Source organism: Capricornis sumatraensis, chromosome 10, assembly GCF_032405125.1.
Source record: "Capricornis sumatraensis isolate serow.1 chromosome 10, serow.2, whole genome shotgun sequence".
Lineage (NCBI taxonomy): Eukaryota > Metazoa > Chordata > Mammalia > Artiodactyla > Bovidae > Capricornis > Capricornis sumatraensis.
The window spans coordinates 19,741,375-19,813,046 of record NC_091078.1 but is presented as its reverse complement, the minus strand read 5'-3'; the positions used below and the strand labels follow the sequence as shown (position 1 = coordinate 19,813,046).

The following is a 71,672-nucleotide window of genomic DNA, read 5'->3' as shown; positions in this document are numbered from 1 at the left end:
ATCCCGCGTGTGGTAACTAAGACCCAGTGCAACCAAATAAATAAAAATATTTAAAATGAAAGAAAACCTTGCTTTATTGCTTTTGAGAGGCCTAAGAGAGTTCCCCTGGTTAGAGAATGGTATGCAAGTGAAAGATCCAGATTTTATAAATGTAGCAATAATGTAACAAGTTTAGTAAACCTGATTTTACCTTAATTCTTCCTGTAATATAACAGGTGGGGTTTGGGGCATGAGCAGGTGGGCATATAGCTTTGTTAGTAGTCTGAAAATTGCCAGAAACTTGACAGTAGAAGAAACCTTTGCATGTTGGTAAAAACAGCATTAAGCTATACAGCTTTGAACCATTAAGGACAAGGTTAAATTTTGGTTCGTGCAGTTAATGAGACAGAAGTGTATGAATTTTAAACAAATTATTACAATTTAAAGTTTGCCTGGAAAATTCACTTAAGGCTTATCTTACTTTTAGGGATCTGAGGTAAAAGGGTATATAAATGAGATAACATGAGGGAAAGTTCCTGGTGGAAAGCTGTGGATGGAATCATTTCTGTAGCTTTTGTTAAGAGTATAGCTGTGGGACTTCCCTGGTGGTTTGATGGCTAAGACTCAATGCAGTGGGGCCCAGATTCTATCCCAGGTCAGGGAACTACATCCCATGTGCTACCATTAAGACCTGATGTGGCCAAATAAATATATTTTTTTAAACGTTTAAAAAAAAAAATTGCAGCTGATAATCGACCTCCCATCTCCCTCCTGGGTACCTCCTTTTTTGTGTTTATTCTCTTCCTCCCTCTCATGATTCATCTCTCTCTTTTTTTCTCTTTGTTTTTCCCATTCTCTTTCTTTTTTTCTTTCTAATGCTTCAGTTGAGTTCAGTTCAGTTGCTCAGTCGTGTCCGACTCTTTGCGACCCCATGAATCGCAGCACGCCAGGCCTCCCTGTCCATCACCAACTCCCGGGGTTCACTCAAACTCACGTCCATCAAGTCGGTGATGCCATCCAGCCATCTCATCCTGGGTCATCCCCTTCTCCTCCTGCCCCCAATCCCTCCCAGCATCAGAGTCTTTTCCAGTGAGCCAACTCTTCGCATGAGGTGGCCAAAGTATTGGAGTTTCAGCTTTAGCATCATTCCTTCCAAAGAACACCCAGGGTTGATCTCCTTTAGGATGGACTGGTTGGATCTCCTTGAAGTCCAAGGGACTCTCAAGAGTCTTCTCCAACACCACAGTTCAAAAGCATCAATTCTTCGGCACTCAGCCTTCTTCACAGTCCAACTCTCACATCCATACATGACCACTGGAAAAACCATAGCCTTGACTAGACAGACCTTTGTTGGCAAAGTAATGTCTCTGCTTTTAATATGCTATCTAGGTTGGTCATAACTTTCCTTCTAAGGAGTAAGCGTATTTTAATTTCATGGCTGCAGTCATCATCTGCAGTGATTTTGGAGCCCCAAAAAACAAAGTCTGACACTGTTTCCATTGTTTCCCCATCTATTTCCCATGAAGTGATGGGAGCAGATGCCATGATCTTCGTTTTCTGAATGTTGAGCTTTAAGCCAACTGTTTCACTCTCTTCTTTCACTTTCATCAAGAGGCTTTTTAGTTCCTCCTCACTTTCTGCCATAAGGGTGGTGTCATCTGCATATCTGAGGTGATTGATATTTCTCCCGGCAATCTTGATTCCTGCTTGTGCTTCCTCCAGCCCAGCATTTCTCATGATGTACTCTGCATAGAAGTTAAATAAGCAGGGTGACAATATACATCCTTGATGTACTCCTTTTCCTATTTGGAACCAGTCTGTTGTTCCATGTCTAGTTCTAACTGTTGCTTCCTGACCTGCATACAGATTTCTCAAGAGGCAGGTCAGGTGGTCTGGTATTCCCATCTCTTTCAGAATTTTCCACAGTTTATTGTGATCCACACAGTCAAAGGCTTTGGCATAGTCAATAAAGCAGAAATAGATGTTTTTCTGGAACTCTCTTGCTTTTTCGGTGATCCAGTGGATGTTGGCAATTTGATCTCTGGTTCCTCTGCCTTTTCTAAAACCAGCTTGAACATCCAGAAGTTCACAGTTCATGTACTGTTGAAGCCTGGCTTGGAGAATTTTGAGCATTACTTTACTAGTGTTTGAGATGAGTGCAGTTGTGCAGTAGTTTGAGCATTCTTTGGCTTTGCCTTTCTTTGGGACTGAAATGAAAACTGACATTTTCCAGTCCTGTGGCCACTGCTGAGTTTTCCAAATTTGCTGGCATATTGAGTGCAGCACTTCCACAGCATCATCCTTCAGGATTTGAAATAGCTCAACAGGAATTCCATCAGCTCCACTAGTTTTGTTCATAGTGATGCTTTCTAAGGCCCACCTGACTTCACATTCCAGGATGTCTGGCTCTAACTGTGGGCAATTCTTGACATTATAAATATTCACGTAAAGAGATAACTGGCCTCCAATTTAGACATTTTCTCTTCTGTTTATATATGTCAATTTTATTGCCCTGGTTAAAGTGATTGGGTTTTCCTTTTTTGTTTTGTTCAGTGGAGAGAATTGAGACCCTGGAAAGTACTTGTGTATGTTATCAGATCACCACAGATTTTAGGAATATAAGTAAAATATAAGCCAAAAATTACTCAGTGGGTGTACTTGAATAGTTTTATTGAATTATCTCACCACCTTTCCTAGTTGATAATAAATGGCAAAATATGATGCTTGTCTCTGTTTTACTCAAATTCTTGTCCCTTAACTCATGTGACAAGGGCCTAACCCAAATATAGGACTTTATCTTGAAATAAGAAAACTTAATAAGCTTATGGTTGTTTTTTCTTTTACTCAAGGCAGCTGGTCTTCATCCAACTGCTGAACAGATTGAAATGTTTGCCTACCATCTCCCTGACACAACGCTTTCTAATCTCATTGTAAGTAGAAACTCCTAAATCTCTTTTCTAAAAAAGTCAGTATGTGATTTCCCCGGTGGTCCAGTGGTTAAGACTCTGTGCTCCCAGTGCAGGGGGCATGAGTTCAGTCCTTTGTTGGGAAAAATAAAAATATTTAAAAGGTGGTATGTCAGACAATTACTGGTTAGCATTTAGTCTGTTTTTGTGAAGTTGCTATTCATGAAGTTTATCTTGAAAGTGGAAACTTTCTCTCAGAAGTTTTAGGGCTTTTATCCTGAGGAGTTTTCTGAGTATTTCAGGTTGAGAAGGCTGGTAAGGACGTCTGTTAGCTTGAGGAGGCAGTGAATTAAGCAAGCCTTTCCAGACGTCTGTTAATGTATTAAAGTGATTGTCTTTTATAGACTTGAGTAGTTTATTCATGCCCGGCTAGGTAGTCCAGTAATTTAATGTATTTTTCCCCCCCAGGATATTTTTGTAGACTTTTCACAAGTTGATGGGCAGTATTTTGTCTGCAATATGGATGATTTTAAATTTTCTGCAGAGTTGATCCAGCATATTCCATTAAGTCTCCGAGTGAGGTATGTTTTCTGCACAGCCCCTATCAACAAGAAGCAGCCTTTCGTCTGTTCTTCACTGTTGCAGGTAAGCCTTTATCATTTTGATATTTTGAGTTGTTTCGGGTTGATGCATTTTCCCCAAACAATATTTTGTTAATCAGAATAAAGAAAGAAGAGAGTGTGCCCTCTAATATGAAATACGGTATAAGAACTTAATAAAACATGACTCTTGTTCTTTCAGATAATTTTTTTGGGGAAAGAAAATTCTTGCTTTGTATTTGGTTTTACGTGGTAGCCTTTTTGCAGAAGCTAAAATAAAAATAATTAAACATAATATTTTAAGAGAAAGGAGTCTTTGCCTGATGGTAGATACACTTTTTCCTTGTTGGTGTTGGGGAATGTATTCTGGAAGGGAAGGGGCTTAGGAGTCAGTAGTGGCAATAGTATTCAGTTCTCTTAACTGTCAAGGATGGCTGTTGTGTGAATTTGGTGCCAAGGTTCCAGCCCCTTTTCTTTTAACTCTTTTGGGTAGAGAGACAACTCTCTGACTTCTGATCCCAAGAGTCACCCAAACAAGGGGCTGGGCAGAGGCAGCAGAAGCTAAACTTCCAGTCTCTCTCCTTGTTCTCTGCAGTCTCTGGGCCATTGCTCCCCCTGTTGGCTCTGCGTGCTCTCCCTGCCCCACTAAGCCCAGAGGTTGTCTCTTTAATTTTCCTGATTCATTGTTGTCATTTCACTGCCATCTTTTTTTTATAGCTGTTAACATTCTGTGTATTAGCTTTGTTTGGATCAAATCTAAGTTTATGTTTTAAATTATTTAAAAATTATATAAACAATACACAAGTACTTTTTTGCACAAAATTAAAACATTAGAGAAGGTTAAATTGGGCTGCCACCAGGGTGGCATAACTGCTATTATCAGCTTTGCTATAATAGCTGATATCAATTATTATCCTTGCAGGCCTTTTCTGTTACATTTGCCTACGTACCCATAGGAGCAGAAATTCTAGTGTTTTGTTGGGTGGGTGTGTTCTCCCATAAATGCCATAATAAATTAGTCTGCAGCTTGTCTTTTTCCTTGAATATGTCTTAGAGGTGTTCCATGTCTGGGTATTTACCTAGGAAATATGTTTCTTAGAGCTGGTGTTGTGAGAGAGCTAACTAGCATAAGATTGAAGTTTATGGAACAAAGTCTTAAACTTAAAAGACCCGAGGACTTCCTTGGTGGTCCGGTGGTTAAGACTCTGTGCTGCCAGTACAGGGGGTGTGGGTTTGATCCCTGGTTGGGGAACTGATCTCACATGCTGTGCAGTGCTGCCAAAATATTAAAAACATAACAAAGAACTGACCTGGATGGAACTGGAGCCCATGGGCCTGACCCCATTTAAACCATCCTTCAAACTGCTCTCTAATAAAATAAAGGGCATGTTTCTAAGGAGTAAGGAGTCTGGGAGCCAATAGTTGCTTATGTGTTGTGTTTACAGGTTAAAATGTGAAATCTGGAGATTTTCCTTGATCTCCATTATTACTAAATAAAAGAGCTCAATTCTGCTAATGGTCTCTGATGCCCCTTAGAAAGTAGTTTAGGAACTGTTCCCTGGAGCTCCTTTAGGGCTGGCTGTTGGATGGGTCTTTCTCCCTCTCTGTCTCTGAGCAGCTCCATACCCACATACTGGGCTTCCACTAGTTGTTTGTGGCCTAAAATGTTAAACCACTGCTTTTGTAAGAGAACTGAGTTTTGGCATGTTCTGCTTATTAGCAAGTTAACGTGGTCACGTTTCCATTCTTCATGGCCATCTTACCTGGCATGTATTAAACAGCAGAATGAAGCAGACTGAACCTAATAAACTAGTAACATTATTTAACCACAGTTATTCGAAAACTACCCTGCACTTCTAAAGTTTTGACCTTGCTTAGGTTAAATATTTAGAGATAATTTTCCCTAATTAAGAAATGAACCTTTCAAAATCACCTTATCCTTGAAGCTAAAGATTGTAAACTTATGCTTGCTAGTTTTCTCATGGTTTTATTATCTCCTGTAGATATTGTGATGCATAATAGGATCTAACGTTGTTTGGGAGGCAGCATGATTTGAGTGTCTTGGGATTCAAGAAGGTGTGGTGATATGGTACTAAAGAAGCTGAATCACAGTGGTGACTTGGCCAGAACTCTATAACTGTACAGCTAGTGGAGAGGCAGAGTCTCTTTACTAGTTTGACTGGCTCATGGCCAACCTTGCACCAAGTCACCTTAAAGAGTTTCTTTTTCTTTTTCTGGCCATGCCACATGGCATAGGGGAACTTGGTTCCCTAGCCAGGGATCAAACCCAGCCCCCTTGCAGTGGAACCATGGAGTCTGAACCACTGGACTGCCAGGGAAATCCCTCAAAGACTTTTTAATATAATAAAGGATGGTATTGATAAAATACAAGCCCCTATTTAAGGATATAGGACTATTACCTGAAGGGACAGAAGTCTCTGGGTGCTGTCTGCCTGGAACTTGGAACTTAGAACATAAAATGTTCATAAATGTTAGCAGGCAGTCCCTGGAAAGTTAGTTCATAGGCGTTTTATTGCCTTGGTTTTGGAAAAAGAAGGAAATCATTCCTTTCAAAAACAAAACCCAAACTTTAAAGAGCATGAAATGTTCTTTAAAATATAGAAAAGTGTAAAGAAGGAGAGAAACCAGCCCGCCTATTGAGGTAACAGCCACAGTTAACATTTTGTTGTGCTGTCTTCTTTGGGGGGGGGTGGGGTCACAGACCAAAGTGAATTCGGATTCTTTTGCCAAATTCCTTTCTTCTGTCTTTCTCAGTTTGCCAGACAGTATAGCAGGAATGAGCCCCTAACCTTCTCATGGTTACGCCGATATATTAAATGGCCATTACTTCCACCTAAGAATATTAAAGACCTCATGGATCTTGAAGCTGTCCACGATGTCTTGGATCTTTACCTGTGGCTAAGGTACCAAAGTTTTCCATTATGCGCTTTCATTTTTCCAAGTAATAGGGCAAATCAGAAGTTTTTATGATGGTCTTTTACACTTTCAAATTAGGCACATACTTGCAAGGTGTTTTATTGTCCATTTAGGCAGTTGAGCCTGGTTTATACCCATTCCAAAAATGACTTAAGAGTTCTTATGATTCTAGTTAAGATAAGGAGGTGAGAGACTCTACTAGGCCCTCGCTATGCAAATAGTAGTCCCTGGACCAAAAGCATTGGTATTGATTGGGAGCTTGTTAAAAATAGAGAATACTGGGCCTACTCCAGCTTTAATAAAATTCTACATTTTAATAAAATTTCAAGGTGATTCATGTGTGTATCATGATTTAAGAGGGACTGCTGTAGATCAGTGATTCCCAAAGGAGGGGCATGTCCCACTAGGGGAGCAGATCAGAATCACTTAAGATAGGAGTAGTGAGCAACTCTCATAACAACATATTCCTTAGGTGTGCTGGGGGCAGGAGTAAAGGTTGAGCAAAGGCACTGGACACAGTTTGCAAAAACAGAATATTTGGAATTAATCAGTGTTAAGATTTAGTCACTTCATTGACAGTAGTCCAGCAACTGCCCTAAGAACTCTTCCTATCATGTAATGTGTTTTTTTTTCTTTCCAGCTACCGGTTTTTAGATATGTTTCCAGATGCCAGCCTGGTTCGAGATCTCCAGAAAGAACTAGATGGCATTATCCAAGATGGTGTACACAACATCACCAAACTGATTAAAATTTCAGAGACACATAAACTGCTGAATTTGCAGAACTTGTCAGCAGAGAGCCAGTCCCGTTTGTCAGGTGCAGCAAAGAGCCAAAGCAGAAGGAATCGGGGCCCCAAAGCTGTGGGGAGTAAAGCTGCTGAGCCACTCGGCCCTGATGCAGAAGAGAAGTCCCTTGCTTCCAGGTTGGTGCAGCAGGGACTCCTCACTGCAGACATGCTGAAACAGCTGGAAAGAGAGTGGATGACACAACAAACCGAGCAGGGCAAAGGAAGACTAGAAACTGGGACTTCCTTAAAAGGGACAAGAAGAAAGAAGAAAGAACCGGATTCAGATTAGTTTAATTCTATTTTTACAAATAAAAATATTTTAAGCTCCTTTTTTCTTTATATGCATTTACTGCCTGCCTATGGTATTGTGGCTATCTTTTACTGCGTTTTTTGGCTAAGAAAAATGAACTCTTAAAGATAACTAAACTATTTGTTTCATGTCTTAGAGGTTTATTCAAAGCTTTATTTAGTGGCCATTTGTAGTATAGCACTAAGACAATGCATTCTGAGGAACTCTGCGTGGGGATAGAATCAGCATGGTGAATTGTTTTGACCAGTTTCCCTACACCTTTGCGAGGATGTCACAGGTGGAATTCTTTGGCAAACATCTGCTGTCTGTTGTACCCACATACCAGAGGCTCTTCTATGTGCTGGAAATACGTAATAAAAGAAACAGATTATATCCATGCCCTCATGGAGATTATATTTGGTATGGTGACAGATAAGAATAAGTTAACAAATAAACAATGTCAGCTCTATGAGGGCAAATATTGTCTGTATAGTTCACAGCTATATGTATGGTGCCTAGAATACAGTAGAAGCAAAAATGAATGTGAAATTAATAAATGCTAGAAAGTAATAGAATAAGGAAAGAGAATGGTAGTAGTTGGTGGGCTATATCATGTGGAATGAGGGGTCTTCTCATGTCCAAAGGCCAGTCTGATGCATAGTGGCCTTCACTTGTCCAGTAGTGTTTTAAGCTTTGGTTGGAGACACAGCTTATAAGAGCTTAAATACATAGGCTTTGGGGTTGGACAGATTGTGGTTTAGCTTCTGTCATCACTACCAGCTCAGTGACCTTGCCTTCTCTATGGCTTGGTCCTTACATTCAAAAAAGATGGATAGTAATGCCTACTTGGAGTTGTTTGGAAGGTTAAATGACATCTCATGACATTAAAGTCCTGGTATACAGGAAGTGTTTTATAAAGGAACCTGAAGGTTTGAGTTCATTCTGGGCTGTGAATTGAGCTCTTAGGTCATTGGAAGAACTTATTTCTTGAGCAGCTGCCAAGTTGAGGCTGATTACAGCCTAGGGATTAAAGTGATTTGGTTGCATTTCGGTCAAGGAATAGCTAAGTTTGCAGTTAGTCATCTCTCTGACTTTTTCTTCAGTAGTTCAGAGTTCAGATGGTATTTAATTGAGATAGCAATTTTTATTCTTCTAACCTTTGCCTTCATAGAAATAAAAGCTGAACAGGTGGCACTGACTATCTTTTTCCCTTACTTGTGTATAATCAGTAGTGAAATGCCTGGAAGGGCATGTTTCTTTTAATATTTTGTGTTTGAGCAACTTTAACTTATGGAACTTGCTTTCCACTGTGACTTACATCATAGCAGACATAGCCCGTTCTTGCCTAGGTGGTGTCAAAAAATACCCGTGAACTGAATTGGATAATGGATTTGGTTTCATATTTAAGTGAGGATATACATCACTTGGGCTTCCCAGGTGTTGCTAGTGGTAGAGAACCTGCCTGCCAGTGCAGGGGACATAAAAGACGTGGGTTCAATCCTTGGGTTGGGAAGGTCCCATGGAGGAGGGCATGGCAACCCACTACAGTATTCTTGCTTGGAGAATCCCATGCACAGAGGAGCCTGGTGGGCTACAGTCCGTGGGGTCACAAAGTCACTTAGTCCCGCATGCACACATACGTCACTTAGAGTGTTATTAATTCTCCCGCTTTCTCCAGTTTGGAAGCCGGAACTGGTAAGTCAGAGAAGACACTTTAGGCAAGACGCTTAAAAACTCAGGCAAGTTTATGTTAGTGAAGCTTCAGATAAGGGGGGTAGGGAGGGGGGCTGCTGTAAGCTGTTTGAACATGGAGCTAAAGTGTATTTATAAATACTAGTGATAGTTTACTTTTCACCTGTCCTGTCTGTGGGGGAGGAATAGCTCTGTGGTTAGGCAGAATAAGATTAAAGAAAGATGAAATCAAATGAAACAAAAAAGGAAAAATATAATTGGAGTGGTCTTAATTAATTCTCTGCAGTGTGTTTAAAATTGTCGCTGTAAAAACAAATCTTCCTTCTCTGCTACAAGTTGGACATGTCACTTTCTCTGTGGCCTTATGGGCAAGCTAAGTTCAAGGCATACTTTTCACTAAGGTCATGTTTTCAGTCTTTCCAAAACACAACTTTTTTTTGTTCTTGAAGTTTTCTAACAGGTTTTGAAACACTTGTCTGAAAACCCTCCTTGGACTATTGTGGATTCAGCTCAACATTAGCACTGAATATGCACTGAGGCTTAGATACTGACTTCAGTTCTGTCAGTATAGATCTAGGTAACTTAGTAAAATGTGGTTAATACATAACTGGTTAACAATAATAACCAATGACTTGTAAAGCATTGTCCATTGTCTACAAAATGGAATTGAGTCTTTTGAAAAATGACTTCTTGTGAATCACAAAGCTATCATCAGGAAGAACGAAAGATTCTTAACACCTCGAAAGTGGGAGTCTAATGATGTAGTCATTCTTTGTCCAATTTGAAACAAAGCTATGAGTATATAATGGAAAGTTGTGGTTTAATAAGAAGAAAATAAATAAATGAATTAGGCTATTTCTTTTCTGTATTTCAAAGGTTATAAAATACATACACTTGAACAGAGATAGCAATGTTTGTAAACATCCTTCTGAATTAGCATTATTATCTAAAAGCCTGTCACTCCACATAGTAGGACCCTTCCACATAGAGGTGATAAGTGATAGTTGTCTTTATGGGCAAAAAGATGCCAGAGATAGGGGAAAAAAGCTTTGCAAATAGGATCAGGTTTTGAAGATTGAATTTAAGAAGTTACTTCTGGCAAATTTGGGTTGAAGAGGCGATTTTGAAGTCCTTTAAGGCTACACTCTTAGAATCTGCCCAGAGTCTCAATATCAAGCGCTCCGTAGGCAGTCCAGGCCCTTGAAAAGCCTCTGCTGCTTAAAGAGGCTTGGTAAAGGCTTGTAAGCTCAGTGACTACTTTGAACTGCTATTTGACACACCTGTAAAGTGCAGCAAAACTGATAATTTCCTGCTGGGAAATCGCTTTTTTTCTCAAGTGCTTGTAATTCGGTTGAGATCATATATATTTTTGAAAGTCCCTTAAGTAATTTGTAATGTTCACAAATTGCTTTTTTCTTTCCTCTTAACAGCTACATTTTCATTTTCTTAGCATGTTCATCACACTGTTATTATTAAAAAATTGATAAATAGATGTTGATCACATGTATTTTAAAGTACTGTATATAGAAATTCAAAACAGAGCTCCCTTGAAAGTAAGAACTTTTCCCTAAGTCACACTTGTGTACATTAACTTACCTCTAGCTATACACATAAGCCAAGTAAGCTTAAGCCACTTTTTAAAAAGTAATTTTTGCTAAAGGAATACATACACAGCTTTAAAAACCACAAACAAGCACTTTCAACTCTATTACCTATTTCTTCTCATATTTACCTCTTTGCATAATACACATCCTCTGCTAACTCTTGAGTCATCATTTTAAAGCATTAGCTACTGATTTCTTGTTATATTAGGTGAGGATTTAGCTTTCTTAAATCAGTCCTTTTCTCCATTTCTCTTTTGATATAGCTATTATTCCTTTTTGTTTTGTTATTAATAAGTTAAATAAATTAGTTATTAATTTTAAGTCCATATTTAAAATTATGTTCATGACCTTTTGGCTACTTTCTAGGCAATTTCTCCAATTTTAACCCCTTGAAGATTTAATTTATTTTTTCTTCTAACCCCTTGAAGGTTTAATTTTTTCTGCGAGAGATTTCATTTCTTAGACATCCTTATTTGATAGTTCCTTTTTTTAGTTTGAAAATAAGAGGAGTAATAATAAACTGTAATGTCTGCATCTGAGAAGAGATTCAGATAGACATTTGCTAAGAATCACAATTCAGAAGAATAAAGGGGAGCATGGCAACGTGAGAGAAAAAGGGAAGACGTGGCTTGTTATGAGAATGTTGGCATTCTTAAAAAAAATTGAAGTATAGTTGATTTACAGTGATGTGTTTCAGGTGTACAGCAAAGTGATTCAGTTATCTATATATACACACACATATATTTTTCCATATTCTTCTCTCTTATAGGTTATTACAAAATACTGAGTATAGTTCCCTGGGCTATGTAGGGGGTCCTCATTGGTTATTTGTTTTGTATATAGTAGTGTGTATGTGTTAATCCCAAATTCCTAATTTATTCTTCCCCCTTCCTTCCCCCTTTGGCAACCATACGTTTTGTTTTCTATGTCTGTGAGTCTATTTCTGTTTTGTACATAAGTGCATTTGACTCATTATTTTTAGATACTACATATAAGCATTATCATATGATATTTGATATTTTGGCTGGCTTCACTTAGTATGATAATCTCTAGGTCCATCCTGTTGCTTCAAATGGCATTATTTCACTCTTTTTTATGGCTCAGTAATATTCTATTGTACCTATCTGCCATATCCTCTTTATTCATTTGTTAGTGGATGCTTAGGTTGCTTTCGTGTCTTGCCTGTTGTAAACAGTGCTGCAGTAAACATTGGGGTGCGTGGGATCTTCTCAAATGATGGTTTTCTACAGATATGTGCCCAGGAGTGGGATCCTTGGATCCTATGGTAATTTTTTTTTTTTTTTTAGCATTTTAAGGAACCTCCAACTGTTCTCCATAGTGACTATACCAATTTATATTCTTACCAACAGTGTAGAAAGGTTTCTTTGAGAATACTGGCATTCTGACAGTCCCGAGTTCTTAGACAGGAGGTGCTTTCAGCACTAGCCTTTACTTGGTGGCTGTCAGCCACGAGCAGAGTCTCTGTCTTGTGGTGATAGAAGAATAACCTCCCATGATTTAGTCTCCTAAATTCTGCACAATGATTTAATTTCATCACCACCTGGTTCATATACTGTGACTTTTTATCCAATTATATATATAAATTCATATAAATTATTTCAGCTGAATTATCAATTCTGACTCCTGCTATTTAATTTTTAGTAATATTAGAACTCATGTGTCTTTACATATTCTTTTAACCATAATTCTTGCCCTGAACTTAAAAGTTTTTAGCTTTTCTTGCTTATTTTCTGGGCTTCCCTGGTGGCTCAGTGGTAAAGAATCCACCTGCAATGCAGGAGACCCAGCTTCAATCCCTGAATCAGGAAGATCCCCTGCAGGAGGACATGGCAACCCACTCCAGTACTCTTGCCTGAAGAATCCCATGGATGGAGGAGCCTGGTGGGCTGCAGTCCATGGGGTCACAAAGAGTTGGACACAACTGAGCGACTTCACTTTCACTTTTCACTTTCATGCATTGGAGAAGGAAATGGCAACCCACTCCAGTGTTCTTGCCTGGAGAACCCCATGAGCAAAGGAGCCTGGCAGGAACAGTCTATAGTGTCCCAAAGAGTTGGACACAACTGAAGCAACTGAGCATGCTTATTTTCTAGGGTAATGCTCTTCTTCCCTTACCAACTTAATACATCATATCTTGTATTGTTAAACAATTTACAATGTATGGGTGCGTGTCTTATCCCTATTTCATTTGCAGACAGTCCTGGTACAGTATAGTATTTCTCAGAGGCCATTATCTTACTAGCAGAATTTAAACTGTGCAGAGCTAATTAAAAGCTGTAAAATGTAACCAAAGAATATGAAAGTTTAATACCATCAAAAATAACTGGAAAATTTATTAGACTATATCTTTATTCTCCAAAGTTTTATTAGGATGTTCTCTAAAACTTCATATAAACTTTTTATCAGTTATGGCTCAAGGTTAAATTTCTCATTTTGAACTTAAAATTCTTGCTAGGAAAAAAGTACAGAATTTTGGTGTGTGTGTCGTATAATTCCTCTCCCACTGCCTGCTCCACTCTTATTTTTGGTTATCATCTTGTTCTTGTTTCATGAATGCAATCAATATCTTTATTTCCCTAATAATATTATAGTTTTTGTCTTAAATTTTCTTGTTTCCTTTTTTCTTTCTTTCTCATGTGGTTTCTGCCTTTGTTGTTGGAAACTTGTCTTGAGTGTCTAGTAGTCTTTGGATATGTTCCTATTTAAAGTGAATTAAGCTGTTGGAGAAGACTCTTGAGAGTGAGATCCAACCAGTCCATCCTAAAGGAGATCAGTCCTGGGTGTTCATTGGAAGGACTGATACTAAAGCTGAAACTCCAATACTTCAGCCACATCATGCGAAGAGTTGACTCATTGGAAAAGACCCTGATGCTGGGAGGGATTGGGGGCACAAGGAGAAGGGGACAACAGAAGATGAGATGTCTAGATGGCAACACTGACTCGATGGACGTGAGTCTGAGTGAACTCTGGGAGTTGGTGATGGACAGGGAGGCCTGGCGTGCTGCGATTCATGGGGTTGCAAAGAGTCGGACACGACTGAGCAACTGAACTGAACTGAAGCTAATAGGAAGCTCTGTTTACATGGGTAATGCTTTTGGGTTTTGATGCAGGTTGTGGAGAAGGCAATGGCAACCCACTCCAGTGTTCTTGCCTGGAGAACCCCAGGGACAGGGGAGCCTGGTGAGCTGCCGTCTATGGGGTCACACAGAGTCAGACACGACTGAAGTGACTTAGCAGCAGCAGCAGCAGGTTGATTGACTCATAAGCTGGCTTTTTTAAAAACTGAGGAATAATTGACATATGATATTGTTTAATTTTAAGGTATGCAGCGTGTTGGTTTGGTACATTTATAAACTGCAATATGATTATTTTCGAGTGTAAGCTAATACGTTTATCATGTCACATATTTATCACTTTTTTTTATGTTAAGAGTAGTTAAGATTTAGTCTCCTAGTAACTTTAAACTCTATATCACAGTACTATTGGCTAGAATCACTATGTTGTACCTTAGATCTCCAGAACTTATTTATCAACTAGTTACAAGTTTGTACCTTTAACATCTCCCCAGTTGCCCCATCCCTAGCACCTGGTAACCACCATTCTACTCCGTTTTTCACAAGTTCAAGTTTTAAAGATTGCGTATATAAGTGAGATCATAAAGTATTTGTCCTCTGTCTGACTTATCTCATTTTGTATACTGTCTTTAAAGTCCATCAAGGGAATTCCCTGGTGGTTCAGTGGTTAGGACTTGGTGCTTTCTTTGCTGTGGCCCCAGGTTCAGTCTCTGGCCAGGGAACTAAGATCCTGCAAGCCGCACAGCATGGTCTAAATAAATGAATAAAAGACTATCTTCATTGTCCCAAATGGCAGGATTTCCTTCTTTCTCATGGTCGTATAATATTATTTTGTATAAATATACCACACCTTCTTTATACATTCAACTGCTGACCGACACTTAGATTGCTTTCATATCTTGGCTATTGTGAGTAAAGATACAATGAACTGGGTATGCAGATATGCTTTCGAGATACTGATTTCAATCCCCTTGGATGTATACCCAGGAATGGGATTGTTGGATCGTATGGTAGTTCATTTTTTAGTTTTCTGAGAAACTGCCATCCTGTTTTCCATTATAATGGTTGTCTCAATTTATAATCCCACCAACCATGCGCAAGGGTCTCCTTTTTCCCATATCCTCACCAGTGTTGTTATCTCTTGACTTTTTCTAAAAGCCATCCTGACAGGTGTGAGATGAAATCTCACTGTGGTTTTGGTTTGCATATCCCTGGTGATTAGTGAAATTGACCGTCTTTTCATAGATCTGTTGGACATCTGTTGGACATGTCTCCTTTGGAAAAATGCCTATTCAGGTCCTTTGCCCATTTCTTATTAGATTATTTTCTTTTTTTGCTGTTGAATTGCATGAGTTCTTTATATATTTTGGTTATTAGTGCTTTATCAGATACATGGTTTATGAATATTTTCTCCCATTCTATGGGTTGTCTTTTCAATGTATTGATTGTTTCCTTTGCTGTTCAGAAGCTGTTTAGTTTAATGGAGTCCCACTTGTTTATTTTAGTTTTTGTTTCCCGTGTTTTGGTGACTAATCTAGGAAATCACTGCCTGGACCAATGTCAAGGATCTTTTCCCCAGTGTTTTCTTCTGGGAGTTTTATGGCTTCAGGTATTGATTTTGAGTTAATTTTTGTGAATGGCACAGGGTAAGTCTCCTGGGTATTTTTGAGGGGTCATGGAACTAATCCCTCACAGATACTAAGAGATGACTGTACATGTATCATTCCAGAATGATTAAGTCATGTTCTTGGGGAAAGCAGCATTATCAACCATAGTACTCACTCATTTCCAAAGTTACCCAGGTCAGGTCTTTTCTTCCCATCCCCTTCAGGGAGGCTATTTTTATACATTTGTAATATTGTTATTTTGTCATTCCGATTACATCCATCCTCTCCTAAGTATTCTCGTAAAAGTGAAGTGAAAGTGAAGTCGCTCAGTCGTGTCTGACTCTTTGCGACCCTGTGGACTGTAGCCTCTGTCCATAGGATTCTCCAGGCAAGAATACTGGAGTGGGTTGCCATTTCCTTCTCCAGGGGATCTTCCTGACCCAGGAATCAAACCCAGGTCTCCTGCATTGCAGGCAGATGCTTTACCCTCTGAGCCACCAGGAAGCCCAAGTATTCTCTTAGAGTCACATAAATTAAATTCACTCTTCATGCTATAAAGTTGTATGGATTTTGACAAATGTATTTTTTTTTCCTCATCCTGAACTCCCCTCCCACCTCCCTCCCCATCCCATTCCTCTGGGTCATCCCAGTGCACCAGCCCTGAGCACCCTTGTGTCATGTACTTACCGTTACAGCATCATACAGAATAGTCTCGCTGCCCTAAAAACTTCTGTGCTTCACTTACTCAGTCCTCCTCTCCAGCTCCTTGCAACCACTGATCTGTTTACTATTTCTACTGTTTTGCCTTTTCCATATCTGAGGTCATTTAATTTTACCAGAAGGAAAACTGGATTCCCCAACTTTTCCCAGTGGGGGAAGAAAGGGATATATACAGATAAATATTTGGTGGTGGAAATTGGAAATAAGTGGTTTGGGGTCTCACTGTTGACTTGAGGGTTTAATTTGATGGCCATATTTTCTGTCTCGTGCCTCATTCCTGCTTCCCATGGTGCCTAATGGTCCCAGGTCCAGAGGTTGTTGGATTCAATCTCTCCAAAGAACAAACAGCTGTTCTCCTCTAGGGGGTGGGATGCGATGGTCACTCATTGCTCTAGGCAGAGGAGCATACCTGGGACCTAATTGCCTTTTCATATACAGTTTTAGCCGATCTCTTTTTTCCTCTCCTCTCGCTTTTCTGAAGTATCAAGGTCTCCACTTTCTGAGCAGTTCCAGAGTTACAGATGTCATTCCCCATTTCTTGGAGGAATCACTCTCTGCAGGCACTTAGGTATCAGTGTTTCCTCTGCTAATCTTCTCTGTCAGCTTTCTGTCTTCCAAAATCAGTTAAGTTCTCTTGTTTGTGTGGATTTATGCCATGCTTATGTATTGTGCAAATACAGCTCTTAATGTATAGTTGTGATAAAAAATAATGTACAGTTGATTTCTTTTTTTTCTTTTAAAAAAATCAAATTTAGGTATCATTGATCTGTATAATATATATGTATTTTTAAAGCTAATAAAAAAGAAATCAACTGTACATTATTTTTTATCACAACTGTACACAGAGCTATATTATGTAATTAATTATTTTTTTTAGAACTATAGTTAATATACATGCTCGTTTGTTCATGAGTGTTCCCTGGATGCTCTTGGGTCAGGAATAAACCTGTAGGAAAAAAAAAAAAAACTATCAGTAGTATTCTTGTGAAACTTGCTGAAGTTAACATTTCAGCTTCACTTGTGGTTGCTCCCATGGAAACACCATAGCAACTGCAACAGCTGGCAGAGTTTGGAAGTTTCTACATTGACTTCTTTCATGGCAGTTTGCTCTTTCACACACTCTCTTTCTTATTCTTTGGCAGCAAGTGGAATACCAGCAGGTCAGACTGACTTATATTAGGGACATCTTAACTTTGTCCATAGTGTTAACAAAAAAAAATCAAGGACAGAATTCAAGACCTGTTTACTTTAGTAACAGGAATAAAAATTATAAAATTACTAATTGTTTCTATAGTTCCAGTAAGTGAAACTGGTAACTTTTAGTGGTTTTGGTTATGGAATATTTTTTAGGTTTATTCAAGTTATTTATTAATATTTATTATTGAGGTATCATTGATGCACAATATTATATACAAGTTTCAGGTGTACAACTAGTGAGTCACAATTTTTAAAAGGTTACATTCCACTTGTAGTTATTATAAAATATTAGCTACATTCCCTGTATTATATAATATAGCCTCATAGCTCATTTCTTTCTCTCTTTTTTTATAATGATTTCAATAGACCTTTATTATCCTGTACTGTTTTCTAGGAGTCTCTGCCATAGAGCTTTCCCTTTAGACTTTTTTAAAATTTGCATTTATGTCAGACATAGTAGTTTGTACTTCTTACTCCCCCTACCCCTATCTTGTCTCCCCCTTCTCTCTCCCCTCAGACAATTCCTAGTTTATCTTCCATATCTGTGAGTCTGCTTCCTTTTTGTTTTATTCACTAATTTATATTTTGGATTCCATAAATAAGTGATATCATGGTTTGTAGTTATGTTTTACTGAATGTACTGAAAGGGCTGCATGTATTTTCTTATCCTAAGGGCTTAAATGGGATGAGATGAAATAGCAGTTTTAAGAAGGGGTATCTAGCTAGGTGAAGGCTTAAAGAGATGCTTTTGGTGTGCCCACTGTGGGATGCATGGCTTCTCTTATGTGATCTCATTTACTTTTGTTTTCCAAATGACCACTGAGGGAACTATGAACACTTTACAGATTCAAACTTGGACCCTTTGTCTTCAAACAGGGCAGAGCCAAACTGGGAACCCAGGGCCTGTGCACTTTCCACTGGGCCTGTTTCCCTAGCTTGGGTTCCGTATTTCCCCCATGCTTTGCTTCCAGGTTAGCCAGAGCCAGTGGAGGACAGTGGATAAGCATGGACCCTGAAGCCACACTGCCTGCATTTAAATGTCTATCCCATGTACCACTTGGGCTCTGTGCCTGTTTATTTGTGAAATAGAAGAGAATGATAGTTGCTATGGGAATTAATATTGTAAAACACCCAGTAAACATTACACAAGTGTTTACTAAATAATAGGTAAATTCTGCTGGATTTCTTATCTTTCTGCTATGCTCAGTACTTAAAGGAAAGTAGATATTGTCTTTAGGCCTTCCCCTAGGGGCCAGCTCTATGGAAACAGAAGTGTGTATAGATGTCAGAGTTCCTTCTTACATGGAAGGTTTGGGCCAGACAGATAATACATTTTTACTAAAATGGTACTCAGTTTCCCTGGTGGCTTAGCCATGAAAAATCCACCTGCCAATGTAGGAAACAGTGGGTTTGATACCTGGGTCAGGAAGATCCCCTGGAGAAGGAAATGGCAACACACTCCAGTGTTTTTGCCCATGGGAAATCCCATGGACAGAGGAGCCTGGCAGGCTAGTCCATGGGGTTGTAAAAGAGTCGAACATGACTTAGCGATTGAACAAAAAGAAAAAAAATAGTCACTTAGCTGGCCAACCCTCAAATGGTGTTCTTAAGCAAAATCTAAGTGCTTATACGACTTGCATATAGCTACGTACAGCTTTTTTTTTTTTTTTTTTTTAATTTTGCTGTGTCATGTGGCATGCAAGATCTTAATTCCCTGACCAGGGACCGAACCTGTGCTCCCAGCAGTGGCAGTGTAGAATCTTAACCACTGGACTTCCGGGGAGGTCCCCCACAGAGCTTTAATCAGGGTGAAAAATTCGAATGTTTGTACTGAAATAATCAGATGAAGGATGGCAAAATAATCTAATTATTTAGTCTTTATAAGTTGAGAGGGCTGAGCTAGATGACTCCAAATACATATGATCTTTGTAGTCATTAAGCTTCTTGATTTAGTCATCCAGCTCTGACCTGGAATGTATGGATAGATGCTAATGTGCTTAGATTAAAGAACGGAATGATACAACAGATGAAAATCCTCAGGTGTCTTTTGCCTGATTAAAGTTCCAGAGGCTCCCTATCTGGCACATAGAAGCAACCACAAGATTGCAGAGATCTTCGGTTATAGCTTTGTGTCCTTTTGTCCACGAGTCACCGTGACCCTTTATCCCCATGTTGAATAGATCGATGACCTCGGTGCCACACTGCACCTCAGAGGTTACTTTTTAAATGAAGGAATTAGGACAATGCTGTTATCCCTCATGGGCAGGTGACCTGCCCAGGATGTTATCCTCATCCAGTGTAGACTCAGGGACAACACAATCTGTCTCAGGAAACCAACAATTTCACATGTCCAGTATTGTCAACAACTGAAGATTAACCTTTGCTTGCTTGCTTGTAGGAATGACAGAGGAGCTGAAAGTGTTCAGAGTCTGAGGGGTAAACACACTGCAAAAGATAGTGTTTCTCAGTCTGGGAGAGGGTTTTATATCAATCTGAGAAAAGGATTTGAGTAATTGTAATTGAGTTTCCTGGGCTCAAGCTAGACCTCTCGTGGTTCATCCACATGATGGATGGATAGTGAGCACTGATTGGAGAATCAGTACCTTCTGAAGAGGCAGCTGTCGAAGGTTCTCACCCTGGCAATTATCTGAAAATTGTCTTGGTTGATGAGATTATGCTGCTGAAAAGCAAACAAAACTGAGGCTGTTGAGCTGATCAGGAGAGTGTTTTCCTTTTGTATTGTAGAGTAGGTGCCTATGGCAGCAGAGAAATACTGGGGTGCCCGTCTGACTCTCGTTTACATCAAGCAGTTGCTAATTTTAGGAAGCGTTTGGGACCTTAGGCTCAGAAATTTCCTTATTTAGCCATTTCCCCCCACTGGGAAGATCCTGTTGTAGTGATATCTCTGTGTTTAGTTTTCCAAGTACTGTTGACCCTTGAACAACTCAGAGTTTACGGGCACCAGACCTTCCATGCAGTCTAAAATTTAACAGTTAACAGCCGGCCCACCATGTATGCGATTCCACATCTGCAGGATTCAACCAGCCCTGGATCATGGAGTACTGTAGTATTTACCGTTGAAAAAAATCCACATATAAGTGGACCCATGCAGTTCAAACCCCGTGTTACTCAAGGGTCAACTGTAGTTGGAATTCTTGACAATAACCCAACAGAATGCTGCTGCTAGTAGTAGTTCTTATCTATCATGTGGGAAAAGAAGAAAGGCAATGTTGTGTACTGGTTAACAGCTGGGCCCTGAAATGAAACTCCTGGATTCGATTCTTCATTTGCAAGCTTTGTGATTTTGAGTAAATTAACCTTTCTGGGCCTCAGGGTTCACGTTTATAAAATGGAAATAGTAAGTGTTCCATCCATGTTAGCTACTGTTGTTAATGTTGTCGTTGGTTTTATTAGCTGACCAGTGACTCCAGGGAGAATCAAGGTCTGTTGTATCCATACGTTGGCTCCTTTATGGGCCCTTCTCACATCAAGTATGATGAGTGAGATACGTGAACCAAACATCCCAGTGGCCTGAGACATTTCCTGCTTATGACTTCGATTTTTCTCGCCAACAGCACAGTGAGTACAATGAGTACAGGTGATTTCATTCCTTCTTATGGATATTTTTCCCCTAGTTCCTTATCTGGGAAATCAAGGTTTTCTGGCTTACCATTCTGAAAAGATAAACCTTTATTGATTTTTTTTTCCATTACCACAGGCTGTTAGCTAAGAGATCTTGATCTGTCACAAATGAAGGAATTTGCCCCAACATTCTTGAAATCTTCTGACCAAGGCCATACTTACTCTTAATTAAGATAGTGCTCTGGAAGAGCAGGGATCCAAGAGTTACATCCCTGTGTTGAGAAGAAAGGACCAAAGAGAAAACTCTGAGACTAGACTTTTGCAGAGCAGCTCAGCTGGTTGGGAATTGGCTTTGTTTAATGGTCAACTCCTCAGAAGATTTTCCTCAGCTGAGTGGGCTTGGTGGGGCACTAGCTTGAGCATGTTGCTTAGCAACGAGATTTTGTGACACCCAGTTCTCAAAGAGTCAAGCAACCCACCCCTTGCCTGCCCTCCACCAACCCTCAGCTACCACCCTGAGCCTCCTATTAGACAGTCGAGTGTGTGCTGGAGGGAGGGACCAGAGACTGGGGGTGAAGTTTAATCATTGAACTGAGCAGCCCGCAAGTATATAATCTGTAGCACCTAGTTCCCCGGAAGCCTCCAGGCTAGACTGGAAGTGGGCAGCTCTCCAGAGACGTGGGTGTAACACTGCACAGAAACCTCTGCTCACCTCAGGAGAAACCAAACTTGGAGAAAATGTTTGCAGTACACTTGATGGCGTTTTACTTCACCAAGCTGAAGGAGGATCAGATCAAGAAGGTAAGCACTCTCAGAGCTGAGAGATACCTGGTTCTGTCTTCCCTGATAGAGTTAACTGACCCCTACACAGGAAAAGATTTAAGAGAGCTTATTAGCATAGGCACAAGGCACACAGGAGAGGATTAAAAAAAAAAACTCACAGAGGGGGACAAAGAGGTAAATCTCCCATCAGCTGTACATTGCATACTGTCCTGAGCCTTCAATTTCACTCAAAAATTCCTGGCAGACACCAGATGGGAAGGGGATGAGGAGAAAGTCTGTAAAAAGCCTGGAGATGATTGTGTTTAATGTGAGAGATGTTTAGGAGGGAGGGCTACAAAGGAGAATAATTTTGTTTTATTTTTTTAAAGAATTTGAGAACTTTAGAAGTAATTCACATGATTCTTCACGTGCTTGAAAAGTATAAATGCAAACACCAAAAAGGGTGTGAGATTCCGCATATAGTGATCAAAATATAAATTATTGGTATGTGCTGTTTGCCAGGGGTGTGTGTGCTATTAATGATGTGCATTATTTTGCCACTTTGCCCAAGAAACCTATCTATGAAACTGATTCCAAGGTGGGCTGATTAAAAGTTGCCAAGGCTGGAGGCCAACAGCATTCTCTCCTGGCAGCTTGGAATGAGGCCGGCCTGCTACTCTAGCCACACCAGTGGCAAGGCTCTGAGCACAAAAATTGCTCAGTTTATAGATACCAGAGGTCCTCCCAGCAGGTCAGTTCAGTTCAGTCTCTCAGTCGCGTCTGACTCTGCAACCCCATGGACTGTGGCACGCCAGGCTTCCCGATTCCCGACTTTCATCACCGACTCCTAGAGCTTGCTCAAACTCATGTCCATCAAGTTGGTGGTGCCATTGAATCATCTCATCCTCTGTTTTCCTCTTCTCCTTCTGCCAGTAGGTTGGTTTAGCCAAGATTACCCAGGTATTTAAGGTGGAGTAGGGATTAAACCCAAGCCCCTGACTCCCCTTCCAGCATTCTTTTCATTGTATCATGATGCTTCCTAGCCTTTCAAACTGAAAGCAAGGAAGCATGGCACCTTTGGGCAGCCCTCCTGCACTGGGTGGGATAACCTCCCTCCCTACATTCATTAGGGAGCTGGCTTGCAGGTTGAAGCAAATCTTAAAATATTGTAAATCAGTCAGAGTTAAGTTATCTGACTTTTCATTTGTCAATTAGAGTCATGGAGCCCTCTGCCAGCTTAAGGAGGGGGAAAAGTGCTAAACAGCACTGTTTAAGAATTCATTTACTTCTTGGTCAAGATGCGGGCTGCATGGTATCTCTCCAGCACCCAAGGGGAGTCTTTGCAACCTCTGTACCTCCAGTTCTAGCAAATGAGTTTCGTTTCCTTGGGCCCTGTTGTGGTGGTTAACCTTTAGTCACATCCTGGAATCAGGCTGGACATGTTTGTCCACCAGCCCAGGTGCAGGCCCAGGAGGCAAGGTACGCAGCCTCCAACAATCTCTTCTCAGTCCTTCTGGGAGGAGGATCGGTGTTTGTCAAGGCCTGGAGGTGACCCTTCTCTCTCTGGGGAGAAAGTTAAGAGTGAGGTGAGCAAGGATAGTCAGGAACATTTTCCAACCACCTGGAGTGAGTGGGCTAGCAGGTGTCTGGCATAGCAAGGTTTTATGAGCTGCTTGGATGAGTCACAGGTTCAGAGAAAAAACAACTCATTCACAGTCCTCATGGTGACAATACATCTGGTCAAAAGGCACAGGCTCGTTCTCCCTCCTGGTCAAGCAGCCAGTCCCCTCCAGAGTTTCTGTGCTTCACGCCTTGAGAGCTGTCAAGATCCTGGGCCCTACTTGCCCGCAAGTGTTAGTATTCAGAACCTGGGATGATTTTTGAAACCTGCTTATACCAGCATTAAAATGAAAACAAAACAGAAAGGAAGAAGAGAGGGAAAGAGAGAGAGAGGGAAGATAAGAGAAAGGAGAATCCACGCTTACAGCTGCTTTTCCAATTTCATGCATTGGCATTATTTGGCCTAGTGATAGCATTGAGCTGAGTTTGGTCACTGACCTGCAGATTGTACATTCATAAGAGAAGGACTGGCTAGGGTTTTCTATGTGTACTTTTTACAGTTTAGTAAGTCAACATTGCAAAAAGTGGAGATGTTACCTTTGGTCCCATCCTTCTCATAAACACTGTCATATTTGCCATGTGGAAGACTTTGCAGCCTTTTTTCACAGTGGATGTTTTTATAGTTATATGGGGCATATTGTTCTGGACCTATGTCCTTCACTTACTGTTATATCGTAACCACGTATATAGATTTCGCCATAACTATCATTTTAATACCTTTCTAATATTCTGTTGAGGCTTTCCTGGTGGCTCAATGGTAAAGAATCCACCTGCCACAATTAAAAAATAAATAAAATTTTTAAAAAGAATCCATCTCCCAATGCAGGAGATGTGGGTTCAATTCTGGGTCAGAAAGATCCCCTGGAGAAGGATATGGCAGCCCACTACAGTATTCTTGCCCAGAAAATTCCATGGACAGAGGAGCCACTGGGCTACAGTTCATGGGGTTGCAAAAGAGTCTTAGTGACTAAACAATAACAATATTCGATCAAGTTGGATATGCCATAATTTAAACTTCCCCATCTTTTTGGACAAACATTTTTTGCCAATTAAAATATTGCTATGTTAAACATAGGCATGCATTTAATATTCTCCATATTTGGGATTGTTTCCTAAGGGTAGGTTTCCAGAAGTGAAATCACTGGGTCCAAGAGTTGAACCATTTTATGACTCTCGATTCATAACATGGGACCTTTGGACTAAGTGATCTGTAAAGTCCCTTCCAGCTCCCACATTCTGTAATTCAGCAGCTTTGAGCTTACATTTTTGAATTTGCTCTTTCTATGTTAAATGTGCTACTTGTTGTTTCTTTTGTTTAGAAAGTATCTCATGTCAGGTGATTTGTGAGTCACTCCAAGAGTAGACTTGGCTTTCTGAACTCAAGCGCCTTCCTTGGTGCCTACAATGTGTGTTCCTGGTTATACAGTCCTCAAATCACCTGTTTGGGTTTAAAATATAGCCTTTTTGTCCCAAGGTAGGTTTCATTCTTCTTTTCTAGCTGCTTTACCAGGGGTTGTGAAAGATAAAAAAAATATATACAAAACAAGAAAGCCATGCTAGTTGACATCTTTTTTTTGACATAACTTTAACTTATTGAAACAGCAGGAGTAGTAACCCCAAGTCCTGAATGACTCTTTTAACCGTCAGCTGGCAACCGACTGCCAAAGGGCCTCAAAACCATTACTTACAAAGGATGATGCTATGGGAATGCCTAGAGAAGCTCATTATACTCTGGGGATGGGAAGAAATGAGCAGTAGGTTGAGGGCCACTGTCTGAAGGGCCTTGGGGTGGGAAAGGAGCACGTTTAGTTCCTGAGGGGCACGTCTCACCCTTCTCTGAGCCCCAGTTACTTGGGTCATGTCCTTTCTGTCGGTTGTCTCCTTGTCTGTTGCTGTGCCAACCAGTTAGTCATAAACAGACTCCGAGTGAACAGAAAGCCCTTAATGAAGCATGACCTGGTCCCATCCTATCTCCTCAAATATGCTGAAAGCCCAATTGTCCTCTTTTGTTAATGACTCTCTGATGGTCTTCTGACCTCTTTCTGGCCCTCAGGCCCCCAAAGCTATGGACCACTTCACTGGCTTAGGACTCCATACTGGCCCTGGACTGAACTGAGATGCCTGCCCTCTAGGCTTGGCTGAAGGCTGGGTACCTGTCTTATGATAAAGGTCATGTGACCCCTGGCTTTGGTGTAATTTGTCTGTTGGACTTGCGGGTCCTGCACAAAGCTTTGAAGCAAAACCAGGCCATTGGAGTGAGGAACGTGGAGGAATTGGAGTCCCAGTGCTGCCCCTGACATACAGCTCTCCTAATGGCTCTGAGCCTTGGAGTCCCCATCTCTCAATTAGGAGCCATCATTCTGGCCTTACATGGCTGCCTCAAGGGGCGTCCCTGGTGGCTCAGACGGTAAAGAATCTGCCTACAATGCAAGAGACTCAAATGGATATCTTGGAGATTAGATGAGGTATCATACACAAAAGCATTTTTTAGACTGCAACTGATGTTCTTAGCCTTAGGGAAAAGTGTGGGGAAGCAATTCCTGCAGGAATGTGCCCAGATCAAGCCTTCTTGTGACCCGGATGAATAGCAAGGCTGTTCATTATATAAAGCAAGGTGACAATACAGGGTGCCTGTCCCACTGTCCCAGCGAGCCCTGGGAATCCAAGCCACGCCACCAAGTGACTAGTGTTAGCATGGGAAGGGAGGTAGTAAGACGTGACTTCCTACTTTAAAATGGACTGTGTACAGCAAGAATAACTTTTATATCTTTCCTCCATTGGGGCATCTGTCTTTTGTCCCAATTTTCTGATTATGTGACTGACATCACTCATTTCCAATAGCAATTTGAGCTGGCTTTAAAAATTAAACTTCATCTTAGTTAGAACAACCTCAGTTAAAAAGGAAATTTAAAGTATTGGACTTCAGAGATTGTACTTGGAAACTGAATTTGGCTTTGAGCTTCCTAGCAGCCCATAAACAGGGGAGACATGTAAATAGCTAGTATTATCATTGCATAAAAGAAAGCTTCCTGTTTTGGAATTTAAGATTCACTCTATAAGCTAGTCTCTTCCAGTGGAGAGGCAATGGGAAAATGGTGAGGACCTTTTCCCATTAGGGAATTAGAAACTGAGTCCTTGTTTTTGCCCCTCTATTGTCCCATCAGAAAAATGGGGGGACCATTTTTCCCTCAGGGTTTGTCCTTCAGGGGAAGAAGTTCCTACCCCTCATCCCTCAGTTTTCCATTCAATTCTGTTCTTCTAAGCTCAGTGAGGGGTCAGGCAAGGGCCCTTTGGGGATCCACATCAAGAAGCTGTCCCAGGGACTTCCCTGGTGGTCTAGTGGTTGAGAGTCTGTCTGCCGATGCAGGGGACATGGGTTCAGTTCGTGCTTCGGGGGAATCCCACATGCTGTATGGCAGCTGAGCCCATGAGCAACAGCTACTCAGCCTAGAGCCTGTGTTCCTCAAGAGCAGCCATCACAGTGAAAAGCCTGCACACCACAGCTGGAGAGAGACCCCTGCTTGCTGCAACTGGAGAAAGCCCGTGCACAGCAACAAAGACCTGGCAGAGCCAACAATAAATAAATAAATCTTAAAAAGGAAAAAAAAAAAAAAGAAGCAGCAGCTGTCCTGAGTCAGGAATGCAGCTTTCTGCCTGGAGTGGGAATTAACAGCCTTGAGTGGAGGGCAGGTGCCCCCAGCAGCCAACCCTGATCACTCTGCACCCTGTTCCAGGTGGACAGGTTCCTGTACCACATGCGCCTCTCCGATGAGACCCTTTTGGACATCATGGCTCGCTTCCAGGCGGAAATGCAGAAGGGCCTAGGGAAGGACACCAACCCCACAGCCTCGGTGAAGATGCTGCCCACCTTCGTCAGGGCCATTCCAGATGGCTCGGGTGAGTGAGGCTGGGGGCGGCCAGGGACACTGCTCCCGCTGGCTCCCTTTTGGCTGATGGGTACCTGAAATTGTCTCCTGTGTCCTGGCTTACCTCTCCAAGCCCTCTCTCCACATTCCCCCTCCCACCTTCCCGACTCCAGTAATGTTCCATATCAAAAGTTTTGAGCCAAAGTTCAAATACATCTTGCTTTCTCCCTGCCTGCCTTGGCCCTACGTATTCTGTGCCCTCTCCTGCTAGAGCATCCCAACACTCTTCCCCTTATGAACACCAACCTGGCCTTTCCACCTTAGTGCAGAGATCACTGACTCCACCTGGGAAGCATCCCCGTGCTGGGTTAGGTGCTTGTCACCCTGCTGTGTATGGGAGTCTCCCCGCTGGACCAGTGCTCCCTGAGGGCGGAGTCTGAATCTTCTGCACCACAGTGCTCCGAGCGCCGCATAGTCCTGGATGCATGCTAGGCCTGAAATGTCTGCAGAATGGATAGTAAATGGCATTTCACTCCTAAGTGCCTAGGTTCTGGGCTACAGATAGCAAGTAGTGGAAGATAGTATAGTGGAAAAAATATTAAATGGTAGTTGAAGAAACCTGAGTTTTAGGCCCAGGCCTGTCATTCATCAGAGACCTTTGGCAAAATGTTTAGCTTTGATTTTTTCTATCTGTAAAATGTGTTCTCTCTTGGTGCTGTAATAAGTTAGCACATACTTAGTAGCTCTAAACAACACACATTTATTCTCTTGCAGCCCTGGAGGTCAGAAGTCTGAGATGGGTCTATAATCAAGGGCTGTCATCAAGATGTGGCTGAGCTGCGTTCCTGGTGGAGGCTTTAGGGAAGAGTCTCTCTGTTTCCTTGCATTTCCCAGCTTTTCCTATGTTCCCTGGCTCATGCCCTTCCCATCTTCAAGCCCCAGTGTAGCATCTTCAGATCTCTGACTCTGACCCTTCAGCCTCCCTTTCCATACTTTAAAACCCTGTGATTACATTAGGCCAACTGATGAGCAATATTGATTCTATCGGCAACCTTCGTTCCTTCTTGTCACAGAACCTAATATATTCATAGGACCCATGATCAGGATGTAAACATCTTGTAGGAACTATTATTTTGCCATCAAACTGCTCTACTCTCAGCCTCTGGGTAAAGCCATAGGAAGAAAAGAAATTGGTATCTACTACACACCTCCTCTGGTCATGGGGTGCTAGGGACTCACTGTCTCATACAATCCCCATAAGAACCCCATGGTGGAGCTCTTATCCCCAAGTCAGATGAGAGCAGTGAGGAACAAGGGGCTCCCCCGAATGTCAGAGTCCCAGTGCTCCAACCAAGCTCCAGCAGGGGCTTTGGGGCTTTCAAGGGAGCAAGGGCTAAAGTTTAGGAAGCGCTCAGGGGTATTTGATTGGATTAGCAGGGCTCTGGGCCCCTCTGGGAGAACACCTAGGCCAAAGTTGCTTGACTCTGCCATTTGAGAGGCTCCTGGGAACTGTGATGGGAAAGACCCATTCCCTTGCTGGTGGGGGTTGTGCGGCATGGGCTCTGTGCCACGTGGAGAAACACAAGCTCTGAAGAGAGACAGTCCCGCTTTGAAATCTCTGCTGAGTTCTGACACTGCTCTTTGAGAATGCTGAGAAGACTGTGGTCCTTGATGGGTCCTCTGGGGCCATTCAGAGAAGCACCTGAGTCCTGAGGGGTGTGTGTGCTGGGGAGCACCAGCTCAGAGTCCTCCTGGATTCCAGAGCTTTGTCTCTTCTTGTAGAGGTGTATCCCCAGAAGCAAGGAGAAGCGGCCTTCGGTGGTCTGGAGAATGCTGGCTGCTTCAGGAAGGTTTGGAAGTGAAACTGACCAAGTTTTAGAAATTACCTCCTCATCAGGCCAGGAGACGCCACCTCCTGTCTTCATGGTCTCCTCAGAGCCTCTCACTATGCAATCGGTCTCACCAGGGATTCTGCTGTAGTGAGGTCCCTGGGCCCAGAGTGTTTGTGGAACCATATGCCTTTGTCAAGTCCCAGAACCACTGTACCCCTGTTCTCATTAGTAAAAGAGATGTGGCCATTTTGTCCACCAACTTGTAGGTTTGGTAGCATCAGATGAGGTCATGTACAAGGAATGCTTGAAACTCTCCAAAATGTCCCAAGTGCTATGGAGCTCCTCTGAGCTCCTGGTCTGATTTTAGGATTATTTCCTAATCTCTTGGGACCTCCATCTCTGAAATGTGTGCAGTTTCCAGAAGAAATCCATCTGCGTTGGCCCATTCTCTAGTTTCCCCTCCTTCATCGGAACCTGTCTGAGGCGGGTAACCGGACAGAGCCTTCGTTACCTCCCAGCTGTCAGTCAGGGAGCTGCGCTTGACTGTGCTTACAAGAGCCTTAAAAGCATGGTTGTCATTTGTGCCTTCTCCTCCACCAGTCACAAGGGAAGGGGGACAGGAAGTGCCCATCTTGTGGTTTGAATGTGTCAGTGATTCTTTAGGCCTCTCTTCTTGACCTCTGACTCCAGGCAGCCTCCTAGGCCGCCTGGAGGCTGAGCCTTGTGGGTGAGACCAGCAGCCTCTGTGTTATCAGCTGAGGGCCCCAGACATCTGCACTGGGGCAAAGATTCCACACTTGCCTAAGCATAAGACTCACCCGGGGTAACTCCTGGGGGACTTCCTTGGTGGCTCAGATGGTAAAGCGTCTGCCTACAATGTGGGAGACCTGGGTTCAATCCCTGGGTTGGGAAGATCCCCTGGAGAAGGAAATGGTAGCCCACTCCTGCACTCTTGCCTGGAAAATCCCATGGATGGAGGAGCCTGGTAGGCTACAGTCCATGGGGTCGCAAAGAGTCAGACACAACTGAGCGACTTCACTTTCACTTCAATGGGGTAATTCCTAAATATACAGTTTCCCAGGCTTCTCCCCTTGGAGATCGTGAATCTCCAGAAATCTACTCATTCAGTCCCTGTGCAACTTTGGGAGATGCTGTGCTAGAGAGTGGAGAAGGAACAGGGGCACAAGCCAGACACAGCACAAGCCCGGCAGGAAAGCCCAATGTCTACGGTTTCAGCCTACCATGTGGCCACTTTGGCTACCAGCTGACCTCTGGTGTGCAAAATGCTTCCATTTCTGTTTTTACCACCTAGTAGCAATTTCCCTCTGTGTTTTATTTCACATTTTACAAGGAATGAATCTGAATGGCTAGCTGGTCCCTTAGATTCAGGCAGCTGTGTCTAGGGTCACATGGTACCAAAAAAAGGCCATTTGAGTGACCAGATTGATGTGCATGGAGTTTCATTTATACATGCCTTGGGTATATGTCATGAAGTATCCCTGGTACACGCAGCCAATTTTCCAGCACAGTTAATTTTGTACGAAGACTTGTTGGTTCAAGGGTCTGCACACATGAGCTCCCATCCCATATCTGTAGCTGATGCTAAAGACACTGGCAGGGTCCTAGGCAGGAATTCTGGCTGGATGGATTGACATCAGGGTGGGCCGCCTTACCCCAACACATGTGTCATTTCTACCTTCTTATTAATAGCATCTGTCTTATACTGCACTAGGTCATGTTACATTTTCTCCTTTTGGAATGACTCTGCCCCAAAATATTAAGCATCCTTGGCTCCTTAAGGGCCAGAATTAAGTGTTTGCCTCCCTTCCCTCCTAGAGTATTTTCTCTCTGTCCATGAGACTGAGGCTTGTATGAAGCTGGATTCTCTTCCCTGAAATCCTCCTGTCTTTTCTGCCTTATTTGAATTTTGTGAAGTATCAACTCTCCCTTCCTGGTTGTGGTGGTTGTGGTGTGCTAGAATAAGCTCCATCCTCAAGGCTCGTTTCTTTCTTTCTTTCTTTTTTTAAAATTTTTGGTTGTGCTGGGTCTTTTGCTGCCTGCAGGCTTTCTCTAGTTATGGTGTGCAGGCTTCTCACTGCAGCATTTTCCCTTGTTGCGGAGCACAGGCTCTGCATGCACGGGCTTCAGTAGTCACCGTGTGTGCGCAGGCTCAGCAGTTGCGGTCCCTGGTCTTAGTCTCACTGCAGCATGTGGAATCTTCCCAGACCAGGGATTGAACCCGTGCGGATTCAATCAGCAGGTGGATTCTTATCCACTGCACCACCAGAGAAGTCTCTCAAGGCACATTTCTATTACCACCTGCCTAAAGTGCATTCACATTTCCCCTCTCCCAGTGAACACATTTATTCCCCACAGCATGGCTCAGTGGGCAGGGCTGAGGCGGCAGAGGCAGGCAGACTTGGGTCACACCCCAACTTTGCCCTTCACTGGGAGGGTGCAAATCAACAGTCACACTTCTAGAGTCTTGGCACACGGGCATACCTGGCTTGTGGGGGTGTGAGAGTTCATGTTTATCACAGTCCAACTTCTAATGCAGAGCTTGTGTATAGCAGACTCTCAGTAAATGATAACTTTGGGGGGTTTATATTTTTCATAGAAAATGGGGAATTTCTCTCCCTGGATCTTGGAGGATCCAAGTTTCGAGTCTTGAAGGTGCAAGTCTCTGAAGAGGGGAAACGAAATGTCCAGATGGAGAGTCAGTTTTACCCAACACCCAATGAAATCATCCGAGGGAATGGCACAGAGGTACCAAGACCGGGGGCTCTGTGAAGGTGGTCCTTGGTAGCAAGTTTCTGGATGACCTTAGCCCTGTGTCCTGTGCTTTCTTTTCCCTGTAGCTGTTTGAGTACGTAGCTGACTGTCTGGCAGATTTCATGAAGACCAAAGAATTGACGCAGAAGAAATTACCTCTTGGCCTAACCTTTTCCTTTCCCTGCAAACAGACTAAATTAGAAGAGGTAAGACTGGTGCAAGGGAGGGAATAGGCTGTGTAGGATTTGGGTTTGGGGCTGGAGAATGTGGCATGTGAGGGGATCAGGCTGGGAACAGGAAAGATCAGCAGGAGTTTTCTTGTTTGCTTTTTCTTTGTTTTTAAACAGCGAGGTGGACACGTGAGGCAGAGAAGATGGTAACACGGCTGCCTTGAGTTTACATTTACCCTGGGCACAGCACAAGGAAGAAAATGTTTTCACCACCAAGCTCAGTGGTTCTCAGACCTTGGTTTAGTCAGAACCCCTGGAGGGCTTGTTAAACACAGATTTCTGGGCCCCATGCAGGAGTTTCTTAACCAATGGAGCCTTAGATTTGTATTTTTAATAGTTACTGGGTGGTATGGATGTTGCTGGTCTGGCGACCACACTCGGAAGCACCGACGTAGTTCACTAGAATAAGAAGGGGGAAGCCGGGGTCTCCTTCTACAGTGAGCCCTTAGGAGGAGGGCTGAGGTGGGGTCACTGGAGGGACAGCGTTACTGAGCAGACCTGGCCTCTGGGATGTACCCTTAGCTGTGCAACTAGCCAGCTGGGCACTCGGGTAATCCACCTCTCTGTGCCTCAGATTATCAGTTTGTAGATGGGGAGAAGATAAACCTGATCTTACGTGAATCTGTGAAAATAAATAAAGGGCCATATAACAGGCCAGTGAGCTTTCTGGGGCCAGGAGGCTATTGTTTTGAATCAGCTCTCCTGCCTGGGGTGATGGTCCCTGAACTCTTGCTGCCCAGACCGGTCATGGCCCCCAGCTCACAGCCAATTCATGGACCCACCTTGACTTGGGATGTGTTTGATGTTGTTGCCTTGAGATGTTTATTGATTAAGGGATAGTGGAAAGGGAGTGGGTTTTCACATTTAATAAACCTGGCTTGGAACCATGGTTCAGGACATGTTGTGTCCTCTGGGCAAGTTACTTAACTTCTTGGGTCCCTTTTTTTCTTATCTGTAAAACAGGGACACTGTCTACTCACTGGGCTGAAGTGACGCTTAGACAAAGCCTCTGTAATGTGCTGAGCACTGCGCCTGGTGCATCGATGGTAGCTTCAAAGTTTTAATGAATGTCCCTATACAACTTGTCTCTTCATGCTTTTGTACCTTGTCCCTCAACTGAACAGATATTTCTGGAGGGCAGGCACTATTTTATATTGTTCTTCCTGTCCATTTCTAGGGTCTCAAGCATGGTGTCTTATATTTAATAGCTGCTTGATAACTATCTGACAATTGAAATGTACAATCAATCATTTACTGGATTCCATTGAATGGGAATTTACTATCACCTATCGATACAGGATATGGGCTGAGGTTTACTGATTAGTTATTTTCTAAAGAAAGAATTAGGAGGAAAATAGTGTAAAGGTTTCAGGGAAGTTAGAAGAGGCCAGGTGGAGCTTTGCTTGTCTTTGCACGTTGAAAGGACAGAGTTCCCACAAGTCAGTAGGGAAAGTGGGGGGAGTCAGGAAATCAGGCCTCAATTCTCCAGATAGTTATACACCTCTTATTTGAGCTTAGGAGCAGAGACCTTAAGCACTGGAGTGGATTGCCAATTTCCTTCTCCAGGGGATCTTCCCGACCAAGGAATCAAACCCGGGTCTCCAGCATTGCAGGCAGACGCCTTACCGTCTGAGCCACCAGGGAGGCCCTAAGAAGAAGGAAGATTAGGATAATGATGATAGACTATACCTCAGATTTTTACACTTGTACTATGTTGAACTCTCCATGTGTATAACCTCATTAAAATCCCAAAGCAATCATATGAGGCAGATAAAATTATTTCTATTTTATATTTGAAGAAACTGCAGTTCAGAGAAGTTAAGAGACTTATCCAAGGCCACACAGCCAAGAATTGCTCAGCCCAAGCTCACAAACTCTCTGACCACACTGATTTTCCAAAAAGACACAGTTCTAGAAAGTTGTTTAAAATGCCAGCAGGGGACTCCCTGCTGATCCAGTGGTTTATTCTCCCTGCTTCCAGTGTAGGGGGGGTGTAGGCTTGATCAGTGGTCAGAGAACTAAGATTTTTTACATGCTGTGCGGCATGCCACACACCCCCGCCCAAAAGTAAGTAAATAAAATTGCTTTTTTAAAAAATAGCAACAGGTGCCTGAAAGCATTTGACCCATTTTGTGTTGTACACCAAGGAGAGTTTTCAGATGACATTTAAACTAGGCAAGGGTGGCTTGATTATATCAAGTAAAGGTGAAAATATTTCTCTTCAAACTCTAGTTGAATTACTTGCATTTTATAAAATTTCCTCCCAGGCTGCCTTTCAGAGAAGTCTAAAGGAGAAAAGTTTCAGTCACAAGGAAATAAATTAGTAATAACAACCAAGAGTGGGCATAGCTGTTTAACCACGATTCTGCTGCATGTAAATTTGTGACATGAAAATAAGGGCTTTGGAGAAGGTGGAGTCTGATCGGCCATGTAGGTACAGAAGGAGGTGGGAAAGGGAAGACTTCCTGAAGGGGTGTGACTGAGGAGGATTCTTTGTGACACTAAAAAATGATTAAAGAAGACCAGGGCATTGGACTTAAAGGAGAAGGTCATTTTGTTGTTGTTTTGTTTATTTAAATGAGGAAACAGAAAAGTCTTAATCAAAGAAAAATTTCTCTGTGTGTATGTGTGTTTCTGATGATAAAATGGCAATATTTCTTAAAGGTAGGGGAAAAAAGAGAGAGAAAAGAGGGTTGGAATTGAAAACTTTAAAGAAGCCTCTAATCTCAACCTTCAGAGACACCCACTACTAGAATTATTGGGTTTTCCTTGCAGTCATGAAAGTGTTAGTCACTCAGTCGTGTCTGACTCTTTGGGATCCCATGGACTATAGCTGTTAGCCTCCTCTGTCCATGGAAATATCCAGGCAAGAATACTGGAGTGGGTAGCCATTCCCTTCTCCAGGGGATCTTCCTCAACCAGAGATTGAGCCTGGGTTTCCTGAACTGCAGGCGGATTCTTTACTGTCTGAGCCCCTTGCAATCGTATCTATATTGAATACTGGTGCTATGCTGTATGTACAGCTTTTTTTCCCACCTAACAATATGTCACATACATTTATTCCCCACTCCCTCATATATCTCCCCTTAACAGGTCCCACATTGTCCCTGGCATCCTTTTTGAGGGGATACCACCAAACAATCTCTCACTCTTCTGTCCAGCGAGGCAGGAGTTACCATAGCCCAAGAGGGCAGAAGTTAGGGGGAGCTACCACTAGGTGGCGCTGTGGTGCAGGGAAAAAAACCTGCTCTCTGAAGTGGGGGTGGGGGGTTAGAGAGGTGTAGGGGAGGGGGTTAGTGTCAGAAACCTGCATTCCAGCTGGGCTCTCTCCTTCACTGACTATGATACTTTCACTGACTATGATACTCGGAGCAACTTCCTTCTTTTCTGAAGCTTGTCTGCTTTATTCATAAGCTGAGGGGGTGGGGCTAGTCAGGGAGTTTGTAAGTTTGGGCTCAACTCCTCTCCACTAGGTAACCTTGGGCATCTTTTAATCTCCAAGTTCTCCTTCAGCCTGAAAAATCCTGTGATTATTTGCTAGGTTAGACGTGAAACTCTTTGAGAAACACCACTTGTAAGCAGATAATTGATAATGCATATTGAGATCCACTTTTCCAAGTTGAAATTCAGTCCCCCAAAGAGTCTTACAAGGTAACATGTTGGTTCTGCTCTGTGGACCTGGCAAATTAGACATTCTGCACACATCATGTATCTACCACATTCCGGGCACTTCCATCAGAACACTCCTGAGACAGAGGCAGGGAGGTGATGTTTCCATTTCCAGGTGAATAAACTGAGGCTCAGGGAGGTTAAATGACTTGTACAATGTGTTGTGAACCCAAGCATTCTGACTCTGCAGCCATTGTTCTTTCTGCCCCTGTTTATAATATTTTAAACTGCTCAGATGAGAGTAAGAAGCATGTCGAAATTATTAGAAAAGGCCTCTAAGGGAATGAAAGAATTGGTGTGACTCAACTTAAAGAGAAGGCTACAGAGGACCCACTGTAGTAAGCATGAAATTTCTGCAGCTCATTTTCAGAACTGAGTGCCTTCTTTATTTTGTCTGGATCTAATATCTTCCCCCAGGGTATCCTGCTTTCATGGACGAAGAAGTTTAAGGCGAGGGGAGTTCAGGGCACAGACGTAGTGAGCTCTCTGACCAATGCTATGAAAAGACACCAGGTAAGGAACCCATCTTGGTGAGGGGAGCTCCCCAAGTTCCGGCCCTTATCTCTTGTGGGGGTGGGGAAGGGTTGTCTTCTACTGTGCCTGCCCCTGAAGGAGAATCAGAGAAGGACTTGATCTTAAGAAAGTTCTCACTGTAGCACAGATGTGGCCAATTTGGATAAACCCTCCTGTGGGCCTGGTATGTGGCAAGTGTTCTAATTACTGTTGAAGGGTGACCCATACTTCCCTGAGGCCTCCCCAGCTGCCACAGCCTCTTCAGGGGTCTTGGTTAGACTCGATGCTGTGTGAGGCTCCAGGCCTCACCTTTCCTCTCTGAGTCATGAAAGGTCATTTTCTTTCCTGTCTGGTTCTCCCTCCCATTTTCCACACCCTACTCATTGAATATCTCTATTTGTTGGATACATTTTACAATAATTTACATACATTTTACAATAATATTAAAGCAAGCCATGTTCCTGGCTGACCTGAGTACACAAATTAACCCAATTGACTTGTTACACTGACAATGTGAGAAATATTTTGAAGTATACCCTTCCAGTCTCTTTTCTCTTTAAAGTTGCTATCATAGCCTTTTGTTTGTGTTTTCTCTTATTGTTTTCATTTTGCTTTAAATGCTCTCCCAAACCTTGTGGGACCGTGGTGCAATGACCCTCGATGACTTGATAGAACAGGAAAGCCCTGGTGCTGCTCACGGAGAGGACTTGGCTGAGGCTGGTTAAAATGTCCCTGTGGGCGAGGACTTTGGTGTTTTCTCCTGGAGGCACCATTCCTCCTAGGATAAACATGATTCCTCAGCGTTCTTCAAGCACTGGCTGGAGTCCTGGAGATCTGTCCCTCATGCTTTCATTGCTCAGAGGCCTTCACCCATGAAACAGGAGCGTAGGTTTCATTCATTCTCAGTCTCAACTGCTCTTTTTCTCTCCTGGACCTTAAACCTTGAGAAAGTCCTTCTTTCTTCTTCTTTTTTTTTTTTTTTAGCAATTTAAATTTTTTCTAGAAGATTATTTAACTTAATTTCAATATACGGTCATCAGAGGAAACAGAAACAACAGAGAGGAATAACAGTGTATGTATCACCCAATTGGGCCGACAACCTACATCCATACTTGAACAACACTGGGAAGTCCCGAGTAACAGCAATCTGGAGCCCCAGTTGGGAAAGGGGTCCAAGGTGGTGCATCCACATCATGGGTGAGACTTCAGATCGCAGTTCTGGGGGCTTCTGCTTATAATCCCAGCCTGCAAACTACTATTAACCAGCTTTCACATAAAAATGCAGCTCTGGTTTTCCTTTAACTTTTACAATGCTATTCGTTTCAACTTGTGAATCTTAAGATTCCTTAGACCCTGGGGGACTGGCGAGGTCTCCAGGGGTTTAAGACAGTCCAAGACCCACTCCTTTTCTTCTCTAAAGTGCCACTTGACTTGCTGGCAACCACCTGTGTGCATGCAGGCAGACATGTAGTTCTGCCAAGGTCGGAAGTCAGTCAGAGGCCTGCTCCCCTAATTTTGAATCCCAAACAAGACTACCTCCATTTTAATTTCCCTACCAGTTCTTTCCTGTTTTGCTAGCTCATCTTGAGTCACAGGTGTGTAGCATCTAGGGGTCAGCAGGAAAGTCAGAACATCTTGATTGAAGGCAGACAACTGCAGTGGAGCAAAGGCCTTATTTCTTACCGGCAGGCCCAGAGGGCGGGATCTAGTGATTCTCTCAACCAGGCACCTTCATTACTTCTGCTTCCCCTAGGAGAAGGCAATGGCACCCCACTCCAGGACTCTTGCCTGGAAAATCCTATGGACGGAGGAGCATGGTGGGCTGCAGTCCATGGGGTCACTAAGAGTCGGACACGACTGAGCGACTTCACTTTCACCTTTCACTTTCGTGCATAGGAGAAGGAAATGGCAACCCACTCCAGTGTTCTTGCCTGGAGAATCCCAGGGACGGGGGAGCCTTGTGGGCTGCCGTCTCTGGGGTCGCACAGCGTCGGACACGACCGAAGTGACTTAGCAGCATGGGGAAAACTAAGGGAATATCGCCTCTCTCCCACACACTGATGCCCTCTGGGACTGGTGTTCCAGCAGGACTTAGATGTGGACATCCTGGCTTTGGTCAACGACACCGTCGGGACCATGATGACGTGCGCCTATGACGATCCCTACTGCGAAGTTGGTGTCATCATTGGTAACTCAATTTGCCTTGGTCTTTGGAGGTGGGTTGAAAGGGGCTGGTTTGGGGCTTAGTTTCAGGAAACCATGAGCAAATTCTGTGGGAAGAGTATTGGTATTTTCTACTTAGAAGAAGCAACATAGGGAGATAGAAAATTAATACACGCGTTCATTCAACAAGTGTTTACTGAGTAACCACTGTGTGCTAGGCCTCGGGCTCTGTGTTGGATGCTCGATGGTGAGAGTCCCAAAGATTCCTGTACTCATGAAATTTTCAGTGCAGAGGTGGGTGAGACACCAAAAAGGCCTAAACAAATCATATTTCAGGTGGTTAGTGTGATGAGGAATATAAACCAGGGTGGTGTGACTGAGAGTGAGGGTAGTGGGGTTGTGAGCTGAGACCTCACTGAGGGGTGACATTTGAGCAGGGACCTCAGTGATGAGGAGGAGGGAGCAGAGCAGAGATGGAGAGGAAGCGAATCCTGTGGCCTGTGACAGGGGAACGAGTCTGGGCTGCTCGAGGAGCCCTAAAAGGCTGAATGGTTGTGAATCAAAGCAAGTGAGGCTGAGAGTAGAAGGCCTTTCAGGTGAGAAAGAGTGGCTGGGACTGGGCAGATCACCGAGGACATGGGACACAGTCCCTGGAAGGTCTTTGACTTTAAACCCACGGGAGACAAGGCACTAGAGGACTTTTGGTGGTGGATGGACAAGTGGGGTGTGCATTTTGCAAAGCTCATTTGGCTGCTGTGTAGAGAATCAACTACTGGGGGTAAGGCCAGCCAAGAGGCCACTGCGCTCTGTGGCACAGGACCAGGGAGGCCACAGCAAAGTGGGAGTGTCTGTGGGTGGTCTCAATACCTGAGCTGGAAGGGGGCCCTCCTGGAGGGGTCCATGAAAAGGGCTCTGTGGGGTCAGTAAGGCCAAATGGACCGGATTTATAGGCTGTTCTCAAATGTCCCTTCAACCCTCCTATTCCTTTACTACTATTGGGGAAAGTTTTCTGAATTGTTTTTTCCTAATTTGCCTCTCAGTCTCCTCTGTCTGACTTGCCCAAAGAGCAGGATCTTTACATCTGGGGGTCTTGATTTGCCTTCCAGTTTCTGGAGCCCTGTATCTCAGAACGGGCCTGGCACTTGCCCGGCATGGCACCTGCTATGGTCGGCTGTGCCTCTTACTGACTGTCTGATAGCCTGCTAATTGGGTGCCAGTGTCTGTACTTTAAGCCTTTTCCAAATATTGTATTACAATCTGATTGCCTAAATCTCTTATTTCTCATGTTGCCTTTAAAATCCTGAGACCTAAATATCAGCCAGGGAAAGATACTTAAAATTAAAACAACAATAACAACAACAACAACAACAAAATAGCCTTATTGGGACTTCCCTGGTAATCGTGCGGTTAAGACCCCACATTCCCACTGCAGGGGGCACAAGTTTGGCCCCTGGTTGGCCAACTAAGATCCCACATGCCACGTGTCAAGGCCAAACAAAGACAGACTATCTTTGAAGCATAGGGTTTGAAGCATAAAAACCCTCTCATTTAGGTAATAATTAGTGATTTTAGTGAATTTATAGAGTTTTGTAATCATCACCACCAGCTGGAACGTTTCCATCATCCCAATATGTCTCAAACAGGTTGTGCCTATCTGCAAGCCACTCCTCACTACTCAAGTGTTTGAGGCATTTCCTTGCAGGGAATTTATGTTTGAATAATGCATGTTGCTCTCTCATGCGATAGCTCATCACTGTCAAAGATAAGGATGTAGCTTATGCTAGGGACAATTTGCAGCAGGTATGAGTAAGGAATATTTTTAGTATCAAATGGAGAAGAGGCTAAGTAGCACAGGGGAAAGATTAAAAATATTAGTGAGTTGGTGAATTTTTGAAAACAGAAGATTCAGGTTACTCATCCTCCTCTCCGTAAATGTGCTCTGTCAGCTTTCATACATATTCATCAGGGACTTCTTCACAATTGACTCCATTCATAACAGCAGACCATTAACACCCTGACAAGCGTGGACTTGACATGTCAGCTTTATTCCTCATGAACTCCCGGGCTGGCCAAAGCTGCTTCCCTCAGCAAGAACCAGCCCCGGGAGTGGATCAAAAGCACTTTGTGGTGCATTCAGAGGACTCTCGGGCGGTTGAGGGTTTCCTCTGTCTTTGCCCAGCTGGGAGCCCTCGGGTCTGTTCGTTTTCTCTCTGCTCCCTCGTCCAGGTACCGGCACCAACGCGTGCTACATGGAGGACATGAGCAACATCGACCTGGTGGAGGGCGACGAGGGGAGGATGTGCATCAACACCGAGTGGGGGGCCTTCGGGGACGACGGGGCCCTGGAGGACATCCGCACTGAGTTCGACCGGGAGCTGGACCTCGGCTCTCTTAACCCCGGGAAGCAGCTGTGAGTACCCTGTGCTGTAATCTGGGCGTCGGCACCAGTGACTGTCCACTCACTCAGGTACGCTTTATACCTGGGAGTCTTCCTAGCTGTCGCTTGTTCGCCATCACAGGGAGTTTAAGAGGCGAGGCTTGTACTGGTATTTCAGTTTTACCAGATAGATGAGGAAAGGGAAGCCAAAGAAATTGAGCGATTTCTCCCAGGTCATATCCCTGATCAAATTCAATCCAGAGGCAGGGGAGATACAGCTGTGAACCTGGTGACTCAAGTCCTGCCTTTTTGGCCCATTGGAATGAATGGTCACAGAATAAATCAGTGCAGCCCGAGGAAGCACAGATTCCTCATTTGTGTTTCAGGGCTCCCCTGCACCTCACTTTCTCCTAGGCCTCACCACGAAGCACCTGGTGTGAGTCCCTCCCAGCCTCAGGTCTCATGGAGACTTCCTGCACGCTTATCCCACGCTCACATGTAGTATAGGCCTTCAGGGTCTGCCCCAGCTCTAACTGTATGCTGAGCTCCCTGAAGGCAGCTACACTTGGGAATTCCTCTCCTTTCTACACATAGTGTCTTTACACGTTGTTGCAGCTTTAAGTGTTAAAAAAAACAAACAAAAGTGTCTGTTGAATGAAAAAGTGTTTACAATTAAAAAAAATAATTTCAGATTTATAGAAAAGTAGTGAGAATAGTACAACTTTCAGTCAAATTCCCAAATAGTAACATTCTATCTGTGTGTATATGTATATACACAGACACATAAAATATGCACCTGTATAAAATATACACCTATATAAACACGTCTGAATAAAATTATTTTTCTGAACCATCTGAGACTACAATTGCAAATGTAGTATCCCTTCACCGCTATATACTTCAGAGTATTACCTGAGAACAAGTGCATTCTCTTATACAACCAAAGTGTAATGATCAAAATTAGACCATTAGCATTTAATCAGTTCTAATATCTAATTTATAGATCTTACTCAAAACTCACCAGCTGCCCCATTAATGCCCTTTATTTAAAAAGAAAAATTGTCCAGGCCCAGGATCACACATTTCATGTTGCTGCTGTGTCTTTTAGCCTCTTTCAATCTTCTGTAATATAGTTTTGCTTTTCATGGTCTTCAAGAACACAGACCATGTATTTCACAGCAGATCTCTCAACGTGTATTTGTCTGACGTTTCTCATGATTAGAGTCAGGCGATGCATTTTCAGCAGGACTGTCACACAAGTGGTGTGTGTCCTTCCCAAGGCATCAGATCTGGAAGTGTATAATATTTATTCAGTTCCTGGTGACACAAATTCAAATCACTTGGTTAAGGGAATATTCGAGAGGTTTTTCCACCGCAAGGTTATTCCCTCTGTAATGAATAAGTATCTGGTGAAGAGATACTTTGAGACTATGCAATTATCCTGTGTTTCATTAAACTTTTACTCTCTAGTTTTAGCGTCCATTGATGAATTTCTAGATGCATCATTCCCTCTGCAGTTATTAGTTGCTATTCCATTGTAAGGAGTACTGTAAGGAAGAGCTAGCTCCTCCACTTACTTCCGTATACTAATAGGGATTCTTTCATAATTTAATGTTATAATTTTTTCCTATCATTATTTTATCATTCCTTCCTATCAAATTTTTTTTTCAGATTTAGCCAGTGGAAGCTCAAGCTAGTCCCTAAGTGCTTTCGACATGTTCCCATCCCTGTTTAAGTACTTCCCTATTTTCTTGCACAGTAAGATGCTCCAGGCCCACCATGTACTTTCCCAGTCCCAGCATTGGAATCAACCATTTTCCCAAGAAGCCTGGTGAATAAACATTTTAAGTACCTCCTGGAAATGACTCCACACTAGAAATGAATATCCGAGGAACAAATTTCTGCTTCTGATGTACTCGTTCCCCAGCACACACCCATTCTGCTGGTGACACAGAACAGTCACAGCCTAAGGAACTGGGTCCATTGTGAGGACTTTAGCATCCTCACACTATTCATTTCACTTAACATAATTCCACTGTCCCAAGCTCAGCTGGGATTTCTTTCTGTTGTCTTCTATTTTTGCAATGTTTTAAGACTTTTTTATAATGAAATAGATAAAGTTGATTAGGAAACTGGTTGTCCTTGATTTTGTATTTTATTATGTTTGCAGAATAAAAATTATATTGAATAGTTTACTTGGGAAACAGTTAGTAATTGCTTGTTGTATGCAGACTGAAAGTCCAGATGTGGGTAACCTGGTGGAACATTTCACCCATATTATTGTGTGTGCATGTCTATAGATTTTATTTTATTATTATGTTTAAAAATTTTATTGGAGTATGGTTGATTTATAGTATTAGTTTCAGGTGTACAACAAAGTGATTCAGTTATGCATATACATATATTCATTATTTTCCAGATTTTTTCCCATATAGATTATTACAGACTATTGATAAAGTTCCCTGTTCTGTACAGTAGATCCTTGTTGGTTATCTATTTTACTCATTATTGTAGAACCTCTCTGAGGCTATCTAAGCCCATCTGACAGACACAACATCTTTTTCTTTTGGGCAGAAACATGTAGGAGTTGGAAAACATTTCAAATTTGTATTTGTCATGCTGTGGTTAGTGATCTTGGGAAAGTACCTAAATTCTCCGAAGTTGAGATTCCTTATATCTGAGACTGGCACCCCCACAGTCAACTGTGATTTGAGATAAAGATTCTTGGACTCAAGTACTTTGTGATCAGAAAAGAATCATAGGTTTTCTCTAGTTCAGTGTTCCTCTTTTATAAGTGGGGATAATGCAGCTCAAAGAGCTGCAGCGGGCTCTGAAGGGCACCTCAAGGTGGGGCAAGGACTGAGGCCTTCTGACCCAGAAAGAGGCCTTTCCACTCCTTGTGTTCCTGACCATGGGCCATGGCTCATGGGCTTGGGAAAGGAATGCTGCATAACCAAAGGCATTGCTGCCACTTATCTGTTCACCAAATTGTAGGTTTGAAAAGATGATCAGCGGCCTGTACTTGGGTGAACTCGTCAGGCTTATCTTGCTGAAGATGGCCAAGGCAGGCCTCCTGTTTGGCGGCGAGAAATCCTCTGCGCTTCACATTAAGGGCAAGATTGAAACACGACATGTAGCTGCCATGGAGAGGTGAGCTCCTGGCAGGGTCCCTCCCACCTTGACTCTGAAGAGGGTAGGGTGGGCAGCCAAGGCATGGTGTGCTCGTGGGAGTGGTGCATAGGAGGAACCAGGTCTTCCTTCTTCACCGGGACGATTTCAGACTTGTGCACAGCTTCAGGTGGATTAGCAGTGCCTGTTGTGCCTCACATGTGGCTTCTGGTTGGTATCAGTAACCAGGGATTCTGCTGTTGGAGGTTTACCCCCTTCTTACGTTTTGTTGCCTTTTTCCTCCCTAAACTGGGACATAACTTTTTTCAGGTTGCAGACCCCTTTGAGAGTCTAAGTTCTGGACCTTTTACCTGCAAAATGCAAACTTGCACACAACTTTGCTCATTATATCAGGGTATCCTTGGAACCATTAAGGCCCTAGCATGGAATCCAAGTTAAGAATTCCCACTACAGCAATAATTTTCTCTACCTGCTGCTGTCAGGGACTGCATTAGGCTTTGGCTTTGGCGATTAGAGGGAAAAGCTCACACAAAGGTCTGCAGTAGGGAGCTGACTGCTGAGGGTGACTGGCCCCGGTTGACTCGAGATCCTGTTAGAAACCCTGGCACTGCCCTGAGCTTTGCAATCAGCTTAGATTCTGAGCTCAGCAGGGTGACACTTGACTTCCAGAGTCTGTGTTTATGCAGAGCTTGGCAGGGACTGAGTTTCTATGAAAGGCAGTGCAGTACAGGGTGCTTACAAGGGTGGGCTCCTTAATCTAACTGCCTAAGTTCAAATTTCGACCCTTGCACTCACCAGCTATGTGCCTATGGACAGGTTACCCTACCCTGTCTGTGCCTCAGATCCCTCTTCAGCTCAGTAGGATAATGACTATCCTCCCCCCAGGTTTGTTGTGAGGACTAAGTTAACACACATGTCAAGTCCTTAGACTAGCACCTGGCACATAGTGAGTGAGCAATAAGTGGTGGCCGCCATGATCATTGTTGAAATCATCATTATTATATGACGATGTGCCAGCCTGTTTATGTTCACAGTCCCGAGAGGTAGGAACACTCTCTCTGAGGGGGATTCCCATGGGATGGGGCAGTGTGGTCCTCTCATTCCTGTCCCCTGGCCAGGTACAAAGAAGGCCTAGCCAATACGAGAGAGATCCTGACAGATCTGGGCCTGGAGCCTTCGGATGCAGATTGCATTGCGGTCCAGCACGTCTGTACCATCGTCTCCTTCCGCTCAGCCAATCTCTGCGCAGCCGCCCTGGCAGCCATCCTGACACGCCTCCGGGAGAACAAGAAGCTGGTGCGGCTCCGGACCACAGTGGGCATGGACGGCACGCTGTACAAGATCCACCCCCAGTGAGTGCTGGCCTCTGGCCCACACGCTCCGCGACAGTCTCCCCTGGAGCAGAGTCCGGGTTTCTTTCTAAACTAGGCTGCTTCTCTGGGTTTCCAGAACCAACCATATTCTATGGTTCTGAGATTATACAGCAAAGGGTGAATTCAGAGATTACATTCATCTAGCTGGCAGGGCTGCTTTAGGGGGTCATTCTTAAAGGAATATTTTGCTAAAGCCAATAGCCTGACTAGCAAGGCCATCCACCCATGTGCTTATCCATCTATCTATCCCTATATTCATCTGTCTATCCATTATTATTGAATGCTCACTACGTTAAGATAGGAAAGTAAGATATGTCCAGTTACAAATGGGGCAATAACTGGATGGCAGAGGTTGCCATGTTCACATGAAGGATACCAGTAGGAAAACACAGAAGGGAGAATGAAAGCCCCTCTGACTAACAGAGGTGTAACTGAAAGTCAGGCATGTACACCTGGGAAGAGCTGGGGAAAAAAGACCTTTCCCTATGTTCAATCAATATATGTATTGATTGTATATGTGTATGCATGCTAAATTGCTTCAGTTGTGTCTGACTCTTTGAGACCCTGTGGATTGTAGCCCGCCAGGCTCCCCTGTCCATGGGATTCTCCAGGCAAGAATACTGGGGTGGGTTGCCATGCCCGCCTCTAGGGGATCTTCCTGGCCTGGGAATCGAACCTGCCTCTCCTGCAGCTCCCGCATTGCAGGCAGATTCTTTACTGCTGAGTCACCATGGAAGCCCGTATATTATGTGTGGATATGCCCTACTAGTTGTAATATTGGTGATGAAATAACCACTTCTTTGAGGCTTCCAAGGGTCCCTTCCACTCCCTCAGATGACCTGGACCCTACCCTAGTCACCCCCATCATCTCCCTCCGTCCAGCAACTAAAGGGGTGAGCCTTGGCCCAGCAGGGCTCCCCAGGATGCTGCCCACTGCTCCACCTGTATCTGTTGCTACTGGCTGGGCCCGGGCCTTTATGGTTTTTACATATTTTGCCACCACCCCTGCCTTCAGATACCCGAAGCGCCTGCACAAGGTGGTGAGGAAACTGGTCCCGAACTGTGACGTCCGCTTCCTCCTGTCAGAGAGTGGCAGCACCAAGGGGGCTGCCATGGTGACCGCCGTGGCCTCCCGGGTGCAGGCCCAGCGGAAGCAGATTGATAAGGTGCTGGCTCTGTTCCGGCTGACCCAAGAACAGCTTGTGGGCATTCGGAACAAGATGCGGGTTGAGTTCGAGTACGGGCTGAAGAAGGATACCCACCCGCTGGCCACAGTCAAGATGCTGCCCACCTACGTCTTTGGGATGCCAGATGGCACAGGTGGGCCCTGCGCCGCTCCCTTCTCTGATGGGCCACCCGGAGCTCCATCCAAGCCCCTTAAACCCAGTTAGGATCTTTGTTTCAAAAGCCTTGGGTTCGTGTCTAGAATGGAGGGAGGGAGAGTACTCTGCTGAATCTGTTCTTTGGTTGATCCAGGGCGCTGGCAGTGAAGAATACCTGAGTTAGGTTCCATGTGTGTGAAGACCCCGCTGCTGTCCCCGGGAGCTACCGTCTGGACACGTGGCGTCTCTGGCTTGTCTTCTCCCCTTTCCTCTGGCTTTTTTCTCTCCTGGGGCTTGGCTCTCTTCCTCTCCCCTCTCTTCCTTTTCTGCCCCTGAGTTTTCTGATACTTGATCTTTTTTCCTGGTCCTCTGTGCTCAGCTGACAGGAGCTATGCAACAGTGAAGTCAGTTCTTTAGACAAGTAACTCTTATCTCTTTGCATCTCGTGAATCTCACCGAGATATCCTGATCTTTGTAAAATGCTTCATCTCTTTAATTTGCTTTTGACTCTTTAGTTTCATTTTGTGCTCACAACTACTCTGTATGTTATGTAAAGAGAGAATGATTCCCATTTTATGGATGACAAAACTGAGACTCAGAGAAGTTAGGTCACATACTTAGGGTTACACAGCTGTACTTGGAGTCTCTCAACAACAAAGATCTTTTCCAGGGCCAGTATCCTTGGAGTCTACTTGGGGGAGAAAATGAGAGCAGGAAAAGACACTATTCAATTATTCATTCTTTCATCTCTTTTTTTCTTTTGCCTCCATTCCTCAAAGTTTCATTAAGTGCCTGCTATAGGTCAGGCTCTGCTGTAGGCACAGTGACAGAGCAGTTAAGGAAACAGAGTCCCTGCCTTTATGGAACCTTTGTTCTGTTGGGCTGACAGACAGTAAACAGATAAACACCAGATGATGCCATGCCATGAAGGGCTATGAAGACAAATGGAGCAGAGTCAGGGGTAAGAGAACTGGCCGGGGGTGAGGGCTTTGGCAAACTCAAGGAGCAGTAAAATGACCAGTGTGATGAGAACAGAGTGAATGAGGCAGTCAGCGAGAGGAGGGATCACACAGAACAGACTGTGATGCTCTGAGATGTCAGAGAAGCAAGAGGCACTGCCCTGGATAGTAATGGGTGTTGGACTTGATACGGTTTCTTATCAGTCTGGTGGGGGTGTGGGAATCCAGGGATGGGAAGAGTGGGACAGAGAGTCATTTCAGGCTTGGGATGAGCAGTTCCTCTAGGCCCTACAGACAGAATGGAAGCACCTTCCTGAGTCCACTGTAGTCAGGTACCCTGACCTGGATTCACCCTCAGCGGTTCCTTGAGTATAAGTATCATGTGTGGCCGTTAGCAGACACCAAGGAGAGCAAGCTGGCCTCAGATGGTCTCAGGATGCCTGCCCAGGGCTCTGACACCATGCTTGCTGACCACCACGTCCCTTTGGCCCCTGAACCTCAGGCCAACAGGCTCTAGGTCTGTTCTCTTTCGGCATCTCTTCTTCCTCCCAATGCCTGCACACGAGGCCCTGCTTAGTGCATGCTGGTGGAATGCCACACTCACTTCCTCTACCACAGAGAAAGGAAAGTTCCTCGCCCTGGATCTGGGAGGAACCAACTTCCGGGTCCTCCTGGTAAAGATCAGAAGTGGACGACGGTCGGTGCGGATGTACAACAAGATCTTTGCCATCCCCCTGGAGATCATGCAGGGCACGGGCGAGGAGGTAAATGCCGGCCGGGGGTTCACCCTCCGAGGGGCCAGCCTGCCGTCCCCCCCGTGCAGTGCAGTCCAGCAGAACTGCTGCCCTCTCTCCCTGCAGCTGTTTGACCACATCGTGCAGTGCATCGCCGACTTCCTGGACTACATGGGCCTCAAGGGAGCCCAGCTGCCTTTGGGCTTCACGTTCTCATTTCCCTGCAGGCAGGCGAGCATTGACAAGGTAAGACGGTCCAGCCTGGCGGGCCTCCCTCCTGCACCTGGGGAGTCTCAAGGCAGCTCCGAGTCACTGTTCACTTTATTTAGGGGTCTCGGGTTCAGGGCAGCTGGGGAGACATGATCAAGAATTTAGACTATTTAATTTTTTCTATTTACTGTGTTCCATTTCCACTATTACTGTATTATGGATTGAAGTTTGCAAGATGCTTTAGGGTCGTATAAAGAGACACATGGATAAAATTACTGTTAGAAGTCAAGTCATATTATCAAGAGATAAGAGGGAATGACCAGTTAAGGCAATTTATAAAACTCTTAGCCTGTAATATTACATGTGTCTTCCCGGGTGGTCAGTGTAAACAGGGAAACACAGAAGGTTGTAAGGCTTTTATTGTCTGATGAACAAAAGCTTACCAGTGCTTCTGAAGAAATGCATTTCTTTCCTGATGTTAGACTCTCAGGAGACATTGATCATATTGACACATATTTTGCTGACACTGAAGAACTTCATGGATGATGATTTTAATAAATTGTTCATAATAACTTAGAAACGCATATCACATGACTTTCCTTGGACAAAAGTACCATTCACCTGCTCAAGGAGAACAGAGTACTCTCTCTTGCTCTCTAAGAGGCTTATGTCAGTCAAGCTAGCTGATCTGGTGTAAAAGCAGAACACCACTTTCAGTTTACAGAGAGAACCCTGGTCAGCACGGCAAGCCAGCCAGAGAGCTCATGACGATAATAAGAATGGCACCGAAGATTTAAGACTGTTTGATCCAGTCGGTGTCTCCATGATGTACACATTATTTTTGTTTTGTTTATTTTTCCATCTTTTATTGTGGTAAAATTTATATGACGTTTACCATTTTGGCTGTTTTTAAATGTACATCGGTACTTAAAAGTGTACTGATTTACATTTAAAAAGTCCAGCTGTGCTGAGGCATTAAGTACATCACGTTGCTGTGAACTATCACCACTATCCATCTTCCGAAGTCTTTCATCTTCCCAAACTGAAACTCTGTACTCATTAAACAATCTCTCTCCATGTGCCCTTCTCCTAGCCCCTGATAGCCTTTACTTTACTTTCTGTCTCTGTGAATTTGACTATCTTAGGTACCTCATCTAAGCAGAATCATAACAGTATTTGTCATTTTGTGACTGGCTTATTCCATCTGGCATAATGTTCTCAAGGGTGATTCACATAGAATTCCATTCCTTTTTAAAGCTGAATGATATTTTATTGTAGGTTTACATGCTATTTTTAATCACCATTTTGTAGTTAAGAAAAACAGAGGGACAGAGAAGTTAAGTTGTCCAGGTTACCATGTCTATAAACAGTGGTGGAGGGGTCAGTCCAGGACACTGGCCTGAGAGCCCAGGTTCTTGCACTTTGCCCTCAGGACCTGGAACCCATTGTTTTTGGACCATTTCGGCTATAATGCACAGTATACTTACATATATATATATATATATATATATATATATATGACAAAAAAAAAAAAGAAATAGTACCTACCCTTGTTCTGTGCATTTAATTTTATTTTCTATCCTGTTTTTCATATGAGGAAATTGAGGCATACAGTCTCATCCAATCAGCAGCTGCAAAACCAGAACTGAAACAGAACTCTCCAGGACTCTGAGAATGCCATGAAAACCCACTCACCAGGCTTACCTCTCACTCCTAATCATTCAGAGAACAGGAAGAGAGGCGTTCAGAAGGTGAAATTATCTGGTAATAGGGCTAGATCTCTCAAAATTAAAAATGCGAGAAGGCTAACAGCCGTAAGGTCCATTTCCTCAAGATTAATGAACAAGGATGTTCACTACACCATCCCTCTTTAATAATGAAAAATTAGAAATAACCCAAATGCCTGGCAATGGAAAATGACTAAATAAAAAATGGAAATAAATTTTCATTTCCCCTAAAATGGAAAATGACTAAATATAGACTATCACTCATATGAGATTACTGGATTTTTATTGAACAAACACGTATGTAGTGCTTGTTTGGTGCCTGATGCTGTCCTAAATGCTTCACAGACATCACCTACCCAGTCAGGAGGCCAGCAGAGTGAAAGAGTTTGAGAGCATGGGTCTGGAACCACACTGCCTCAGTTTGAATCTTGGCTTCTCCACACTTACTGGCTGTATGACCTTGGGTGAATTACTTAACCTCTCTGCACCTTTTACTTCCTTATTTGAAAAGCAGGGATTAAAATAGTACTCATAGGTATGTTTCGTGGATTTTAAAATTTCTCTGCAATTATACTTGAGGAATATTTTCCATGTTAACTGACCAGGAATGGTATAAAAGATATATTCCTGAGTGAGAAAAACAAGGGCTTCACAGGTGGCTCAGTGAAAAGAATCTGCCTGACAGTGCAGGAGACATGGTTTCTATCCCTGGGTCAGGAAGATCCCCTGGAGAAGGAAATGGCAACCCACTCCAGTATTCTTACCTGGGAAATCCCATGGACAAGGGAGCCTGGCGGGCTACAGTCCATGGGGTTGCAAAGAGTTGGACACGACTGAGCGATATAACTTAACTTTCAATAGAGGTTACCTCCCAGGTTTAGGGGAATGGGGAGTTAAAGGAGACTTTGTTGTTATCAATAAAACTGAGTTTTTGCAAAGGTAATGCATTCTTGTATTACTGCTGCTGTTAAAAATTAATACACATAGAAATGGAGTTGGGGGTGGAGGGGGGGAATAGCCACGTGCAGCTGTCCATGGTCCTGAGTGGTCCACAGGCACCAGGACACTGGTGCCTCCTCCTGACTCGGGGCACTGGGCCTCCAGACCTCCCTCCCAGCAGTTCTGACAAGTTCACGAAGACATAACTAAGAAGGAAGGGAGACCAATGGAGAGGCTTGGAGCAAAGACACCAATGGCTGAGGAGAAAAAAAACTTTCTTTAAAAATAAATGAAATGTATTTGATTTACAATACTATATTAGTTTCAGGTATATAACATAGTAATTTGTTATTTTTATAGGTTGTACTCCATACAAAATTATTATAAAATACTGACTATATTCTCTTGCTGTACATTACATCCTTGTAACTTATTTATTTTATACCTAGTAATTTATATCTTTAAATCCCTTTCACCTGTTTTGCCCCTCTCCTCACCGCTCTTCCTTCTGGTAACCAGGAGTTTTTCAAGAAACAGAGACTTTTAAAAAATATGATTTGGGATAATTGTAACTAATTAGAAAGATTTGTCAACTGGGGTTGAATCTCTAAGGTTCTACATATATTCACCAGGAAAGGAGCAAGGAACCCTAGCTTCCCAAGGACTGTGCAGAGAAGGGGGAGCCCGGAGCTGAGGGCCTCAGGGTGAGGTGGCCGTTAATCTCCTGGAGTTGGGGTGCTGCCATTAGAGTTTCTGGCCATCTCACCTATTCCAGCTGCTCTTCTGGCCTAGACACCCCAGCTTTCCCTGCATTCACCCACCCCCAGCTCTAGGATATGGAGTTTGAGGCTAGATAACTCTTGCTTCTGGCTAACAGTGTAACCATCTTTTTTAAAAATTAGAAATACTTTTTCTTGGTAGTATAAAAAGTTAGACATATTGATTTTAGGAAAATCGGAAAACATGGACAAGCAAAAAGGAGAGACTGAAAGGTACCTATAATCTTACACCTAAAGAGAACCATCGTCAACCCTCTGGTGTGTGCATTGCTCCAGACCTTTTTCCAGATTTGAGTGTGTGTGTGCGTGTGTGGTTTTTAAAAGAATAATTGAATAATTCATCATCTGTATTTGTTTAATGTGAGTTCACTTAACAGTGTATGGTAAACATCTTCCTCTAATGGCTAACATTCTCTTAAAGCATTATATTTTTGTGGCTATAGAGCATTTCCTATATTGATATACAATGATAGATCCATATTGTTGGAAAGACAGAATGTGTGCGTGTGTGTGTGTGTGTGTTTGTGAGTTGCTTAGTTGTGTCTGACTCTTTGCGACCCCATGGACTGTAGCCTGCCAGGCTCCTCCGTCCATGGAATTTTCCAGGCAAGAATACTGGAGTGGGTAGCCATTCCCTTCTCCAGGGGATCCTCCCAACCCAGGGATCAAACCCACATCTCTTGCATTGCAGGCAGATTCTTTGCTGCCTTAGCCACCCATTTTTCCTGTGAAACAATGCTTTGATGAATATTTTGTAGCTTTATCTTTGATCATGAAGATGTGATTGATTGGATAAATCAGAAGTGGTGTTTGTTCTGTGTAGTCACGGCCAGGGAACGTGAGTTGATGTAAATTTCTGTAATTATTCCACTCAGCAGTAGACCTTGCCTGAGCATCATGCTTCATGGTGCCTCTGGGTCCAGTGTTAGGAATCCAAATGGAAGCACAGTCAAAAGCATTTGACCAGCAGTCAGCTGTGGTCTCTTGCATCTATTTGATGCTGAGGTTGTGCAGTGGTTCCAGCAAACTATTACTCAAATGAATTTGCCTTCCTTTCTTTCAGGGAACACTCATTGAGTGGACCAAAGGCTTCAAAGCTACTGACTGTGAAGGGGAAGATGTGGTGGATATGCTCAGGGAGGCCATCAAGAGGAGAAATGTATGATATGGTGTTGAAGCTCATACCTGACCTGACCTTCCCCAAGGCCCCTGTGCTCTGTCCTCAGACAACAGCCCTGTGACTCTGGCCTCTGCCCACCTCAGTCTGATATCCCCTCTTGAGACTGTTTGGCCTGCACATCCTCCTTACAGTAGAGCTCTCTTCCTTTGCAGGAATTTGACCTGGACATAGTTGCAGTTGTGAATGACACAGTGGGAACCATGATGACCTGTGGCTACGAAGATAGTAATTGTGAGGTTGGCCTGATTGCGGGTAAGTGATCAGGCCTGTCCCATTGGCCTGCTCCCATCTGATCTTTTGGAAGTTACCTTTTAACATACTGAGGGGCAGGGGGCCATTGTTCCATTACATAGGGGCTCTGAAGCCAGCTTTGTCCATGGCTAAGATGAAGTTAAGATTGGGATCTCAGGTCTCCTAATTCCCAAGTCTTTACTTAATATCTTTTTCCCTAAGGGTTCTAAGCCAAGGTTGTCCTTTCTGTTGAGGAAGGAGAATAACATAGAAAGAGGGAACTTTCACATTTGGGCCTTGGGGCAGATTTTACTGGGTGGAGGGAGACCACAGTTGGATCATGTTGGTTGGCCTGGAACTGAGAGAGCTAGATTTTCATTCCAGCACCAACTTGTACCTCTTCTGTTCTCTGACCTCTTCTGGCTGTCAAAAGGTGCACAGGATGGGGAAGAGTTGGAACGAAACCTAGGAGAGGAGCAGGGAGTGGCCCAAGGTATGATATAGGCATTTTAGGAGTCTTCTGGAAAAGTCTGGCGGTGATTAAGGGCAAGGGCAGATTCCAGGGGAATGACTGTAAGTGGTGAGGGGACAGGTGGCATTTGAACAGGTGGAGACAGGGGTGGTGGGCATTCCAAGTGTCAGGCACTTGTTAAGTAATCACAGAATCTGAAAAAGTTGTTCCAGCTGGTTGTCTGGGTTTCCTGAGGGTAAGTAGTGCATAGCACAAGGAGACGGGGATATATTGAGATGTCTTCAGTGCCAAGGAGAGGTTTCATCTCACTCTAAACCTTACCTGCTTTGTGACCTTGGGCAGGTTGCTTATTCTGTCTGGTCTTGAGCTTCCTCATCTATAGGAAGGGTTGGGCTAGATCTGGGAGGTCAAAGAGGTGAGACTTGTTTGACTGAAGATGATAATTGCCTGGACTGTTGTCTTGAGAATAGTTCTGAGACCAGGTCATGGACAAAGGAGAAGAGGGTGGCTTTCAGATACCAGGTGTCTGCTTATCCAAGACTAGATGGTTCCTCGTGGTCCCTTCCAGCTCTGCTAACTGTGTGACTACTTGGAGCTCACTTTGTGTGCCTATGGCTTATCAATAATGAGGAGGGTGAGGAGGAGGATAATGGTAGCACAGGTATGAATTCTATGTGGAGGAAACTTACAGACATCGTCTCATTTTTTTTTCTTGATAACAAATCTATAAGGCAGGTGTTAGCTCCTTTTTACAGATGAAGAAATTGGATCTATGAAAGACGTAATACTCGCCTGCAGTCACCCAACTATAAATATAAGGCTGAAGTCCACACCCAGTTGTGTCTGACTCCAAACCTAAATTCCTATCTACTGTACCCTGCTGGCCCTTTAAGACCTAGTGGTGTCTTCTGAAGACTGAAGTCCCTTCATGATTCCTTCTAGGAACAGGCAGCAACATGTGCTACATGGAGGAGATGAGAAACATTGAACTGGTGGAAGGGGATGAAGGGAAGATGTGCATTAATACCGAGTGGGGAGGATTTGGAGATAATGGCTGCCTCGATGATATCCAGACCCAATATGACAAGGAGGTGGATGAGGGGTCCTTGAATCCTGGCAAACAGAGGTGAGAAGGGGGTGTGTGTACATTTCTGTAGGTCGTCCATCTTCAGCAGATCAATGGGGGTGCCCTTTTCATATAACAGCTATTTGTATAGTTTGTACATGTATGACAACTCTTCATCAGATGTCAGTGAAGTGTCTAATTTGAACAAAAGCAAAGGTGGCCCAGTGGTAAAGAATCCTCGTGCAATGCAAGAGACCTGAGAGGCACAGGTTCTATCCCTGGGTCAGGAAGATTCCCTAGAGAAGGAAATGGCAACCCACTCCAGTATTCTTGCCTGGGAAACCCCATGGACAGAGGAGCCTGGCAGGTTACAGCCCATGGGGTCACAAAGAGTCTGACATGACTAGAGCATGGACACAGCAGCAGCAAAATTTATGACAAGTTCCCAACAAACAGACAGTGTGCCTTTTTCTAATTACCATAAGGTTACCATAAGGTTACCATAAGGTTACCATAAGGTCTAGTGGTGGCTTTGGAAATGAGGCCAAGGTTGTCAGGAAGTCTGTTCACTGTGGCCTTGATGTCACAGGGCAGGGGCATGGTGGGCCTCTCAAGATGGGTTTCTAGTAAGTCCTGTTTAGAGGTCAACATCCTTAGTCTTTTAAGAGCAGGCTGGCAGGTTGCTGACCTCTGTGGTTCTGGGGTTGGGGAAGTAACTGCAAGTGAAGGATAGGAATCCTGGTTCTCAGCCATGACGTCATGTCCCAGCATGGGTCACAATCACTTGTAAGGGTTATTCCAATTGTTAACCATACTAAAAACACTGAAAACAATGAATGGTTAAAAAAGAACAAACACAAAACCGAGTACATTTTCACTTGCATTCTCATATAGCTTCTTTAGTGGGAGAGAAAGGGGTAGAGCTAGCATGGGGGGAACTGATTATTAGCCTGGGCCCATCTGTTTCCATAGGGGTTGGCATACTTTTTCTGCAAAGGATCAGAGAGTAATGTTTTACTCTCAGGCCATATGGTCTTTGTCACGACTAAGCTCAGTGTCTTTCTATATGAAATAAGATGAAAATATAGATTTACTGAGAGACAATATCCAAGTGGAAAAGTTGAGCTAGGAAATGTGATGGGATGCCTGGGTCGTAGACGCCTTGATGACTATTCAACTGAGAACACTCAGTAGGAAGAGGCTTGACAAGACCAAGACCAGCCCTGGTGGTCCCACATCTTTGGCACTAGTCTTTGTAGCTGGGAGGCAGGCAAGTTACCATAAGCCCAGCTGAACCAGGGGCCCAAATCACAAGGGACCTGAATTCCAAGTTGGGGCATCCAAGTTTTGTGTCTGAATCCATTGGAGGTTCTCATTTCTGGAGTGAAGAGTGTTAGGGGGCAACATACTTGGATTTACTTTGCTGTCCCCATTGTTTGTCCAAGTGTTGGTTCCTTAGACTGATGAAATCCTGAGCAGTTAAGAGAATGCAAGTCCAGCATGTAAGTCGCAGGCGCACTCAGATTTTCATCTGACCCTGCAGGCAGTGGGAGCCCAACTTCACCTCACTGTTATCACTACTGTCTCACACACCTGGGCAGAGTGCCTGGTCAGTGCCTGTTGACTGTAGAGCTTCTTTTTCCCTTGCACCTTCCATCATGGAGCTCACAGGCTGGTAGGAAGAGGGAAGGGAGCTCACATTTTGGACCATACGTTGCGTGTGTATACGGTTCAAATGTGTTATCTCATGAAGCAGAAGCTCTAGTGGAGAAGATTTCTTCAAGTACAAAGCCAATGTAAACTAGCTTTGGGGGCAGAAAAGGGACTTAGCTTAGCTTAGTGTCTACTGTGCACCAGATGCTTGGCTTCCAACAGTCTTGCGGGGTCAGTGCTTTGCTCCCAGTTTCATAGATGATGGCTTATAGTCCTTACTCAGGTCATGCAGCTAATGTGGGGCAGAGCTGGAAATTGACTTCTGCTCAGCATGCCTCCAAAGCCTGGCCTTCGCACATATACTGTCTCCTGCATGTACTTCTCTGGGCCTGATGCCCACTCCACCCCACTGTGACCCAGGCAGCTAGTGGATGCCAGTGGCACGCCTTCCATGCTCTGACATGTGATCCTCTTGGGAACCACTCACCAGCACTGATTTTCCTGCTCTCATGCACCTTGTCACTCTTTCTCTCAACAGATACGAGAAAATGACCAGTGGGATGTACCTGGGGGAAATCGTGCGGCAGATCCTGATCGACTTGACCAAGCAGGGTCTCCTCTTCCGCGGCCAGATTTCAGAACGTCTCCGGACCAGGGGCATCTTTGAAACCAAGTTCTTGTCTCAGATTGAAAGGTGACTCATGATCAGTTTCACTTGCTCCATGTAAAAGCCCTATACTGGGACATGCTGCTATCTCACCAGGCTCCAGCAGATTTGAAATCTAAAAATAGAGAGTAAGGGCCTGGCTGGGCAGAGGGTTGCCTCCTGGGGCTACTCCCTCTCTCTAGCTACATCAGTACTACAGCACCCAGCTGAGGAGCCAGAAGCCTGTCTGGGCCCCTAGATTCCTAAATGGTTACAGAAGAGTTAGGTTAGGTTAAAAAATGATCCTCTTCTGGGACTTCCCTGGTGGTCTGGTGGCTAAGCCTCTATGCTCCCAGTGCCAGGGGCCTGGGTTCCATCCCTGGTCAGGAAACTAAATCCCACATGCTGCAACTAAAACCTGGTGCAGCCAAGTAAATAATAAAAAAAGATCCACTTTTGATTCTGAAAAGATGATGTGCTCATACTTTAAAGATGATGGGACTTCCTGGGGGTGACAGGCCTTCTCGAATCTCAGCTTCTAAGGTATCCTGCTCCAACCTTGGCTTTTCTGGGACCATTTCTTCTACTCAGGCACCTAGGGATGGGGGACTGTGAGTCCTGAGGAGCAGGTTCCACGGCCCCAGCAATAGCTCTTGACATCCTGCTCTGCTTGCTGGCAGCGACCGGCTGGCCCTCCTCCAGGTCAGGAGGATCCTGCAGCAGCTCGGCCTGGACAGCACATGTGAGGATAGCATCGTGGTGAAGGAGGTGTGCGGTGCTGTGTCCCGGCGGGCGGCCCAGCTTTATGGTGCTGGCCTGGCTGCCATCGTGGAGAAGAGGAGGGAAGACCAGGGACTTGAGCACATGAGGATCACCGTGGGTGTGGACGGCACCCTGTACAAGCTGCACCCACAGTGAGTGCTCCAGAGACTCAGGGCTGGGGGCTGAGGCTGAATGTGGAGCCGTTTGGGGCTGACGGACCAAGTGGCTCTGCTTCCTAGTGCTATGATGTGGGAGTGTTCACCACTCTCCCTAAACCCCAGGCTCTTCATCTGTATCAGGCAGGCAGAAATAATCTCAAGGATTGGGTGAGTCCATACATGTAAAGGGCTTTACACAGTCCTCGGGTGGCGCTAGTGGAACCCACCTGCCAGTGCAGGAGACATAAGAGACATGGGTTCGATCTGTGGGTCAGAAAGATCCCTGGAGGAGGGCACGGCAACCCACTCCAGTATTCTTGCCTGGAGAATCCCATGGACAGAGGAGCCTGGCGGGCTACAGTCCATAGGGTCACAAAGAATCAGATATGACTGAAGCAACTTAGCACACACGCAGTGAATACAAGTGGTTATCATTAACACAGTCCAACCTGACCTCAAAGGGAGCAATGAGAACTGAGTATTTTGCACATCACAGAGAGTGTGTCAAGTATGAGCTCAGAATCAGCAGGCAGAAGGATGAAGAGTGAATGTGAATCCTGGCTCCACTGCTTAGAAGCTGGGAGGCCCAAGGCCAGTTTCTTACCCTCTTTGACCCTAGTTCTTTATCTGTAAAAGGATGATAAAAATCGTACCTACCTCATAGGTTGTCAGGAGAATTAAGTTAAACAGTGTCTGTAGACTGTGACAGATTACAAAGACGGCAATGATGACAGCTTTTATTTTTATTTAATGTGTTACATTTTATCTTGGTAGATGAAGAAAGGTATTAGCCAGCTTGTAAAAAATTCTAATCATGCTGAAATATTTAGATAAACATATTAGTACTGTAGTCCTTGATGCTTAGCCCTTCCTATGATGCTGACTAATTATCCAGGATAACTGACTGATATCTTTTCTTGATTCTCCCCTTGAGGTCACATATTTTTGCTGTGATTCCTCCAAGCCTCTTCCTTTGAACCAAGACCTGACCAAAGGACAAAAACCATATGTTCATTTCAATAGGTTCAGACAAAACTTTTGATAAAATCTAGCACAACAGACTGGTTCCAAATAGAAAAAGGAGTACGTCAAGGCTGTATATTGTCACCCTGCTTATTTAACTTATATGCAGAGTACATCATGCGAATTGCTGGGCTGGATGAAGCACCAGTTGGAATCAAGATTGCTGGGAGAAATATCAGTAACCTCAGATATGCAGATGACACCACACTTATGGCAGAAAGTGAAGAAGAAATAAAGAGCCTCTTGATGAAAGTGGAAGAGGAGAGTGAAAAAGTTGGCTTAAAGCTCAACTTTCAGAAAACTAAGATCATGTCATCTGGTCCTATCACTTCATGGCAAATAAATGGGGAAACAGTGGAAACAGTTTCAGATTTTTATTTTTGGGGGCTCCAGAATCACTGCAGATGGTGACTGCAGCCATGAAATTAAAAGACGCTTACTCCTTGGAAGGAAAGTTATGACCAACCTAGATAGCATATTAAAAAGCAGAGAGATTACTTTGCCAACAAAGGTCTGTCTAGTCAAAGCTGTGTTTTTTCCAGCAGTCATGTATGGATCTGAGAGTTGGACTATAAAGAAAGCTGAGCACCAAAGAATTGATGCTTTTAAACTGTGGTATTGGAGAAGACTTCTTGAGAGTCCCTTGGACTGCAAGGAGATCAAACCAGTCCATCCTAAATGAAATCAGTCCTGAATATTCATTGGAAGGACTGATACTGAAGTTGAAACTCCAATACTTTGGCCACCTGATTTGAAGAGCTTACTCATTTGAAAAAACTGTGATGCTGGGAAAGATTGAAGGCAGAAAGAGAAGGGGACAGCAGAGGATGAGATGGTTGGATGGCATCACTGACTCAATGGACATGTTTGAGTAAACTCCAGGAGTTAGTGATGGACAGAGAGGCCTGGCATGCTGCAGTCCATGGGGTCACAAAGAGTCAACACGACTGAGTGACTGAACTGAACTGAGCACCTTTTATGATAAGAGCACTCAACAAACTAAGAATAAAGGAACTCCTTCAACCTGATAAAAGCATCTGTGAAAAATGCACAGCTAATGCCATACTTACTGGGGAAGCACTGGATGGATGATTTCACCGTAAAATTAGGAACAAGACAAGGATGTCCACTCTTGCCGCTGTTCTTCAACATTGTACTGCTTCTAACACTGCCTACAGATGATTGTGTGGTTTTTGTCTCTCAGTCAAGTCTTTATTTAAGGGAGAGGCTTATAGGATCCAGGTCAAAAAATTATGTGACCTCAAAGGGAGAATCAAGTGTAAGTCTAGACAGGCAGTTAGGCAAGAAAAAGAACTAAAAGGCATCCATATTGGAAAAGCAAAACTATAACTATCTTTGTTTGCAGATGATATGATTTTGTATATAGAAATCCTAAGGAATCCACAAAAAACTATTGAAACTAAGAAACAAATTCAGTCAAGTTTCAGGATGTAAGATCAGTATATAAAAATCAACTGCATCTCTATGCGTTAACAGTGAGTAATCTGAAAATGAAATTAAGAAAACAATTCCATTTCAATAGCATCAAAAAGAATAAAATACTTAACAATAAATTAACAAAAGAGGTATAAGACTTGTACACTGAAAACTATAAAACATTGTTGAAATTAAGAAAGACCTAAATAAATGGAAAGATATCCTATGCTAGCGGATTGAAAGCCTTAATGTCGTTAAGGGAACAACTTGCCATCTTTTTTTCTAACTGAAGTATAGTTGACATGCAATATTCTATTAGTCTTAGGTATATAACATAGTTATTTGATATTTATATACATTGCAAATTGATCACCACCGTAAGTCTAGTAACCATCTGTCACTGTTTAAAGTTATTGCAATCTTATTGACTATATTTTCCATGCTGTACATTACATCCCCCTAACTTACTTGCATTATAACTGAAGGTTTGTACCTTTTAGTACCCTTTACCTGTTTGGCCTGATCCTCTAGGCCCCTCCCTTCTGACCACCTGTAGTCGTTTGTTTGTTCTCTGTGTCCGTAGCTGTTTCTGTTTTGTTTCGTTTGTTCATTTGTTTCGTTTTGTTTTTTTGTTTCACATATAAGTGAAATCGTGCTGTATGTCTTTCTTTGTTTGACTTACTTCACTTAGCATAATCCCCTCTAGATCCATGCATCTTTTTGCAAATGGCAAGATTTCATCCTTTTTATGACTAATATGCCATTGTGTGTATATGTGTGTGTATGTATCATATCATATTTCTTGATCCATTCATCTATTGATGGGCACTTGGGTTGCTCCCGTATTTTGGCTATTGTAAATAATGCTACAATGACCATAGGAATACGTGTATCTTTTCTATTTAGCGTTTTGTTTTCTTTGGATGAATATCCAGAAGTGGAAATTAGTGGACCATGTGCTGGTTCTACTTTTAAGTTTTTGAAGACCCTCCATCCTGTTTTCTGTAATGGCTATGCAAGTTTACATTCTCACCATCAGCTGATGGATGGATAAACAAAACGTGGTGCATCTATACAGTGGAGCATTACTCATAAAAAGGCACGAACTACTGGTACATGCTACAGTTAAATGCCAACGATGTTTCCCCTTTCTCTTTTTCTATAGCTTTTCTCGGATTCTGCGGGAAACTGTGAAAGAACTAGCTCCTCAATGTGATGTGATGTTCATGCTGTCAGAAGATGGGAGCGGAAAGGGAGCAGCTCTGATCACTGCTGTGGCCAAGAGGTTACAGCAGGCACAGAGGGAGCACTAGGAGCCCCCTGGGGTTGGGCCTGGTGTTCTTTGGCTACTGACCAGCCTTTCCTGTGGCAGACGAGTTAATCAGAGACCAACACGCAAGCTTCTGGCTAGCTTCGCCTTCTGGATGGCCAAACGAGAACCCCAGGTTCTTGCGTACTCTTAGAATTTCGTTACTGGCTTTCAGCAGCATGAAATGACGCTCTATTTGCCATCTTTGTACCAAAGATGAGCCAACTTGTAAAACCAAAGCATTGGTCCCGAGAGATTCCATTTCAGCAAATTTCTCATTTGAGACCTAAGCTGTTAATTTTCTGTGGCTTAGTGTCCTGTGGCTGCTGGACTTGGAAGCAAATACACACTCAGCCCAGGTGGCCTGGCTGGCTGAATTCCTTAGGGGGATGCTTCCGTCATGGCTTGTAGCAGATTGGGCCATCTACTGGGAATGCACATTTCAGAGGGATAGGGGCTCACGTAATTACCTGGAGATCTAATCTAACTTGTCGTGTTGACTTCAAGCATGAAGTGAGAACAAAACTTTGGAGTATTCAGCCCCAGGATGAAATCGAAATCCCAGGATGATTGCCAGGGATCTCCATAGGAAACTCTTCATGCTTAAAGTGAGTTATATCAGCGCCCTGTAGGATTTGTTTCTCAATACATGTGAGTGACAGGGAGGGTGCTGTTCGGGGCACCTGTTAATCATTGTACAGGTGGCTTGTGCCACTGCTGATGATAGCTTTTTAAAGGACTATCAGGTATATGAAATCCAGTAAAAGAAAAAATATTTGATTTCCCAAGAATCTTTGAATGAAGTTTTAATAGTTCATCTGGGAATGAAATGATTTCATCACTTGGGAACTCCATGCTCTGTTGGTGGAAGAAGAGACACATAGAGTCAGAAGTTGTGGTTTAAACTCTCTCCTTTAAACTCCTTACCAACAAGGAGAAAATATATGGACTATTGTCTATAATATCTTTAACAAATTATCTGAATTTGATTTGAATGAATACTTCCTGTGACCAGGGCGTTTACCCTATGACCCTACAGCTCTTGCTTTTGAACAGCAGGAGTTGACCAGAAGAAGTTTTGTCTTCCAAACTGACCCCTACCTCTCTGGAACTTGGCCCCTCCTACATGCTCCATCTGTCTCTATTCTGCCCTCCCGAACTAAGAGGAACTGGCCTGTCCTTGACCTTTTCCCCCCTGGATGTCCTCTCTCTTTCTCTTTCTATTCATTTAATTCCCTGCTCCCATTCTCTAAACCACCTGTAACCTTCTACCTTGTCACAGAGTTATCTGTACACGTCTCTTATCAGGCCTGGTAGATTCTAAGTGCTTTGTTAGATACATTTTTGTTCTGGCCCAGGGGACCCAGCACTGTGCCGTTCCTATTAAATATTTCCTAGATAGAGGCATGATTGAAATAAAGTCTTCCAAGAAATTTTTCGTAGAAAAAATGTAGGCCATTATCATGGGTAACAAACTGAATAGAATGATATTTGATATTCCGGATCATCCACGTTGATTTATTTCTTGTACTTAATGGTGCTAATTGTCTCCATTTGCTAAAGCAAGACATTCAAACAGATAGAACGGAGGAGGCTGGAGGGAGGGTAAGAGAGAGTCTAGTTGAGGCTGGGAACAGATGAGCGAGTTCCCTAGGAAGTATTTTTTCACACATTTATGAAATAGGTATGGAGATACTGTTGTGGGTTTACAGGTTCTAATTACCAAAATGAACTTTTTTTTTTTTGCATTGGCATTATACCTCTCCTCAAGGATATTGTGTGGGTTTGTTAAAATTATATTTTTGTATTTTGAGGTTATGCCTCCTTGGGGAAATGTTTCACCTTAACAGATTTTGCTTAGTTAGCCCCAGACCTTGTTGTCCTTATTATCCTTTCCCCAGTTCTGCTATTCCTAAGATACCCCCGGCTCCAAGTCCCTTTCTCTCCTGATTCTGCTGGGGTTTCTCCCTTTGCCATCCTGCCTGGATGGATGACCTGGCCCAGAGATTCAGGGATTTGTACCACCACATTCTCCCACCACCTGGTCTTTCAGCACACGTTTGGCAGGTTCGAAATCACCTGGCCTACTTGTCTCTCGGGTTGGTTTCTTGCGAGGAAGAGAAGCCCCAAGGTATCTAGGCAACATTCTGACTAACTGATAGCATCATAGAATCCTTGAACCAAAACAGAACTGCAGAGAGGGCAGATAGCCTTTTTGCTGTTTTCAGACAGGCCGGCCCCAGAAACACCCGGGGCAATGGAGGGCTAACTTCTCACAGTTTACTAGGCAGGACCAGCAACCACACAACAAGGTAAACTGTCCTCACGCAACCCCACAGGCTGTCCTGTTAGGAAAGACATTGTTGTCTACGTTTTCTACCTCGTGGTGACTTTCCTAGGACCCTTTTGTCCAGAAACAACTGATGAATATAGTGGTAAGAACTAGAGATTCCCCATGACTATGACCCCAGAACTAATGGGGTCATTCCCACTTTCTCTCTTCAGAAATCCTGTTTTCTCTCCTTTCCATGAGATGGAATGGGTGCTCCATGAGAATAAGGAGTTGGGTTTCATTTTTCCTGTTGTCCCCAGAGCCTGCCACAGTGGCTGGCGTTGAGGACCATTGGACAGTTCTCTAAATGAACAAATGAATGGATGCTCAAACAAGCATGTGAATGAATTTTTGCTCTCCTTTGAATCACTCCATTCTTCTACCCCACCCAATGGGACCTGAGCCTTACACAAAATAGATACTCTATAAATGATAGCTCAACAAGTGCTGAGCCCTGTTCTAGGCACTGAGGAGTCAACGAAATAGAAGGTACCACGCCTGCTTCGTGAGGACTCACAGGCTACCAGGGAAGGAAAGGTATATGAATGTAGGTGATACAATACGGTAAACGGGAATAAGGCGAACACGCAGTTCATGGCCATGTGCTGTATCCTTTAGGCAAGGAACTAAGGAACTCAGCCTGTGTGTGCGCAAGCATGTGTGTGAACGTGACCATAAACCCCTTTGGCAATCATGAGAAATCTATGGACCCTTTCTCAGAATGTTTTTAAATGCATTAAATACCTAGGATTACAAAGGAAGTCAGTGGTAGTGAATTACAGTTATTAGAATATTACAGGGGCAGTGTATTAATGGACATGCTTATTGTTAATGCATTCTATGACAAACCTAATAACAATCGTAGTCTTCCCGATGAGTGTAAACAGTATTTTGAGACATTTGCAACAATAGCTCGTATATGAAAATGTCCGTGGTTTTCACTGGAAAGTTACAGGCGCAGCTGTTGCCCATATTCGTAATGGAAGAAAAGGCTAACTTTTAATTAGAAATGATTAACATAAAGTTGAAACCCTTTCCCAAAGAAGTTTATGAACTCCTTGCTTTGAGAGTCATTGCACCCTCCACCTCCATCCCTCACCATGGGGTCCAGGTTAATACTCTCTGATCAAAATAGAACTGGTGCTTACTTAGGGATAGCATATTAGATGGCAAAGAGGCAGTGTGGTTTGGATTCAGAAGAACTAGGCATGCTATTTAAACTTTCCGAGCTTCAACTTCCTCATGTGAGAAAGGAGAATAATATAACAGCCTAACACAGCTGTGTGAGCAACACAAGCTGAACATGTGGACTTGTGGATAAGCTATAAGCCATTTGTACACGTGTGAGGTGGTTGTGTTATGGTCGTTACGGGCATCTTGTCAGGGGTGTGATCAACTCAAATGTCAGCATTAAGGTCCTTCAAAGCCCATTGTCTGGACATATAAATGGCTGCTGCTGCTAGGTCGCTTCAGCCGTGTCTGACTCTGTGCGACCCCATAAACAGCAGCCCACCAGGCTCGCCAATCCCTGGGATTCTCCAGGCAAGAACAGTGGAGTGAGTTGCCATTTCCTTCTCCAATGCAAGAAAGTGAAAAGTGAAAGTGAAGTCGCTCAGTCATGTCCAACTCTTAACTACACCATGGACTGCAGCCTACCAGGCTCCTCCGTCCATGGGATTTTCCAAGCAAGAGTACTGGAGTGGGGTGCCATTGCCTTCTCCAAGACTGGCAGTTGAAGCAAATGCATTTCTCACAACCCCTTCCTTCCATCTCTACTGTCTTGTTATTCCCTCTCTTGCCATTTTGCAGTTGAAATTCCTAGTGAACCATATTTTATTATAGAAAGCAGGGGATTTGGGAGAATTTGGAAAATAAATAATAGAGGAATCTGGTACCTCATATTTAGGGTGAAATAAGAGGTGATTAAAGTAAAAGTAGGACAAGATAAGAGTCAAACATGACTGAGCGACTTCACTTTCACTTTTCAGTTTCATGCATTGGAGCCGGAAATGGCAACCCACTCCAGTGTTCTTGCCTGGAGTATCCCAGGGACGGGGGAGCCTGGTGGGCTGCCATCTATGGGGTCGCACAGAGTCGGACACGACTGAAGCGACTTAGCAGCAGCAGCAGCAGCAGAGTAAAAGACTTGGGTTATTTTCTGCTCCAGTCAGGGAAGGAATGAAGCTTGGGAGAAAGTGAAAATACAAAAACTCTTCCAGTTTTTTTTTTTCCTTTCATTTTTTGTTTTTCTAATGAGAGAGAGAGATAGGACGAAAGGTAGGTTACTGACAACCTCGGGAATCAGAATGGCTTGAGGGATTGACCTCGAGAGCAGGGATGGATTAACAGCACAAGGGACAGCTGCAAGGTCTGCAGTTCACGTCCTGATCTGAATGTGACCCAGTTCCTATTGCGTCATCTGTGTGGTGGCTCACATGGTCTCAAGTGGCCTTTCACAAGGTATGTTCTAAGTTTAACTGGATATCCCCAAGTTCACTAGTCCCTGGAGTCAGTCAGTGTTTCCTTTAATACTTGAATGAAATGGCTTATTTCTCTATACTTATTTCCAGATACTGCAGAAAGCTCTGTCCCCCAGCCCTAGTATTTCAGCATAATGGGAATGCTTATATCTTCCCATTACTTCTCTAATTCCTGCCTCCAGTTTGCTCCCCACTCATCTCAGCTGATCTCACAATTCCTACAGCGGCTGCCTCTCTCTGTGTTTTGCCTAATCTGTGGGACTGTCCCTTTTTGATTCCCCAAAACACCATTAACTCAAGGCCAGTGACTGGAACACACTTAGCTAAATATTTGGGGCCTGTGGAGGGGGACTCCATCACAGAATAGGAAATAATTAATTAATTAATTGATGGCATAAGATGGCAGACTAGAAGGACATGTGCTCATTTTCTCCTGCGAGAACTCCAAAACTACAACTTGTTGCTGAACAACCATCGACTGGAGAATGGTGGGTCCCACCAAAAAAAGATAACCCATGCCCAAGGGCAAAGGAGAAGCCCCAGGAAGACAGGAGGGGTGAAATCCCATTTAGGATCAAACCCCTTACCCACCAGAGACACTAGGAGGGCTCAAACAAACCTTGTGCCCACCAGGACCCAGAAACCCTACAGAGACTGAGACAGGACTGTGTTTGAGTGTCTTCTGCAAAGGTACAGGGCAGTAGTGGCCTACCTCGGGGGCAGAGACTCTGGGTGCAGCAGACCTGGGTATGGTATAAGCCCCCTTGGAGGAGGTCACCATTAATCCCACCATGGAGCTGCCAGAACTTACACAGGACTGGATAAACAGACTCTTGGAGGGCACAAATAGAACCTTGTGCACACTAGGGCCCAGGAGAAAGGAGCAGTGACCCCACAAGAGACTGACCCAGACTTGCCCGTGAATGTCCAGGAGTCTCCGGCAGAGGCATGGGTCAACGATGGCCTGCTGCAGGTCCGGGGGCACTGAGTGCAGCAATGCGCGCATGGGGCCTTTTGAAAGAAGTCACCATTATCTTCATCACCTCCATCACAGTTTGGCCTTAGATCAAACAACAGGGAGGGAACACAGCCTCACCCATCAAAAGAAAATTGTATTAAAGATTTACTGAGCATGGCCCTGCCCATCAGAACAAGACCCAGTTTCCCCCTCAGTGAGTCTCTCCCATCAGGAAGCTTCCATGAGCCTCTTACCCTTCTCCATCAGAGGGAAGACAGGATGAAAACCACAATCACAGAAAACTAACCAAACTGATCACATGGACCATAGCCTTGTCTAACTCAATGAAACGATGAGCCATGCCATGTAGGGCCACCCACGATGGATGGGTCATGGTGGAGTGTTCTGACAAAACATGCTCCACTGGAGAAGGGAATGGCAAACCACTTCAGTATTCTTGCCTTGAGAACCCTGTGAACAGCATGAAAAGGCAAAAAAGATAGGACACTGAAAGAGGAACTCCCCAGGTCGGTAGTTTCCAAATATGCTACTGGAGATCAGTGGAGAAATAACTCCAGACAGAACGAAGAGAGAGAGCCAAAGCAAAAACAACACCCAGCTGTGGATGTGACTGGTGATGGAAGTAAAGTCTGATGCTATAAAAAACAATATTGCATAGGAACCTGGAATGTTAAGTCCAAGAATCAAGGCAAACTGGAAGTGGTCAAACAGGAGATGGCAAGAGTGAACATCGACATTCTAGGAATCAGTGAACTAAAATGGACTGGAATAGATGAATTTAACTCAGATGATCATTAAGATCATGACATCCGGTCCCATCACTTCATGGCAAATAGATGGGGAGACAGCAGAAACAGTGGCTGACTTTATTTGGGGGGGCTCCAAAATCACTGTAGATGGTGACTGCAGCCATAGAATTAAAAGACACTTGTTCTTTGGAAGGAAAGTTATGACCAACCTAGACAGCATATTAAAAAGCAGAGCTATTAGTTTCCCAACAAAGGTGTGCCTAGTCAAAGCTATGGTTTTTCCAGTAGTCATGTATGGATGTGAGAGTTAGACTATAAAGAAAACTGAGCACCGAAGAATTGATGCTTTTGAACTGTGGTGTTGGAGAAGACTCTTCAGAGTGTCTTGGACTGCAAGGAGATCCAACTAGTCAATCCTAAAGGAAATCAGTCCTGAATATTCATTGGAAGGACTGATGTTAAAGCTGAAACTCCAATACTTTAGCCACCTGATGCAAAGAACTGGCTCATTGGAAAAGACCCTGATGCTGGGAAAGATTGAAGGCAGGAGGAGAAGGGGACAACAGAGGATGAGATGGTTGGATGGCCTAACTGACTCGATGGACATGCCCGTAAAGTCTAGAAGTTGGTGATGGACAGGGAGGACTGGCTGCAATCCATGGGGTCGCAAAGAGTTGGACACGATTGAGCAACTAAGCTGAACTGAACTAATTAATTATTTGGCTATAACACACAGCTTGCAGGATCTTAGTTCCCTGACCAGGGGCTGAACCCTGACCCTGGCAGCAAGAGCACTGAGTCCTAACCACAGGACCACCAGGGAAATCCCAGGAAAAATTAAATATGAATATCAAAGTTCTATCACCATCTCTGCCCTAGAGAATTTCTCACCAGCCATCTTTCTTCATAGGCTCTGCTGGCTACATGTTTCATGGATTCTTCCCACTTTCTCTGGAGACTTCTTTCTCCCCTTTTCTTAATCCTGGACTCCTCCATAAAGTGAAAACTTTCTATAATTTTTTTTTTAAACAGAGTAAGTGATTTCTCCTGTGGTCTCCACCCACTTCTAGGACAGCCCAAGGAACCTCACCTTTCCCAACCAAAAAGACCCATTGAGGTGTTTGAATAAAAAGGACTTTTCTCCCTAAAATGAAATCATTCTGCTCTCCTAGAGTCAAGTTACAAGTGCTTTTTCTTGACATAAGTAAACTGCATCTATTTAAAATGTATAATTTGATATAATCTGATGACCCATTACTAAAATTTAGACAATGAACATTATCCATTACCAACAAAACTTTCCTTGTGACATTTTGTAATCTCTCTTTCCTATCCCTCTCTTCCTCATCCACATTTGAGTACTGATTTGCTTTGTTTTTAAATAATTTCTTCTGAATTTGCTAGAATTTTATATAAATGGAAGCATTTATTGTTGTTGTTCAGTTGCTCAGTCATGTCCGACTCTTTGCAACCACATGGAAGGCAGCACGCCAGACTTCCCTGTCCATCATCTCCTGGATGATGATTTTATTTAGAAATCATGCATCTTTCCAAGTGGAATGAGCTTATAATCTTTCTTTTTCATATTGTCATTGTCTTGTTTTGTAAGGTTATACTAGTCTCATAGAAAGAGTTTTTATTTTCTGGAAGAGTTAATTGAAGGTTTTGTGAAACCCACCTATAAAGCCATTTTAACTACTTCTTCAATTATTTTGAATAATCAGACTATCTAGGCTTGCCATTTTTTCTTGAATCAAGTTTGTAGATTATAGTTTTCCAAGAATTTATCCATTTGGTCCTATTTTTCAAATATATTTGCATAATTTTTTAGATTTATGTAATTCATATGACATAAAATGCACCAGTTTAAAGTGTAAAAATCAGTGGTTTTTACACTATTAACAAGTTGTGAGACCATCACCACTATCTAATCCCAGAACATTTCCATCACCCTAAAAACTACTCTCTGTGGATTTGCCTATTTTGAAAATTTCATATCATGGAATCACACAATATGTGCCCTCGTGGGTCTGACTTCTCTCAACATAATGTTTTCAAGGTATTTATCCATACTATAGCATGTATCAGAACCCATTCCTGTTAAATGCCAAATAATTTTGTTTATCAGTTCATAAGTTGATGGACATATGCTTGTTCCTACCTTTGACTATTAGAAATAATACTACTATGAACATTTTAAAATAAGTTCTTGTGTGAACATATGATTTTGAATCTCTCAGACATATATCTAGGGTGCAACTGCTTGGCCAAATGATAATTCTGTGCTTTAACTTTTTGAGGAACTTTCGAATTGTTTCCCAAAGCAACTACATCATTCACATTCCCAAGACAGCAAGCTGTGCATGTGTGTGGTGTGGCATCACACCGCCACGTCCTCACCAACACTTGTTAGTATCTGTCTAGACAGCAAGCTGTGCGTGTGTGTGGTGTGGCCTTACACCACCACGTCCTCACCAACACTTGTTAGTGTCCATCTTTTTGTTTATAGCCATCCTAGTTGGTATGAAGCAATACCTCACTATGGTTTAGGTTTTCATTTCCCTAGTGACTAATGATACTGAGCATCTTATTATGTGCTCTTGGGCTATTTATCTATCTTCTTTGGAGTCATGTCTGCTAAAATCCTTACCCCATTTAAAAAAAAAAAGATTATTTCTCTCTTTGTTGTTGAGTTTTAAGTGTTCTATTATTCAGATGTATGGTTGACAAAGAATTTCTCTCATTTTGGTGAGTTATCTTTTCATTTTCTTGATAGTGTCCTTTGAAGCAAATAACATAAATGATTTTATTATTTCTTCTGTTCTGCTTTTGATGTTATGTCTCGAAAACCACTTCTTAACCCAAAGCCAAGAAGATTTACCCTTCTGTTTTCTTTTGTAAATTTTACCTAATTTGCCTTATCTCTACTCAGTGAATTCTTTTTCCTCCTTTCTCTCTTCCTTTCTTTCTTCCTTTCCTTCTTTTTGTTTTCTTTTTTTTTACAAAATGTTATATGAAAAAAATGCTTATCACAGGACTTGCAAAGGGTAGTGCCAATAAATTACCATTAGGATGGGTTAAGAGAAAATGTTTTTTGTTATTTTTATATTGATTTCTAGTTTTATTGGGTAGTGAAAATAGAATGTCTTTATGGCAACATAAAACAAATTGATATTTATAAAAAATTTATTGACATAATAGTGTTGTATTAGTTTCAGATGTATT

At 43.4% G+C, this 71,672-nt stretch overlaps 2 protein-coding genes across 2 annotated transcripts in view; both read left to right on the top strand.

Moving 5' to 3' along the window:
- SUPV3L1 (Suv3 like RNA helicase) overlaps window positions 1-7,497 on the top strand; it is a 22,013-nt gene extending 14,516 nt beyond the window's left edge. Inside the window, exons 11-14 of the mRNA XM_068982536.1 lie at window positions 2,829-2,909; window positions 3,354-3,530; window positions 6,260-6,408; window positions 7,062-7,497. Of these exons, the coding sequence (XP_068838637.1) occupies window positions 2,829-2,909; window positions 3,354-3,530; window positions 6,260-6,408; window positions 7,062-7,497 (843 nt within the window). The remainder of the gene's footprint in view (window positions 1-2,828; window positions 2,910-3,353; window positions 3,531-6,259; window positions 6,409-7,061) is intronic.
- A 14,235-nt stretch (window positions 7,498-21,732) lies between these two features.
- Window positions 21,733-61,911, top strand: HKDC1 (hexokinase domain containing 1). The gene is made up of 18 exons (XM_068983075.1): window positions 21,733-21,795; window positions 27,111-27,273; window positions 31,692-31,840; window positions 31,933-32,052; window positions 36,163-36,258; window positions 38,347-38,446; window positions 40,648-40,831; window positions 43,793-43,948; window positions 45,046-45,279; window positions 46,316-46,620; window positions 48,200-48,345; window positions 48,442-48,561; window positions 53,034-53,129; window positions 53,303-53,402; window positions 54,796-54,979; window positions 57,111-57,266; window positions 57,899-58,132; window positions 61,764-61,911. Exons 1-18 carry the CDS (start codon window positions 21,733-21,735, stop codon window positions 61,909-61,911), a joined length of 2,754 nt encoding a protein of 917 aa, XP_068839176.1.
- The last annotated feature ends 9,761 nt before the right edge of the window (window positions 61,912-71,672 follow it).

What these genes read in the sequence shown, in the direction of transcription:
- HKDC1 (XM_068983075.1), top strand. Translation starts at nt 21,733, where the DNA reads ATGTTTGCAGTACACTTGATGGCGTTTTACTTCACCAAGCTGAAGGAG. An exon ending in CGAAGTTGGTGTCATCATTG is followed by an intron (nt 38,447 to 40,647) that starts GTAACTCAATTT and finishes TCCCTCGTCCAG; the next exon opens with GTACCGGCACCAACGCGTGC. An exon ending in GGCAGGCGAGCATTGACAAG is followed by an intron (nt 48,562 to 53,033) that starts GTAAGACGGTCC and finishes CCTTTCTTTCAG; the next exon opens with GGAACACTCATTGAGTGGAC.